Below are 72089 nucleotides of genomic sequence, written 5' to 3'. Positions count from 1 at the left end.
TTGGACTCAATCGTACAATTTGCTAAAAAGGGACCAGAAAAGTGGAAAAGAAAAGTTGATATATGAAATCTGCATAGATTTCCTACGTAGGAATTTCTGAAACAAAATTTTACCAAAATTACAAACGAGAACTGGATAATAGATATAAGATAAAATCTGGCCAAATTTCAATTTTTCACGTGTAATACTGCGTCTTGCTACCATGATAATTAAATAATACGTATAATTTTTTGATCCCGTGACTATCCTTAATCGATACTAAATGACCTAATTTTTTGTCACGTATATATTTTATTCCGTCCTATCTCTCTCTCCGAGGAATAAAACCGAAATTAAAAATTTCTCGGTTGTGTATCACGCTCGAATAATAAAATACATTAAATATTGCGAATCTGCCGCTTCGAGCGCAACTTTGTAAACGATATATCGTTTCTGTTTCTAGATTATTTTAAAGCAAATGTTATAAACAGATACCGCGCTGTTCCAGGTGAAAATGAAACCCTTTTCATTTGCCAAGCGTTTCATCGCTTTTTCCGCTTATGACGCGAAAAAATGTACCTTTGTCACATCTCCACGCATTTCAAGCCGACCCATCAATCGCTGAAGTTGTCCAGCTTCCATGGATTACCATGGATTGTACGAAAGAGCATGATAAAGTGCTTGAAACCACGACGCAGATGCAGTCGTAAGCAAGCCAATCCCTGTTGTCTTTCGTCAACAACCGCTTGTCAAATTGGGTTTGCGAATTTATCATTCGCAGAGAATAGTAGCACGAGAATGCGAAACGGTAAAGGTAAATACGTAACTGTAAGTTTTATCGCACTTTTGTAGCATTTATTTTATTCCCGAGCAAGCGAACACGGTTCCCGAAGGAGCGCAGTTGCTTGAACTTTCCGAGTTAAGAAACCATAATAAAATTCGCCTTCCTGTTCCTATTTAAATAGTTTTCAGTTTTTGTTTAGACACTGAATATTTTGCACCTTGCTCGAGTCCCTTGCTCGATAGGGATACTTCTTCCGTATTTACCAGAAAATAAAATGGTAGAATATTGCGAGTACATAGATAGGTATGTGATCTTCGATTTTTAATTATACAGGTACTACTATATGTTAGTAATTGTCACGAATATTACAATTAAAAATTATGAGATTCGCCTTTCTTTCTTTAGCTAAAAAGTGAAAGTGTATGTTTTTGTACGTCGAGGACTTTCTTCGAGATAAATTTCATTATCTTTTTTCCAATAGTAATTGATAAATGTATTTACAGAATACTGTATTTAATTATTTAGAAATATCATTACCACGCTGAAATTAGTTCTTTCTGCACCGGATGTGACAATGATATTTCTATTTGCAATTACTACCAAAATCCTTAAGAAATTTCTATTCAATGTAATTAAAAAATTACAATTTCTTCAAAAAAAATTCATATAATTATTCAGCTTTCATTGTTCTTTATTTTCCGTCCTAATTTTCAAATTCTTCAATTGTAGTACCCATAGGGGCTAAGTTAGGGATACCCATTGATTTAAATAATCCTGAGATTTACACATAGTTACTACGAATGTGAGGAAAAATACAAAATCTGTCAAAATATTTGCTGTTTGTTACAATTTAGTACCTTTTCAGCACCGTTTCGCGTCGTAACAACAACGATGGTAGTTTCGTAAGAAATGACAAAAATTAGAGAATTACACATCGGAAGACAATTTAGTGGAATCCGTGATGCAACGCTATTTTGTCAGTGAATTACGCTGCAAACGTGACACCGATCCGTCCGTTTTAATTGCATCGTGGCGAAAAGTTGTCGTCGACGTGACAGACAGAAGGTGGAGAGGTCAACTTAGGTTCCAGGACCGGTGGAACTTCCGGTTGGATTGAAAACTTCACGTTTCAGGAAACGCCACTGAACCGTGGCTAATTGAAATTATCGATTCGGTATAATTGCAACGGTCGATAATTGGCTGTGTCAGCAGAATCACAATGCATGGTAAACTAGTTACCCGAGGCAGAAGTAACGACTTCATTAACGCATCAACGCGTTGCACTTTCATGCCTCGTGCAGGCGCAATTCTGTTTCAAAATTGTTACCATAAAATTGTCAGCCTATGGCCTTTACTCCATTACAATGTAACGATGTTAGTTTTTCACTTCGTTACCATGTAACGAATTTTTCCCGTCATAACGATTAGTAAACTCGTGTCTGACGTGACTTGACCTGATACGAGAAACGAGCTTGTAAACATAGCAAATAGTTTACGTGATTATTATAGCCCGATTTATGAAATTTACGAAATATATTCTTCGCGTTATTTTTTCTGATTTTTATTTATTTATTTATTTATTTTTTTGTATGTAAAACACGTGTATCAGAGATACAAGTATAACCTGTTTACCTGGGTAAGTGAAATTGCGTTGACCTGACCTCATATCACGTGTTTACGAGGATCGAGTATGCGAAGATGATAGACAGTCCAGGTAGCCATTATGGTTTAATTTATTTAATTTCTAAAATATAATTTTTACGGTATTCACTGCATATACAGTCCATGCATAAGTTCTACGACTATATTTTATTCACGCAACTAAATTTACGTTGACTTGACCTGATATCACGCGAAGCTAGTTCAATTTTATCAAGTTGCTATTATCAATCCAGTAAATTTTAAACTGATACCACTGAAGATCAGGAAAGATTATAAAATATTCACTATTCGGATTATTAGACTCTCGAGCAGGTAGAGATTATGATACATCGGTAAGTGTGTTCATTTTCAAACCATGCAGAATTTGCCATAATCAGTACTGGATATCATTTACGGACTATATTTATGCCACTAGAAAAAGGAAAATTCTAAACTGACCTCTTGAACCGTGTTCACGTAGCACTCGCCCTTCAATCTGATTAGGATGGCTCCTCTCGCATCACAGGCCTAGTCTCTCAGGTCCTGCTGACGTCACACCAGATATCGATGGAACGAGCGTAGATTGATGGTGATCTTAATGGTTACTTGGATGGACGACACATCTGCAAAACAAAATTTACCAATTTTAGCTTTATAAGTGTCCAACACTCATTTTTTTCAATAATATTTTCTACAAAGAAATTTCTTTTCTCGTAACACCTTATTACTAGGCAGCTATATTACGGATACAGGTGGATAATTCGAAAATATGCGATTTATCCAGATTAATGGCAGAAATGTTTAACGTTTCAAAGTAAATACCGAAATATTCCAGCCGGTCGCGAAATTCCAAGAGCGAATCTTCGCTCACGAAATGGCATTCTGAAAATATTCATGGTCCAGTTGCCCGTTCTATTTTGCTCAGCAAAGTGCCATTCTTTCGTTCCGTGTGTGGCTCCGCTTTTCATCGTGGCACGCCGCTTTATCTTTCAATGATACGCCTTAAAACCCTTTTGTCCCGAGTGGACGAATGTGCTCAGTAGCTCATAGAGGAAACTAAAAACTTAGTTGTCGTGTATCTCCGCTGAAAGGGGAAGAAAAGGGCAGAAAGAGATTAAAGCAATCTCGTTGGCCATTTTATATGGACGCTTCACAAAGCTTTGCGGTCGTCGATGCATGATGGTCCAGATTTGCCAAAATTAATTGCAATAACTTAATAGCTCTGTGATTTATACGTTCTTTAGGCATGGAATATTCCGGTATTATTTTTCTAGTAAAATAAGAAACGGTCCAAATTCACGTCAGTTTCGCCATTTTATGCTGTCGAATATTTACTAGTTATAATTACTCGTTACACGATTATTATATAATAAATATTATTATATCGATATTTACAATAATCGCAATTTATAATTTATAATAATAATAATTATATAATAATAATATAATATAGTAATAATAGTAATAGTTATTATAATTGCGGAATAAATTTTTCAACGTTCCTAAAATTTCTGAAACTATTTCGAGATATTCGAACTGAACCGAGAATCGATTAATATTTGATGGAATATTTGTGCGTTTTATGTATGACTTATACGAAAAGTAAATTCAATGCAGGATTATGATATAATCCGATGGTTTTCGAGACAACGAGTAGGTAGGCTACGTAAACGGGACGAAGTTCATGGTTTCGAGCCAAAGTCTCAGGCAAGTAAATTGGAACAGTATCCATCCTAGATCTTGGAAAGTTACCATTACGAACTTCTCGGGAACTCAAAATCGCCTGAAATTCGCTATACCTATGTATAATAACAATAAAATGTAATCCGATCGCTTAATGGATACGCGCGTTAACATAACTTCTTGATCGTAGCAGGTAAACTACATCCCTCGAATAAATATTCCCTTAATTTACTTTGAAATCAATCCAATAAATCCAATAAACACTTACGTTACAATTATTTATTATATAAATTCAACTTTATCTAACTAAAAGTATATATAATACATAAGATATTGGGTTAGCCAACAAATAATTGTAATGATTTGTTGATATATAATTATAATCATTTCCTTTGAAGCAAAACAAGTTTTATTAAATATCATATTTAATATAACGTGATGCTCTGTAATAAATAATTGAAAGTATAAACGTCTCAAATCATAAAATACATTTAGCAAGATTAGTGCATTTTGATTATTTAAAATTTTGTATCGCATTTAGATGAATCCAGAAGGATTTGAATCTTAAATATTATTATATAAAACGAAGTATTCATGAACGAAGTCAAACGATTTTATGAATTTTCGAATGAAAAGCTTCTCTGCACAATATTTGATTTTCTATTTACTTATCAAACAAAAATGACGGTCGTTAACTACATTGTCTATGGAAAATTGACCTGTGTTGATATACAGGAAGAGAACATTTTAGCGAATGTCAGATATCCTCTAAGTTGAGAATAAAATTAATTGAGTTAAGAACTGCATTATACTATTGGCTCCTAAGAAATTTCTGAACGCTTTGCTTGATTTATTATACCGAAATTAATATCTCCTTGTAACGTTCTAAATATAGGAATAATTTCATAATTTTGGACTCAATCGTACAATTTGCTAAAAAGGGACCAGAAAAGTGGAAAAGAAAAGTTGATATATGAAATCTGCATAGATTCCCTACGTAGGAATTTCTGAAACAAAATTTTACCAAAATTACAAACGATAACTGGATAAAATTTTACCAAAATTACAAACGAGAACTGGACAAAATTACAAACGATAACTGGACAAAATTTTACCAAAATTACAAACGAGAACTGGATAAAATTACAAACGATAACTGGACAAAATTTTACCAAAATTACAAACGATAACTGGACAAAATTTTACCAAAATTACAAACGATAACTGGAAAAAATTTTACCAAAATTACAAACGAGAACTGGATAAAATTACAAACGATAACTGGACAAAATTTTACCAAAATTACAAACAATAACTGGACAAAATTTTACCAAAATTACAAACGATAACTGGAACGAAGCTAAAACTTGTACTGGTTACGATTAGTATAATTAGCTCTGATATCGTACGCATCACACATCACCACATGTCGACGCTCGTGCAAGATTCCATTTCATGCATCGTGCATACCTTCACGTATGCAAATATACTCGACTGCGCGTTCTTGTGAGAAAAAAGGAAAATCGAAAACACAGAAGAAAAGTAAAAAATCTTGAAACCCACGCGTATATTCACACTTTTGCGTGTACACGTATAAATAGTCAAGTCGGTCCTCAAGAGTTCATTATAAACGCCAACCAACCGACCAACTTTGCCTCTCGACTCGGAAACTCGCTTTACCATCGTCGGGTTTGCCACTACCTCGCGATTTTCTCGATTGCTAAATAAGGAAAATCGTTTAATTTCGTGTGAAAAATTTTGCGGGCAGCCTCGTTACTAAAATGCACCTGATCCACCTTTTACGCGCCATTTTTCCACACGATTTTAAAGTTCCACAGTTTCTATTAACTCGATTTATTCGTAATTGCGCGACTTTCTTTTTAACGATTTATCCACGGTTACGAGACTTTTTGAAAACTTTCTTTTCAATATTAAAAGAGAACACGATCTTCTCATTTTCTCGTCGCTTTATTGCATTCATTTTGCACATCATATTTATTTGATGCTGTTAATATAATATAATGTCAATAATGCCAATAATATAACATATTAATGTTAATAATATAACGTGTTTATAACGATTAATATAGATTTTAATAAAGATTTATTGCACGTGAGTATTGTACACTATATCCACTAAGACCTGCCATATTCACAGTATGACATAATTAGTTTCAAGGGTTGCCAACACGCTGTGGCTCTTTAAAGCGCGAAGTATGAATTGAATATACGAATATATTTCAACAGATGGTAATATATATCGTTACATATTGTGGTAATTATATAAAATGCTTTAATATATGAATCTGTATATTTTCTCCCTTATTCATCGATCGTGTATTTTTCTTACCCAGATTTCGAAAAATTCTAATCAAGAAAATGCTACGAGACTATTAATGAGTAAATAATTAATTAAATGAGAAATGGATCGAATGTACCAATAGACAATGTTATTTTAACGAGACAAATATTCCACAGAGGCTCAAAATATGGACGTAAAATGAGAAATATGTCTGTAAAATATATTTGCATAAATCGTTATAAATATCCAGAAGCCATTACTAGCAAGATATCAGTTGCATTTCCCATATGGAGTTATGGCATAAGAGGTCTACGACCAACTACACAGATTTTTCTTAAAAAGGTTTCTCTTAAGCGGATGAACATTCGCAAAAAATCCTGTATTTACCAAGGAATTTTTAAATTTTAAAAGTATTTCTTCGCGAATTAAAAAAGCAAAAATGATAAAATTTTACCAAGCGGGTAAAAGCACAAACCAATTCGGAAAAAATTGCGAAGGTTATTACAATTAAAGGAGAGGATTAGAGACCCCTGTTTCTGATGTATGAAACTTCATTTCAGATCCATTAAAGGATTGCGTGGCTACTGAGTCGCGAAGTGTCGTTTTTGTTACCATATTGCAATGGAAACTTTTTCCATTAATATTACGCGTACCCTTATATCGTACCCTATACCGATAAATCGACCCTCGCGAACCAATTTTAGGGGATGTCCGGACGATAAATGGAGCGGAGTGCAAAGGCAAGTACATCTGATCTTTGTGCGTGTGGTAAGTACATGATCGCACAACTATGCTGTGCAGCACGTTGTCAGTGTTGCAATAACAATGAGTTATCACTGTAATTTAAGTTCTGCCATGCCAGCTGCATAGTCACACTATAACTGCGCATGAAAAAATGCTCGTTTCGACACATGTATCGTTCACTTGGATTTACAACGAAATGTCGAGGGGTATATATTTGTCGTACAAAGTCAACGAGAGAATATTTGTCACGTCATATCGCCCCTCTTTCGCTGTATAAAATAGTCAAGTACCTACTTCAAAGTGCTACTCAAAATTTGATTCCATATTCATGTTTTTCTGATCCATAATGTGACATCTGCGTGACACATTTTTGTTTAACAATGTTGCAGTGCAAAATTATAGATATATTTTATATTTTACTGTACAGTACCATATATTTATATATATAAGTATATAATATATATTCCCACATTATTGTATTTAATAGATATTTATTAAACAGTTCTGTAGAATACTAAGACAGAAAATTAAAAAATTCTGTGTTGTATTGTTATTCTTTTCCGATTTTAAAATTTTATAAAAATTGTAATTTTAACTTATTATCGTTATTATTATAATTATTATTTTAATACGGAATTTAATGTAAAATTAAATGCGATTATTGTATTTACTAGATATTTATTAAATAATTCTATAGACTACTAAGATATAAAATTTAAAAATTCTGCATTGTATTGTTATCTTTTCCGATTTTAAAATTTTATAAAAATTGTAATTTTAACTTATTATGGTTATTATTAAAATTATTATTTTAATACAGAATTTAATCTAAAATTAAATGCGATGTTCCTTTGTTTTCAAATATTTTCTTTCTATCTTTTTCTATTCCTTCTTCACGTATTCTACGATTCAATTAACACGATTCATGCTCGTAATGAAATATTTGCGAATTTTACGCTATATTTTTTTAATTTATGTCAGGAAATTCAAATTGAATTTTCATTATTTTTCGACAATTATATAACAACCATTCCTATACTAATTTAAGCATAAAATTGTTACTTTGATGCAAATGAGAAGTGTTGTAGAATTCTTAAGTGCATCATGTAATTGGAGCAACCGTCATTCATACTGATTTACATCGACATTCATTTCCTATAATTAGAGCCATTTTTCACAAAGCTCTGTTCCCTAGGGAAATAATTATCGATCAGAGGAATACCGATAAGCGTCCCCAAATGTGAGAATCTCGATAACGAATACAAGTTATCACCTATCAAATTATAGATAGAAATATATCACGGGTTATCAAATTATCCATCGTTTTACTCGAATTTCTACGCCGCGTAAAAAATATCGACATGCGCGGAAAATCGTGCAAAAAGTGGCTAAATATGCGAAATTACCACAACGAATTCCAGCAATTAACTGTTGAAACGGTAATCATAACACGAGAGGAAACAATATATTTCGCAACGCATGATTATCCATTATAATTGTAATTAGCATCTGTTGGAAAATGGTTTCTCGTGATATCAACGATAGAGCATAATGTCGATGTAAGATTCATGTTTCACTGGATGGAATTTAATCTCGACGAAGCATCTAAAATTGTAGATAGCTCTGTTATGCGAAATTATTAAGGGTGTAAATGCATTATACCTAGCATGAAATTCTCTTGCTATGAGATTCAGCTTCGCTAGGGCTTGCAAAATGTGATACTTCGGTTAACATTAAATTTACCCCTAATTTATACACTTTTACCTGTAGACTCGTTTCGGGAGAAACGCGAAAAAATTGTATACTTTATTTATAAAGTTTCAACATTAAACCTACCATAACCGATCAAATATAACATAAGAAAAACTTCAGAAAAATGGAACACGAGAAGATATTGAAAAATTGCTGATAAAATATTATATATTAAGTGTATTTAATAAAGATTAAATATAGATCATATATTAAAAGAAAAATAGCAAAGACAAGTGATCAAAGCGACAGAGTCCAATACGAAATTTTGAATTAAAAATTTAAGATCATTTGAGCCTTGATAAACTTACTGTTAAATTTAAACACCTGAAAATACAGGTAAACTGTTTATTCGAACCTCTTTAATAAAATATAACTTTAAATTTATAAACAGTTTGTTATATAATTGTTATTTTATAATCCTAATTTTCCTTTTGATTTAATAAAAAAAATTTTAATAAAAATTTTACCTGAATACTTGAAGATAAGGAAGGGTTCTAAACCACGTTGCATTAAATCACGTTTTCCAAATCCCCTTGACGAGCGTGAAAAATAGAGACTTCTTTCTCAAATGTCTGAAAACAATGAAAAATTGTCAAAACTGAACAAAACTCGAGATAATCAAAATTAGCTAAACTTCTCAGTTCGATTCTTCAAATAAAGACGTATAGAAAGTTCAGGTTTCAAAGAAATCGCGGAGATGAATAGATAAATGATGACGGATTACAAAATCGATGAGCCTCACCCTAAATATCACGAGTAACAAACCGCCGAGTCCAGTCTCAGTTTTAATCATTGTTTGGTTCGAATTAACTCAGTCAATTAAATACCTTGTCTGGTAGCGACAGCTCGCAGCCATCCGCTGCTCTGAACAATATAGCTTACGTATGGTAATTCGAAATAACATCCCCGTGGACACCATATGTCAGCGACATGGAATTAATTATCACCATGCATTCCCCACCGTACTTCTCCCTCGTTTCGTTCACCCTTTCGATTCTCATAACGATGTCGCTCCTATATTTTTACGTTTCATTCCACGCCGACTAATGCTGGCTCGTCGTTAGCCAGCAATTTCTACATTTCTCTTGCGATCATTCGATATCTCTCGTACATAGCTGCAAATACGGTTTTATTATAATGCAAACTAATGCATGCGTGTATACGTAACGCGTTAGGCTGGCGTGGCATGAAACGATACAGTGCATTCGTAAATGAATGAGAGTAGAGGCTGGTATTTGTCGAGCAGATTGCAATTATAATTTCGATACACGAATTATACTTGACGAAACAAAAGTGAAATATAGCTTGTAATTTATACATTCAGGCTATCGATACGTGATTTAATTGAAATTTATTTCGTGGTAGAGGTACGAACTTTTCGTGATTTTCCTTTGTCAATATTCTCGTTGATAAATATTTATATACGTATTCCAAATATGCCTTCGTTGTAAAATGATTAAATTATCGAAAGAGATGTAGAATTATCAGGATATTGTTCAAATTATCGAGCATTCTGTTTGAAATTAACGAAGAAATTCATAAACACGATGCCACTGTGAATTCCTTGGAAAATAACTGCAAAAATAAACTTGAAGAATTATTAGAATATTATTCAAATTATTAATATACTTTTTATTTATGAACCGAGCACTCGACTATTTCTCAATAAGTTCCTTAATGTTCGATAAACGAGAAAAGGAAAATAAAATATTGAAATTTGTTCAAACTCAATTTCCTCTTGGCCTCTAAGTTCAATCGTGCAGCTTAAAAGCGAGCTGCTCGTTAATCGAATTAGTCGATAATCTCGATGAGGTAAGAAATAAAAATTCATTTCAAATGTACGTAGGGATGCTGTCCGATTGGCAAATATAAAGAATAAGAGATTATTTTTATTTTATTCTAAAATATATGTTTATTACGAGCTAAATGAGACTAGGAGTAAAATATAAACCAAAAGACGGTAAGAGTATGTAAAAGTTTGCAAGCTCTGGTTACCAATAAGGAGGTGTAAGGGACGAGCACGTAGCAGTGATAACCGGATTCTCAAAACGAAGCGGCAATCCGCTTGATCTGCGAGGAGGATTAACAAAGAAGGCCCACCTTTAACCCTTTGCACTCGAGAGGCGACTCTTAGTCGCCATTTAATCAGATTCTAAAGATCAGTGTTAATTAACACGTTAAGTGCCACTAGATGACTTTCCGTTCGGGCCTGGCTGATCTTCAGGAACCGGCCCAGACTAGGACCAGAAGGTGCTAACTTTTAGTGTTAAATTCTTCGCCATCTTTGGATCTAACGTTTGGGAATTCCTGTTATAACAATTGGTACAGTATCTCCGAATTTTATGAACACTGCCTGTCGTCAGTGACTCACTTGACGGCCGAATCTGGGCTTGAACGAAACGTCAAGCAAAACGGGCTGGGCATTTAACCTATTAATATATTAAATTTAAAATTGCCCAACGATGCGTAGAATATCGAAATAAAATAATTTTACGCATTAATTTGCATACGATTTCTTATTTACCGTTTTAAAAATATCGTCGACTTTATGGCAGAAAGTCTTCGAATTACTATTTTTCTGTAACGAGAAGATCGCAGAGTGCAAAAGGGGTTAAAAGGGCAACTCGAGAAGCTGACTGCAGAGTTTCTATGCGAGAGACGAGAACGACGTGTGAATATCGTATCCAACGGAATAAAGTACAATCGGTCACCGAGTGATAGACTCATTTTAACCCTTTCGCTACTACGGGTGACTATAGTCACCAGCCTCGAGACGCCATCTATACACGACGGGTGGACTATAGTCACCGGCCACACAAATTGAGTCAAACGTTAAGAAAACTAAGTAGCTACCGTTCCTCTTTGCTTTCTTCGCAAATTGCACGTTCTATTGCGATGGTCAGTTCTTCCTTTTTTATTTTTCTTCAAAAGATTCGCGTCAAAAGACCGAATGCTAAAGACTGCACAATCGTAATATTTCCATCTTTCACATGTCGCTTCGTTCTACGGGAGGGACTTCGCAGCGTCGCCCGCTGTAACGAAAAGGTTAACCCAGTCCTCTCTTCTCCTCCCCTTACAAAACTGTTAACTGATTTATGATTATGCAACCGATCGACCTCTCACCTCAACTCTCGTTAGAAACTCCGTAAATGACTGTCTCAAGACAGCTCTTGTACCTAGCAATCTCTCTTCTTTCATATGCAGACTTTCTTCCTCGATCACTCATAAACATCCCGTCCATACCATCCTTGCACGCGGTCACTCGTTCTCCCACATGCACTACAGATGTCACTATGAGCATTCGATCCGAACGCGAGACTGCTGTTTATTATCCATCCTAAGCCCAAGTGTTCCCTTGCACTAACACTCAAATCCTAGCATCCTATATGTAAAGGAACAAGAATCGATCATGTATCTTGAAATTAAAATTGAAATCTATTCGAATTAATCGAATCAATGTACGGAAAGCTTAAATATTTCTCTTCCTTTATAGCCACAATGTCTCTGTTTACAACCATTATCGAGCACGTCAACCTTTATTTTTGCTCATCGGCCGAAAAAAGATGCGGTATGAGTGTTACGCGTGAATGTAATTAAACTCTACCACTTCCCAGCGCAATTTCAGGCAACAGCTCGGAATAACAATGAGTTGTTACTCTATCGACGCGCCGCGTTTACGTGGAAATCGTTAACTGATGTTAAACGGTTTACATGCATCAACGATGCACCGTGGAACCAAAATGAACCGCATTATTTCGAGATATCGCGATTTAACGAAAAACTGATAAACAATAGGAATTGAATGCCCGACTGAAATTTAAAAGTAAAACTTACGAATAAACGGTACTGCCTGAATCAAGCACGAGCATTATCGATTGCTAGTTAAGTTTAATGTATCGAAATGTCCGATTTATCGAGTACGTGTCGTATGCCGAAATTTATACACGGATTTGATGGGATTTTCGCAATGGAAATTCGGCATGAAACGGAGAATCGGAATTTTGAAACCGATGCTCGTTAGTTTTAATTACCATTGTTTTTCGAAGAAAATACTCGATTGATTGAAGTAATCTAATAGCTGGGTAAAATGATCGATAGATCCCAACGGTATAAACGAATTCGTTGTAGCTCGAGATAAATAATTATTTCTTTTTGATCAGTTTACACATTCTACGAGAAAATGTTTGTTTCTTTGCCGTTTTTGCGAATAATTTTCGTATTTTTCACGAAAATACGTATCAAATTTCGACGAAAACACATCGCCTATATCTAAAGGCTTTTTGTTTCGCGAAAATAGTAGAATCGGTGTATGTTTCTCTGATTTTTGAAAATATATTAATGAAAGCGTTTTGGAAAATTTGGTTACTCGAATGATAAAAGCGAAAGAAGTCGTACGTGTTCGCTTATACTAAAACTCTGATTATTTCCTTATTTTGATAAGTATTGTTATTATGTTTTATTTCTCTTCTGAGAACTGTGTCGATTTGTTGCGTAGTCAGCTTTTCCCTAGATGATTTCCAATCGGTACATTTGCCTATCAATATCGCAAAACATGTTTCACAATTGCTCGTGCTATGCTTGATAATAACGTGACAAATGAATAAATAATGCGACGTAGTGTGACAAATGATTAAATAATGCGATGTAGTGTGAAAAATAATCACGGATGCATACTACTGTCATGCATCACGAATATAGCGTCTAGTGACTAATCTAGTGATAATACTTTATCCTAACGTCCTTCGCGTCTAGTGAGAGAAAATTCAACACCTAAATTATCCATTCGAAGCCACAGAAATTGTAATTATCAATAGTTTAGGAAAAGACTGAAAAATAAATATAATAGTACCAAGGATGGCAAGAACTGTTACATGACAAATTGAATTATGCAAACACATTGACGATGCGTTATGCAAATGATTAACGAGTTTGCTCTGCTGTGTCAATAACAATTGATTACCATGCGATCAATACGTGAACATCGTTTTTACTTAATAACAGTGGTCAACCACTGTACAATGTACATTTGCATATTATCAAAGATAAGAATTTATATTTGTCAAATTATTTAACCACAATGTTACAATCCTTCGAAAAAAAACTCGACATTAAAACCGATATTACACTAACATAAAATACCAATTTAAAGGAACGTATTCCAAAAATTGGTAATAAAAAAATTGACCATTGTTCTCAAAGTGTATAACCTCAAAGAGTGACTTTGGATTATTTAGCGATGTCACTTAAAACAAAACGAACAAATTTACAAAAATTTTTAATTTTTTGATGAAGATATCGGGTTGCCGAAAATGAAAAGGAGAAGGATTTAAAAAATGTGGTCAACGATACACAAAATATTTGTTTAGAAGCGATAGAAAATGTACAAGGGCATAGAATGAAAATAAAAATAGAGAAAGCAAAGTTTGGAATTGTTGAGTTCAGTTAAACACGTCTGGAGTTAAAAGGAAACTGAACGAGGAATCCACTCCCTTCGAAACTGAGTCGGTAAGATTGGATGAAGAGCATATTAACTTCCCATTAAACCTGCGATAAAGTTAGATAGTCTTGGCTTATTTATTTGTCTCTTGAAAAGAAAAAGAAAGTTGAAAGAACGATTGAAAGAGTAAGCGGATGAATCTTTCCCAAACGGGAGTAGATAACGCGAGGATTACAATTACAAATCAAGATTAAACTCGAGAATTACAGATCAAGGTTACACTCGAGAATAACAATCAGACGATCAAGTTACCTGATATTAAATTGCGGATTTTTTATTATTTCAACAAATTCTAAATTCATATTTAGTCTTTTAATGGTTCCATTTTCGTTTTCTCACAAAGTAATTCCACGTGTATATTTTAAATTGCATTTCGCACATATCCGAAACAGTCTAAAAGTAATTTTACCTATCAAAACCAATCGCGAAGGATGTTTCGTCATTCACTACACTAATTTACCAAACATAAACAAAACTTTCGAAAGTGACCATAGTGCTTCATTATTCACAAGACTAATTAAATTCTGTGCATTCATGCTTCACAGTGCGTAAATAAGCCATGTTTCGATAAATCTAACACAGCCATTCAAGTGTTAACTGTTTTCTAGTAGAGACTTCTATATATTTTATATATCATGCTGTAACTATGACAGTTTAATCACTTAAGCAACATCAATTAATTGAACTGATTTAAAGAAACCCAATGAATTAATGTCATAATGGTAATAAAAAAAAAATCCGATTAATCTGATAATATAATAATTGAAAACTATCATCTATTTAGCTGAATAGTAGAGCACATTAGTGTTTATCTTAAAGACTAAAGAAAATCATCACAGAGATAAAAATACAATTCATTGTATTCAAAATGGTACCTTTATTTTTCAGCATAATGTCCATATTTCTTCTCACGCGAGATAAGTTTTTTCATTAGCTCACCAATTACAATAATTGGTCCTTGATCCAAGACTCCATTGCCTCCTTCATTTCATTGTCCTAAGATCTATCTTGAACTGTAAAAAAAGGTGAAAATTACAAAGTGCTAAATCAGGAAAATATGGCGAATATGAAATGGATTCAAATTTCAACTTTCACAAAACGTCGAGAGTTGCAAGCGATGTATATAGCGATCACATTCACTAAATTTGAATGCCTATCGTGTTACAGTACTTCGATCAACAATCTCGTCATGAACAACTTATAAATGACCTTGAATATCAATTGCACTAACATTTTCCTTAATTAAAAATTCGATTACTATTCTTTGTTTTATTCACGATGACATAATGACGTCACACATGTTCATAATAAGGCCAATACATTAGCAATAGTCGAAGTAAACAAAATAAAGTTTGGCATATTTGTAGAACACAAATATAGTTATAATTTGGAACTTTAGCAGCATCTATTCCTTCCTAGTTGTGCACTAGTGTGCATTACAAAGAAAAATAAAATTCAATTTAAAGCAAATTATTCTATCTTATATAAATTAAAACTGTGTATAATTATTATATTATAACGTAATATACTTAAAACTATATATACATCACATAGAATTATTAATTTCTTGTTTACCTTATAAAATGTACAAAAATTAATCTTGCATCCGGTTCTATTATTGTTATTGCATTGCGTTTATTTCAACATCAAGTGCAGTACATAAAATTGGTATAGAAATAGTTTCATATATGAATATAATAAGAAACCAGCTTATAGATTTATTAGTATGGATGTATTACAATATTTAAAAAATATCAAAATTTGAAAACTCTCTTATAGAATAAATTCATTATCACAGCAATAACTAATATTTGTTACGAGAGATTTTTTTATTACAATAAGAAAGTATTATTATTGCTGAATTGGTCATAATTTGTATAAAACGACATAAAGCGTTTTTGATATTTGCATACCTTTTCAAATTCCTGTAGTCATTCTTTCATAATCATAGGAAATACAATATATATTATAATTTACATTAACATAAACTATTCATTAAATAATACTTTCTTTTTTTTAAATATTGTACAATAAGATTTCTCATTTCCATATGTACATTTCATTACAATGTTGTTGATGTAACAGCACTGACGCCGTGTACTAATACTGTAGGCGGTAAATCTGCTGTTAATTCTGTTAATAGTTGGAGATATTGACGATATGTAGTATTCTCATCCCAAGTATTTGATACTGGAGGTGCAGGTAAATATATGAATGTTGTAGCAGTTTGTAAAGAATGTTGTCTAATTAATTGATTCACGCTGAAAAATAAAATTAATAAATTAAAAGTAATTTATTTTAAAAATTATAAAATATGAAACCTTAAATAAAATACTTACTTCAAAATATAAGCACGTGAAACATTGCTTAAGATATCGCCATTATCGATGTTCGGCTCATATTGATTTTCCATTCTTGATTCAATAAGAGAATGACCTTTTAATCCATGTAGTTGCATTCCCCAATTAGGAATTTTTTTAATGGATGCTGATATTCTCAACATATTTAATAATTTTCTTATATGGAGTTCGTTAGAAATTCGAGGAGACTCACTAATCGAATTTTGTGAATCTGAGATACTCAAACTTGTATTGCTATCTGAAACTTCACAATGAAACACCCTAAGATGTAAATTTTTCCAATTGGGTACCATATTAATAATGCACGCAAGTTGCAACATAAATAATGATGTTGTATCAAATGGATCTTGATCTGTTGGTTGAAAAAAGTTTACAGGCCATACATCAATATATTTTAAAGAAGAATTCCTGAAATATAAAATAGGACAAAAATGAAATAACGATGCTAATTAATGAAAAATTATTAACATACTTACTTAGTTATTTGTAATTTATTTAATATATGAAAATTTCGACACAAACACAAATTCTTTTTCATTTTTAAAACGTCTGAGCACATTCCTACATATTGTATTGAATCTAAATTCTTTTCTGTGTTTGTATGTCTTAAAGGAAATGCAGGACTATTTGATAAGGTTGAAATATTTTCAAATATATCAGTCGCATATTGTGAATCCTTGAAGAAATCTGTCGGTGCCTCCTCGTCGTAAAAACCAAGAACAATTGTGTTTGGTTTCATTGCTCCCATCCCAGATATTCTAATTAAATGGTGTAACCCCTCACGTACTGTTTTCGTAATTGTTAATTCGACAAATGCTTTTATTTTCATATGATCAACTAAACTCAACCAATGTGGATACTCTTCTATAGTGGGATCAATATTCTGGCCCAAAAATTCACCAACTTTTACATGTCCTATTACATAAAGTCCTCCTTTTTTCAAATCATTTACAAAATCTATAAGTGGACATGCTGATCGTGGAGAGGCTACCATTAACAGCATTTGTGGTCGCCAAAATTTCACATGATCTTTACGTGAATCTAACATTAATAAATACTTTCTAACTTGGTGAAATATAAGTGCTTGAGATATACTTCCCCAAGGAGCATTTTTACTTGGAGAAAATAAATGCAACACAATGATTAAAGTTAAACAAAGTATTATACTACTGGATGCATAGATACTATTTATAACAAACATCATTATTAATGTACCAAGAAGACCAATTGTAGCTGTATGCCATGTAAAATAATTAAACGTTGGTCTGTAAAAAAAGTACACCAATTTCAACTACTTTAATCTTAAAATTTCAAAATCCAAAATAATATAAATTTAAAATCAAGAATACCTAAAGTTTGGAGCACTTGCAAGTTCAAGACCAAGACAGGCCAAATTAGTAGCCAAATAACTCAGCAAAAACAATACTGAATTAATTTGAGCAATAATATTTAAAGAACCTATTAATAAAATTATTTGAACCAAAGTCCATGAAGTTAAAACTGCAGCAATTGGATTTCCTTTCCATGTCCCTTGTATTATAAAATTTAAACCAGAACCTAAAAGCATTAAATGTACAAAACTAAGGAAAATAAATAAATGTAAAAAAAATTTGTAAAAGCTTGAAATTTGTATCACCTACCAAACACATTATCTTTTGCTAAAGCTTCCAAAACTCTACTTGAACCTATCAAGTTACTTAAACCAGCACTAAATGTCGCTGTTAATATACCAACTGCTACAAATGGAGGCCAAATATTAATCGACATCATATACATAAAGTCATTTTGCAATAAAAATCGACTTGTACTTGCAGCGGTCAGAATAGATAAAAGAATGTAACATATAAAAGTAAATAATATTGCTGATAGAGTTCCACGTGGAATATTTCTTCCTGGATTTTTTAATTCGCCTATGAATCAAAATTAATTTTAATTAAACATTAAAACGAAAAACTTACAAATTACTTTGTTTAATAACTTGGTTTTATAAATACCACTCATATTAGCTCCAGCCATTATACCAGTAACACCACTAAATAATACACCAAAAACACTTGCAAAATCAGTCATTGCTCCTTTACTTGAATAATCATGACTGTAATTTGAATAAAGATTACTTATAAGAGTAGATGACATTAATCCTGTATAAGTGCCATTAACATGTTCTGTTGCATTTTGAACCAGCGTATTTGCATCTGGAATTGGTATCTATAATAAAAGATGTATTATTAGAAATATTTATCTGTTTGCAACATTAATTAATAAATTTTATATTCTTCATACAATTACCTCCATATATCCTTGTGCCAAAAAACTTATGAAAACACTTAATAAACAAACACAAACAACAGCCAAAATTGCAACACTAGTTTTTGCAAACATTGCAGCTCCTATAAGACATACCACTAAATTGGCAGTATTTAATATAGAACAATATAAAAATCTCCACCATATACCATCTGGTATTAATGCACTTTTACCAGCCAAATAACCAGATGGCCCAAAACTTTCTATCAAACCTTCTGTACATCCAGAAATACAAAACGCACTTGACACAATATTAGCTGTAAAAAATAATGTACCAATAGAACCACCAAATTCTGGTCCAAGTGTACGACTAATCATGACTACAATAATTAATAAGAAAAATTCATGTATAAAATATATCAAAAAATCTATATCTTACAATTTTTAATGAAATTTGCTTGAAGAAGAAAATACAAATATATAATAAATGTTTGATATATTACTGATTTTCTCACATTTGTATTATTTTTTTTTCCCAAAATATCAATAATTTAATACTAAAAATAATAAATAACCATATATCATTATTTAGTGTATTTAATATATGCTAAAAGTCTAATGCAATAACTGATATCTTATCTCTAAACAACAGATGGATTTTATGCACTATAGATTATTAACTATTGAAAATAATAAAGAAATTTAAGCAAGGATACAATAAGCACCACCTCCTTCTACTGCACCATTTGTGGAAATTGCACATATTGATGCTACAGTAAATACTAAAATTCCATATGCAATTATGAATTGTATCAAAGTGACAAATAATCCAGCATTGCCCACAATATATCCTATAACATAAAGTTTGTTTATAAAATTGTACACGTAAAATTTTCCTTTTGTCATTAACATTATAAGGGAGAATGCAATAAATTATATTCAAAAAGATTCATACCCATTCGTATAAAAATTAAGGCACTAAACATTGATAATGTAACAGGACTAAATACACCAGCAAATGATCCTAAAGTACGACCACTATCTACATTCAAACTACCAAATTCCACATATCCATCTCCTTCTGCATGTTGTATTCTTCTAAATTTAAAAAAGTTGCTTAATCTGTACAATATATTTCTTCCATGAATTAGAGGAGCTTTTTCATTACTAATCTTGACATGTACAGATTCATTATTTATTGAACCTATTTCTGAAGCCATTGTTTTTCTAATTTCATTAATCTATAATTTACAAAGAGTCATGTATAGTAATATTTATAATGATTTAATTTAATATTTTAATTCCATTATTACACTCACTTTAATATGAATGAATTAATATTAAAAAATATAAACCTTTCTCATTCATTAATTTCATTAAAACAATAAACAAGATTATATAGAAAACTATCGTGACATCTGAAACAGTTCGAATATTAAATTTATTTCATGAATTACCTTAAAATTATATTAACATACATACTTGATTCTTTTATTTACATTATAAAGTATAAAACTACTGTTACACGTAATTAAAGAAGAAACATATGATGTCACTTATTGAAATGTCACATCGTAACTAACTATGTAACTTGTAACATTTCGAGGTTATTAAACTCATGTTAAAAAGTATTAATTACAACTGCTTTTATCTACTGGAACTACTTTTCAAGATTAGAAAGTTATTATATTTCTTATTTACTTTATTTACTTTATTTACTTCTTTTTTAATCTTACAAAAATTCCCTATATATTCATACAAATTCTTGACTCATGCGTGGTATTACTGATAACGTAAACCAATAATAGCTTAATATGGTGTCCCAATCATAAAAGAATGATTAACAGTTATATGTAGAATAAGTGTTATTTCAATTTAACTTGAAAAATATAATTTTCCTTCGCTTAATAACATAAACATATAGAATATATCATTCGTAAAATATTAAAATAAAATAAAAATAAAAATAAAAATTTATGAATAAATCGATATATTTATTTAAATAAAATTATTAGTCAGTATTCTTTTTTATAAATTTGAATATGTGTAATAGAATAATGTATTATATAAATTGTAATTCTATTTATTTAGCATATGTATTTAGTATATGTAGTTAAAGTAATGATTATAGTAACCCAACGTATGTTCTTTCAATCGTTATCGTAACTATTTGAAAGAATTATATTTTTAAAGAACATTTGAATAAGAATAGTGTACAACACCGAAATGGTTACATACGTGAAAAATTTGATTTTACCATTGTCACGATCAATTATCATAAATTTTACATCAATTCGCCAAATGAGTGTAACTGCTGAAACAAATTCTGTAAAATCTTTGTTGTATAAAGAATATGGAGAACCTGTAAATGTCTTACATGTTACAACACAAGCTATTAATAAGCCAGAAAATAATCAGGTATTTCAACTAAAATATTGATATATTCTTAATGTAGTATAATAAAAAGTTATTTATTTTTTATAAAGGTATCTGTAAAATGGTTGCTAGCACCTGTTAATCCAGCAGACATTAATACAATACAAGGCAAATATCCAAATAAACCACCTTTACCAGCTGTTCCTGGAAATGAAGGAGTAGGTGAAGTAATAGCTATTGGATCTAATATAAAACATTTGAATGTTGGTGATAGAGTTATACCAAATGGTTCACATTTAGGAACATGGAGAACACATGCAAATTATACTTCAGAAGAACTTATGAAAGTATGTAATATATTTTTAAGTATAAAAGCCTTATAAATTTATTAGAATAATACAATAATTGATGTAACGACTATCAAAATTTTAGGTTCCAAAAGAAGTTGGCACTATAGAAGCTAGCATGTTAAATGTAAATCCATGTACTGCATACAGAATGCTTAAAGATTTTGTATCTTTGAAACCTGGAGATACAGTAATTCAAAATGGTGGGAATTCAGCTGTTGGGCAAATGGTTATACAATTATGCAAACTATGGAATTATAAATCTGTTAGTGTTGTGAGAGACAGACCAAATATACAAGAATTAAAGGTATAACAAAAAATAAAAGTTGAATCTTTATTCTCATTTAAAATTAAAATTTTTTGTAGGATTATTTGATAAGTTTAGGTGCAGATGAAATTTTTACTGAAAATGAAGTAAAAAAAACTCAGACTTTTAAAAGTAAAAAATTACCCTCACCAAAATTAGCTCTTAATTGTATATGTGGACAAAATGCATTGGAAGTTTTAAGGCATTTAGCACATGGAGGTATTATGGTAACTTATGGTGGTATGTCTAGAGAACCTTTAACAGTTCCAACTTCTGCACTTATTTTTAAGGTATTTTAATTAAAATTTGTAAAATAATTTATATTATAATTAAACTATTAATAGCTTTTAATAATAGAAAAAATTAAATAGGATATAACAATAAAAGGATTTTGGATGACAGCATGGACAAAGGCAAATATGAATTCGCTAGAGCGTGAAAGTATGTTTAGTGAATTAGGAGCTTTATTTAAAGATAAAAAATTAAAAGCTCCACCACATAAATTAGTTCCATTTTGTCAGTATCAGGAAGCTGTTACAAATGCATTGAATATGAATGGTCGAACTGGTATAAAATATATTTTGGATATGACTAAACCATAAAGTAAATTCTTTTGTACATCATAAGTTACTAGTCTTTTTAATAAGATTATTGTATTTTTTGGATATTTAATATCTTTTTTTTTTTACATCCATTAGAAGTAATTATTAGTGTATAGACAATACTGCAAAAAATGATTTTATGATATTTGGTATAGTACATATTTTGTAATCATTTTAAAATAAAATTCTATCATAAAGCAATTTAAAATATATTTCATTATCAAATATTTAATACATAATAAATTTAAATAAGACTTAACATTAAGTAATTAGAAATCAATATAATTTAATTATATTAACATGAAAAATTTATGAAAACGTGCTTTTTATCCTGTGTAAAAATAAAATTGATACATCATAATATTATTATTCCATACAAAAAGATATTTGTTTATGTTACAAAATATTAACATATAAATATAGACAGAAAAATGCAAGAAAATTTGTATTTATTATATTAATTAGTGTGATATTAGTATCGGAAAGTAAATTAAACAAAATTATTCTGCTTCATCCAAAAGTTCCAACAAATTCGTGCTATGTTTTACTTCTTCATGATCATCAAAAAAATCTGCACGTATAATGTCAAGTTTTGTTTTATAATCCTCATTGAATATTGTTTTTCCATATTTTGTAATTGCTATATCATTCTGACTGTCCTCCTTAAAATCTGTATCTTTTACTATATTTGCATTATCATCATCTTCATTTGGAAGCAAATTCAAGGTAAAAGGTCGTTTATATGAAGTTTCTTCAGTTCCTAGTTGAACAGCTAACATACCAAGTTCTGCTTTTGTACCACAATCTTTTATATAATTATCATTTTCTTGTCCAGAAGTTAGTTTTGCTATACCATATGTCATTGAATACCTGTATAGTTTCTGTATAATTAAGTATTTTTAACTTAAAAAATTTTATAATTATTTTATCAATATTGAACACTTACATATTTTTGCCAAGTATTGTACCTCTTTCTCCAAATATATTAAAAGAACCATCACAGTAAGTTTTAAAATTTACATCGCGTAATTTCATATCAGAAAGACGAATTTTGTTTTCTTCATATTTTTCGTCATATTTGCGATATGTTGAATTAAAACTACCATCATCATTTTGTAATCCAAGTCTAAGAAGAATAGATACTTTCACACAATAATGTTCTAATTCTTTCACACAATCATTCCTAGCATTCCAAATTTCTTGAAAATTTAAAGCTCCATAAAACTGTAGAATCGACAATCAACTTATTGTTAGATATTTAATTTATAGAAATAATTTAATTAATAAAGAAAATGCTTACATCGATCACCATCTGATGTACTAATCCAACACATTGTTGAGCATTTGGATTACTAACCATATCGCGCATTGCGTCTGTATGATTTAACGTTAACAATACAACTTCTACAGGACCAGTAGCTACGGATAATTGATATTTTACCATCATAATCATTAGATCAAATAATTTATTCATACTACTCTTATCGAGTTTCATTATTGATGACAATACAACACATTCTAAAGTAGATCTTAAAAGAGATACTTTAGTCAAAGGTTTTTCATCAAATACAGAAGATAATATTTTAGGATTAAGTAGAGCAGCAGTTACATCATCTAACACTGTAAGCAGGATAAAAACATTTTGAAACAAATCAAAATATATAAAGAAAATACACAAAATCTCAAATATCAATGTTAAACTAGCCTTGTATAGTTTTATCAACACTTATTCTTTGTGCCTTCAGTCTTTGTCGCAAAACATATAACATTTCACCTCCCATGTTTAAATAAAGTATTGGTGTTGCATATAATGACATTTTTTTCTTTTAATTATTTAATTTCACTTTCAAATGTAAAGTACTTTTATGATTTTAGTACACGTATGAATTACTTTCACCGATAGCGTTGTCTTAGCGACAAAAGTGTACATAAAATTAACCGACGTAATGTATTTAAATGAGACTGCGTGATATTTGTAACTTACAGCAATGAACAAATGTTCTTTAAATAGTAAGTAAATTGCATTTTGCTTGTAAATAATAAAAATTAAAAAATCAATAATAATTATTTTTGTTACTAATTTATTTTGTAAAACTTATTAATATTTCATCTGTAATAAGTTATTTATAACTGTATACATTAATCAGAAAAAATATGTTATCATAAATAATTAATTCTTAAGAAATATAATATTTATGGAATAACATATTTGTAAATAACAAAATTAAATTTCCCCTTTCAGTCAAAACTTTGACAATACTAATCAGATTTTAAATGAAAAACATGTATTACAACTTTTGATTTTATTATATATAATTTGTCTCAAAACATGTTTTAAGTCAAAAAAAGAAACATATAACATCTATATTTTATGCTGAACAGATATTAGGCAATTAATTATAATTATAGTTCTTATAACAATACTAAATAACAATAATATTAATAGTTTATAAAATAATATAAGTGGACGGTTATATATATATAACAAAAGATATTGTATTCCGCAATTTTATAAAATATCTTAAATCTAAGTTCAAAATTGGCTTAGTTACATGGAACGGTTTAAATTGTAGAAAGAATTTATTAGCCCTGTTATGTCAGGTTCTACACCGTTTACCCACTTGTAACATATGAAGATTTTATTCCAAAAAATATGCCATACGTATTTATCAGTCTAATATTAATCTATAGTACGTGCTGTTGCACAGACTCCTTTCCCATATATTTTATTTTCTCATTATACTGTTTTTAATATTATTGTAAGTACAATTTTGTTTACAATTCAATTAATATTAATGAAATTGTTATTATATTTATACTTTGTTAATGTGTACATAAATTCAATAATAAAAATAACAAATAATTAAAGAATATATTAAACATAAAATTTTTGCACAAGTTTAAATGTTTTTTTAAATAAATATGAACATGTATAAAAGTATTTGTTAAAAAGAGCAAATATAGTTTTCCACAGTATACAATAATAATTTAAAAATTATTGTAATTATTGATCAGAAACTATAAAGTATTTTGTGTAAGTGTATATGCAATTATGTTACATTTTATTTCATAAATAACTGCTCATTGCTGGGATTTAATTTTTATAGATATTAAACATAATTAGAATATTTTACTTAACTTAAAGTTATCTACGTTTCTTTTAAAAATATTTAATTCCACATAAATTCATCTTTGATTATATGCTTTATATACAAATTGTAATTTAAATATGTCATATCACGTTGTAATTTATAGAAAATCTTTGAAAATACATAACAGTTTTGTAATAGTTCAAACAAACTCTTATAAAAAGCTATGCAAAACACAACTCCATTTATATTTATGAAAATCATGAACAACATTATACCAAAATTAATATAACATTAATGTAACATTTACTTCATGTATAATTAAGTAACTACATTCAATGTTATCAATGTAATGAATATTAAATTTATTTTAAACAATGCAAAATTCATTATTTTTGATTTTTGCATTACTTACTTAAAGTACATAAACATGTCATCTTGAGTATACTCATATATTGTATATTACATCAGAATAATTGAATTAAAATTTTATTTTTTACTCCTTGGAGAAATATCACAATTGTTTCTAATTTTATATATATTTCCTTCAGAAACTGGACAAGACTATGCCATTTTGTTAGTTATGCAATGATTATCTTAATAATGTTTAGGAATTTCTCGAAATATATTTCTAAAAGAAATCTTTCTATTTCGAGAGAGTATTAATTTTAATTGCAATATAATTTATAAATTATATGTCCAAGTACCTTTTGCCGACTGAATGTAACGAAGAGGGACAGTTGTATTTCTAACATCGGGACTTTTTGACCTTCTTACACAATCCTGACTTAAAACCCTGCATCCTGGACTTAGAGTTAAACCATTAAAGCCACTACGAGGGATGCTGTCACTACTTGCCACTCTTCTAACATCATTGGCTCTTTTTTCTTCGCAATTACCAACTACTGACATTAGATTATCCGGTACAGAATCCCTAAGCTTATATGCATTCTGATTGTTTCCAAAATATCTTAAATTCGGATGAACAGATGCATTTTTTGAGCTTCGTATTGAACAAGTTTCTATACATCCATTACGACGAATTTGACGTTTATCAGCACTATCATCAATCAAAGGTCGATCATAAGTATGATGATCAAGATTACAGTTTGCATCATTATCAACGCACTGACAAGGAATTATACTATCGAGAGAATCCGAAAATTCTGGACTTGGAATTGAAGAAACACTGCCCATATGAGAGAAGGCGACCGTCCCCTGTGTGTTTTGGGGACGGCGTCAGAAACATCATTCTTCTAGTTCATCCATTCGATTTCTAACAGCCATTTCTACCACTTCTAAACTCGGATAATCAAGCTCCTTAACTAAACATAATACAGCCGATAATATATTTGAGTTCTAAAATCAAAATATGTTATATGTTACCTTTAGCCCACATTACTAGATTTATATAACATAGTATATGAAACATACCCTTGTAACTGGCCTTCTATGGTAATGAAACTGTGATCTACACTTTTCCTTATCAGAATGTCTTACCCATCCAGGTACTTGATTCGAATCTTCCTGTAATGTTAAAAAAATACTACTTTATTTATTTTTCTAATTTGTATAAGTTTCATATTAATTTTGATTTTAACCCTTTCTATATTATGCTGAGCTGCTATTCGTCTAGGTTGGGATGATGGTTGATGTTGCTCTTCATATTCTGATTTTATCCTATGATCATGTTGCTCTTCATATTCTGATTTTATTCTATGATCATGTTGCTCTTTATATTCAGGTTTCAATCTATTATCATAATCATAATTATTTCTTTCTGTTCGTCTTTCATCTATAACTTCATTTGTAGAGTATTGTGTCCTTGGTGATGTTGATGCATATGTTCGTTGCGATGTATCATTATTACCGAATTCTGAATAAGTTCTTCTTTCATCATAATCTCCATTATGTCTAGAAATTGCTGGCTGGTCATCATACTCCTAAAAATAATTGTAGTACAAGAAATTTTTCAGATTTATTTTCAATTATAGTATTACATATTAGCACTTATAATTAATTTTCTGAGTTTTAATAAATATTAAAAAATTAATATATAGTTAATAATTAAGATGTATTTGGTGATTTTAGTAAATCACTTATTAATTATTTATCTAACATTGGAATCTAAATTATTTTCTAAATGATAACTGTTATTCATAGAAAAAAGCAGTTAAATATAGAAATATTTAAATACCATCACATAACATAACAAAATTTATGATCTTTTTTTAAAATCACGAATCATTTCTTTTTTGTGATTAATTTTTATATTGAAAAAAATAGACATTTTAGATTTCAGTCTTGGATAAACAAGTATACAAAGTATTCCTTGAACTGAAAACAGTAAAATAGTTTAAGAAGGATTAATCTACTAAAAAAATGTTTTAACAATAGTTGTTTACAATAAGTATATATATAACATAATAGTATTTGTTGTGATAAAATCAGCACCTTCCCATATAAGGCCATTTAATTAAAATAAACTAATTATTCTCAAACAATTATATCCTCCTTTATAACAATTTATGTTAAAACATTTTTGTAATAGGTTTAATCCTTTACATATACTCAACTGTCCCAAATTCAAGGAAACATCTTGTATATATTATATATATTTAAGTATACATAAGATTTTATACTTAATTCATATTTTTCTTTCTGTAATTCATTTCTCTTTTATTAATTAAAGAAAATCACTTAAAATTATAATAACATTACTAACTGATAAATTGTACATAATATATAAGTTTAACTAATGAATACTAGGACTATCAAGGTAACACTAGTAACAAACTACTATTTTGCAATCGCATTGTGCAATCTATAAAATGTACCTTGATCATTTCAATAGTGTTAGTGGCCACGTTTTCACTGACGTTGCGCGACTCTGTACGTATAGTGTCATCTTTGCTTTGATTCTTTGTCTGTCCATTCTGTTGCTGTCAGTATATGATTGCAGACAAAAGGAGCAATAATAAAATCATGCTTATTTGTTAAATATTAACTTAAACGTTTTGCTCAGCAATGTTACTAAGATAAAAAATTAATTATATCTCTAAGTTTAGTACAAAAATAAAAATAATCTATTAAAAACTCTGATACATAAATCACTTTCTTTTACATCTTCATTACACATATAAATATATCGGTATAAGTTTTATTTACATGCAAGATGAATATATAAATGACTTACCTCATATGCATACTGATTATTTTGAGAATAATGATGAGATGGCGATGCATTATAATTTGCATTTCTATGGTCTGGATCATGATATTCTTCTTGAGCGTGTTGTGTTTCTTCAAAACTTCTCTGTGAATAAATATTCATATAAGAAACTGTCTCTTTATATTAAAGAAGTGAACAAATATGATATTATAGCGCCAACATAATATGCAATTATTATAACAAAATTATCATAAAGATTTTATAAAATTATTAGAAATGAAATTATTCTGAAAATAGTTGGAACAGCCTGTATTTTATATTACCTGATCACTTGAGGAACTATATCTTCGATGTCGTATCACTTCAGATCCTTCAATATATTCAGTAGTAATATCCTATTTGTGTAAATGTCATTTAAATGTTAAGACTTAAAAATGTGTTAAAATATCAGGTCTTTTATTTAATGAACTCATTATGATAATATTAAATAAAATAGATAATATATAGGTTAAAATTGAATACTAGCTTCAGTTAATCATATATACATAACACATATCATTAATAAAACCGAATAAATATTTTAATGAAGATATTATAGGAACAAAATAATAAAGAATAATTTATAGGAATATATTTGAAAACAATTTTATAATCTTACTTCTGGACTAACTGCATCTGATTGTGGTGGGGAAGCATACATATCAAGAAGAGGATGGACCAAAACACGACCTCTTGTTAATGCAGTTTGCACTTCTTCAGGTGATACTATTTCATTATCAAGTTTTTGTAGATTTGGTAAAGCTCTTAGTACTGCTAATCGATACCTAGAAGTAGATTAATTATTTAACAAATTATTCAAATAATTAGTAAATAATATAATGCCATATATAATACCCTTCTTTCTCAGCACAAGGATTTTCATCAAGCCATAAATTTCTTAAATTTGGTAAACCTTGAAGATAACAAACTTCATTCAAATCTTCAATATTATTATTTCTAACAAATAATTCTTGAAGACTTAAGCAGAATTGAAAATCAGCAAGGGTATTGATATGGTTAACACTATAAACAAATGAAAATAATTTTAAAATATAACATAGTATTAGTGTAAATATGTATATTAATTTTTCTTATGTATAGAAATGTTTATAGCAAAGTTTATTTACATTTTTAATACTATATTTCATTAATTAACATTTACAACAATTATACAAATGAATTATTTATATATAAATATTAAATAAATACTTTAAGGACATTATATTTTGCAACAGAGATAACCGTATAATGAACAAAAACAATTTATATTATGATTGTACTGTGTTTAAAAATAGAATAAAAAATATGAAACCACATGTAATATAAAATTTTAAAGTAGAAAGTTACATGTTTACCAAAATATATAAACTTACTAAAATAAAATGTAATTATCTTACATAGAAAAACACATAAAGTAGGTGAAAATTTTACATATTAAATGTGTAAAAGATGTTATATTATATTATTATATTTTATTTAAATTAATTTAAATAAAATTTATTACTATAGTTTTTAATATTAATAATGTTGGTAATTATATAGAAAATCTTAAATTTTATTAGTTTTAGAAAATCATGAATTTAAATATAAAAATATATTATCTTATGAGAAACATTATGTACCAGTATTTAAATAATATTGAAGTATATTACAATGAATTCAAAATGTGTAGGTAGAACAACTTCTGAAGTTGTGGGTTGTGCCTATGATCTTGAGGTTTATATAAACCTGTCCATAGTAGGAATGCATTAAAGATTCTGTAATATTAAACGTTATAAACAACTGAGATCATACCTATTACAAAATCTTTTTACAAAACAATTTCTATAAAAACAACAAATAATATATCTAAACACCAAAAATTAAATAACATTTCTATACATATAACAAACAATATACCTCAACATAAAAATCAATCTTAATTAATTACCTTAATGACAATACTTCCACATTTTTCATTTTCCTTAAAATGCTCACATCAGTTAATTCTGTACCCCTATATTAATAATATATTAATATCAATATCCAAATATTATTGCAAAATTATATTTCTCGAAATTGATATATCAGATACAAAAAATCATTTTATAAAAACAAATGCATAATAGTTTTTAACTGTTTTACATTATAAATTAAATATATTTAAATATCATCGCACTTTTTAAATTTAAATTTACTTTAGTCAATGCAATTTTACAAATTTAAATGTACATTTCAAGTAATAATTTTATATTAAATAAATATAAATAAATTTTCTTATTTTATTTTATGGAGTATAACAGAAACTAATACATTTCCACAAAAAACAGAATGTTACTATATAGTAATGAATTAATAATTGGAATAATCCATTATTCGATAAGAACATGATAAAAAACTATTAATTACTCATTTATAACTACTGTTAAAAATATATACTATATTGAACATGTCATTTTAATGTAGTTACATATAAACATAATTAGATAATGATAGAACAAATATTATCTTGTTTAAAAAGTATAATATCTTTATAAATACTTACCAACAATTAAGTTTCTTTACGGCAGAGAAATCGGACATTCGAGTCCGAGCAACGACCATTTCTTCTGTTAACTTTACCATAGTGAAATTTATAATTCATATGAATGTAGTTGAAATAAAGTATTAATGAAAGTTTTTACTGTTATTAAAAATAATTATAAAAAAAATGCGATTCAGACCATCACGATAAATTTCTCAATTGTAAATCAAAGATGCAACTAAAACCCATCGCCATGATGGTGTGCCGTCGACTAGTTGAAAAGTATGGTATGGAGCTTTCACAAAATACTTAACGTTCTCCACGAAATACGCATGTGTACTACACGATTGATGTAATACAGATATGCAACTCATTTTCATTTCTATAATTAAGTTTAAATTTCTTTTACAAACAATTCGCGTAAAAGATATATAAATATAACAAAATAAGTATTAGTAAGAAGTGTTGAAAATTTTTGGTATAAATATTGTTTTATAGCTTAATGAACTATGTAATATAATTTCTCATAGTGTAATAATAGTTTCAAATGATCTTTGAACACATTCCACTCTATAATGTTTTTTTTATTTCTAGTTCTTTAACATAATTTACTAGGGAAATTATTCCCGCTTTATCGATGTATTGTCTTCTTTCCATTACAGTTGAAGAATTGAAGTTTCGTAAAATCGAAGACGCACTCGTGATGTAAGAATGTTGATACATACATGATAACACGTGTCAAAACGTATAAGAAAGCAAAAATAAATATCTAGTGGTCATTTAATCTTTGCAATAGTGTTCATGACGCCTGACATTAGAAAAATGCAGAAGGTTGGAAAATTAAATTCTTCAATTGATATCATTCCATTACAAGGATCCAGTGGAGATTATAAATCAAAAACTATGAATAATAAACATAAAATTGATTCTTCTCACAAATACTTACGGGATCAGTTATTAATTTCACGTGTACAAACGGTAATTTAGTTATTTTATAACATTTAAAATTTTTCATTTAACAAAGTGTCTAAAATCAACAAATTTTTTATATTATACAATTTGCGCGGTAAATTTATGCATTAAACTTGAAAACATATAATACAACTTTATATTTTTTACTTTATATTCTTTCTATCTGTATACAGAGTGGTCAAAAACATATACAAATATAATTTGTATTTAATTTTTTTTTTTAAGTTAGATTTGATTATACTTTACATTTTACAGCTCTTAGTTTTCTTTAACTAATAATCAAAGTAATATAATCATTGTTTTAGTTAGCTTTGAAAAAATATAAACTGTATTTAGAGTTCATACTAAACTGTATTTCGAGTTTCATTTCAATAGTTAATTTACTTTTTTATTCTTTTAGTACATGCATGAAAATGAGAATAAAGTTTATATTGATGTTAATGAAATGGCAGATGCTTTACAAAAGAAATATAGAGACTACCGAATTAAAAAACGGGGTCCTTTCAGAGCATTAGTGCGTAAAGCATATGATGAACTTACAGAAATGTTTGCAAAGAAATATTGTTCTCGTGAATGGCCTGCTTATGCTGATGAAGATGAAGAGGAAGAAGTTGATGTTGAGGTATTTATATATGTAATTTAATATGTATATAGAAAATTTTGAAAAAAATATTTTGATTTTAGTCAGATCCACAAAATACTGTGTTAGAGGGTATGCTATTAAAAATGTATAAAAAGTCACAAAATAAACAGAATGGAAATTCTAGTGATAAAGAACTTATAGACATTAGTAGTGATGATGATGTAAGCAAAGTGGAGACAAATTCTAATAAAACTAATGAACCTGAAGTCATGGAAAAGAATTTACAACAAAAACCTGGTCCATCCTCAAATACAGAGAAACCTATACATACTAAAGAAGTTGAGCAACTAAAAACAGTAAATTTAATACATTTTATGATTGATTAATATAATTTATTTTAAATGTAACTTAATATGAAATTTATATCAAAATAACACTATTGATACATAAAATCCATTATGTCAAAATATTATCATTGACATATAAAATATGTCAAAATTAATTTCATTTTTCCAGCCCAGTAAAGAAGTGCAAGCCACAATAGTAGGTACACCAGCTACTATAACAACTACAAACACAACAATAGAACAACCTACTAAAAAAAGGCAGCGCGATAAAGATATTGATAGTAGTCAGTTTACATTTATAAAAAAGACCAAAGGAATACCAATATCTGAATCAAAAATTACATTTGCTGACATAGGAGGAAATGATAAAGTTTTAAAAACTGTATGTAAGTTACTTGCACATATGAAGCATCCAGAAATTTTTAAACAGCTTGGTATATCTCCACCAAGGGGATTTTTACTTCATGGACCACCTGGATGTGGAAAAACTTTATTAGCATATGCTATTGCAGGAGTAAGATATTTTCTTTTATTATTATTATAAATAGTTGGTCTATTTCTTATTGGATTATTTATTTAATATTTTTAAAAACTAGGAATTAAGTGTACCATTATTAAAAGTAGCAGCACCTGAATTAGTAGCAGGAGTATCTGGCGAAAGTGAAGCTAGAATTCGAGAGTTATTTGAACAAGCACTTGCAATTGCACCATGTGTAATATTTTTAGATGAAATTGATGCTGTAGCACCACACAGAGCGACGGCTCAAAGAGAAATGGAAAGAAGAATTGTTGCACAATTATTATCATGTTTGGATGGTAATTATTATTGGAACTAAATTATAATAATACAAAAAATAATAAATAAATAATAAAAACAATATTATCAAATAGAATTAAGTTTAAAAGAAAATGGTACTAGAGTATTAGTACTTGGAGCAACAAATCGGCCCGATTCATTAGACCCAGCATTACGGCGGGCTGGTCGATTTGATCATGAAGTGTGTCTGGGAATTCCAGATAGAGATGCGAGAGCAAAAATTTTAGCTGTACATACAGAGAAGGTAGCACTTGCCCCAAATGTTAGTTTATCTACAATAGCTTCCCTTACACCAGGTTTTGTTGGTGCCGATTTAGTTGCACTAATTAGAGAAGCAGCTATGGCAGCTGTGGACAGGTAATTGTTTAAATAATTAATAAGTATTTTAAAATTAATTTATTTGATACAATAAATTATATATCCTTATTTGTTTGTTAGAATACTCGAAAACTTAAAATCAGTACCAGATAATAAATCTTCAGAAATTTCAGAAGTTAGTACTGTTATTGAACAAAAAAATGAAAATTTTGAGAATACTGGTAATTTAGTCGAAGAAGTAACCATTGAACCATCTACCTCAGATCAAAATAACGTTCCTAAGTTGAATAAGACAAATAATCCAGAAAGTTCACAAGCAATTTTAGAAATGGATGTAATACAAGAAAATTCCAAATCTCCAGATTTAACAGGATTACTTACATGGTTACGTAATGATCCACCGCTTCCTTCAGAACGGCTATCGAATTTATGTATTGAACATAGCGACTTCGAAACTGCTCTTCGTATTATTCAGCCATCAGCCAAAAGGGAGGGCTTTGCAACAGTACCTGATGTTACATGGGATGATGTCGGTTCGTTACGGGATATTAGAGAAGAATTGCAAATGGCTATACTTGTACTTATATATATACATATATATATTTATATTGATATAATTAAAAGTATCCGAATAATTTGGTATACATTAAAAAAAATATTCTTTTATTTAATATGCTAGGCTCCAGTTCGACATTCCGAACACTTTACAGCGTTAGGATTAACAACGCCTACTGGAGTATTATTATGTGGCCCACCTGGTTGTGGAAAAACATTGTTGGCTAAAGCTATTGCAAACGAAGCTGGTATTAATTTCATTTCTGTTAAAGGACCAGAACTTTTAAATATGGTAATAATTTTAATTCAAGAAATTAATATTATAAAATATAATTATTAAATATGTTATTTTTGTTATTTCAGTATGTAGGTGAAAGTGAAAAGGCAGTGCGACAGTGTTTTATTAGAGCTCGAAATTCAGCTCCATGTGTTATATTTTTTGACGAATTGGACGCATTGTGTCCTAGACGATCAGAAGGTGATAATTCTGCAACTTCGCGCGTTGTAAATCAAATGCTGACTGAAATGGATGGAGTAGAAGGACGACAAGGGGTATTTTTAATGGCTGCGAGTAATCGTCCTGACATCATTGACCCAGCAGTATTACGACCAGGAAGATTAGACAAAATTTTGTATGTTGATTTGCCTACCTCAGCAGATCGCGTTGATATCTTAAGAGCATTAACAAAGGTAATGTTTTTCCAAACTAGCAACAAAAACATATTTTTAATAAATTTGTCCCTTTTAAAAGTAAATATTTATATATAGAATGCAACTAAACCAAAATTAGCTGCAAATGTAAACCTTGAAGAAATAGGATATAATAGTAAATGTGATGGTTATACTGGAGCTGATTTAGCAGCTTTAATCAGGGAAGCTGGTATAGAAGCATTAAGAGAATTAATAGATATGCATTACTCGGGACAACCAGAAATTTCAATGCGGCATATCTTAATTGCGTTTGATAAAATAAGGCCGTCCGTACAAGAGAAGGTAAACTAATCTATTTCATCAGTAAAAATCAACATTTTATTATTATTTTTACATAGAAATTAATCATATATCTACAAACTATAACTTGTAGGATATCAAACACTATGAAAAATTAAAGAGATTGTATTCAATTAAAAAAAAATCAGACGATACACCTATGGAAACTCCAATAGATACACCTATAGTAGATGTAGTTATGGAACCCATGGAAACGTGAAAAAAGACAAATCTTAAGCATGTAAAAAATCTTCCACTGCAAAGTACTTTCAAGCGGATAACAGTGAATCTCACGCAAAAGATACATACTATACTCCTTAACTTTATTTTTATAGTTAAGGTATTTTAGCGTTTATCTCCGATGATCGAAAATATAACTGTAAAATTAGTCCTTAATTTACTATTCTAAGATAAAAACGGAACTTGTTCTTTATTTTCAAATGCTGAATATCTGCATTATAAAAGTTATCCTAGTAATATTTCTATAAACAAATATGTGTTTATAAAATTTTTATAAACAAATAAAATTTATGTTCAACATATTTTTGAGTAATTTAAACAATTTCCTTCAGTTTAAACAAACGTTTACTTGATATATAAAGTACCACCATCTCAAAATTTTGTAAATTAATTTTTATCAGTAAAAATCATCTGGTAGTTATTTACTTGGTCTTTTTAGCTACAAAAGCTAATTAACTATTTAATTTTATTTTTTAACATACTTGATAATAAAAGATATTTAATCATGTAAATGTAAAATTTATTATCCATAAATATTTTATTTATATTAAAATACTTAATATATACATGATTTTCTTATACATCACTTTTTTTTACTTTATTCAACATTATTACTTATAATTTATTATTAGAATATATAATATACCTTCACCACTTCCATTTCACTCTAATATAGATAAGCTAACGATTACATAATTTAAGTCAACTAAAATAATGAATTTCAGTAATTCATTATATTAAAATTGTATTTTAAAAGATAAAAATTGTATCAAATTATAATTACCTTTTGTTAACAGAACACAGACCCCAAAGATTATGTAGTTCACAATATTAAATTATATCTTATGCATGAGGTAATAATATTAGAAATGTAAAAATTATCTAAATATATACTTAAAATAGCTATATATACTTACAAATATCTAAAAAAAAAGTTTAAAATAATTTTTTGCGCATGAGAGTTCTTGTATAATAATTCCAACAGTAGAAAAGTTAAATTAAATTTCTATTGGAAAATTCTTTGAATTCTATTCAATGAAATACAATTGTCATATAAGAAACACTTTATAATAATTTTTATAAGATAAACTATAAATCTTATTAACTTAGCAATATTACTATGGTACATGTGGTTCTGTTGTTCGATTTTGTACAATCCAAGGGTGTGTCAAAACATCTTTTAAGGGTAATCTTTGTCCTGGATCAACTACTAATAACTGAAACAAAAAAATAAATTTTCATTTGATACTCTGAACAATCTTTTGAATTGCTCAATTAGTTGGTAACATAAAACCACAACTTACCTTAGATATTAAATTTCTAGCATCTTCACTAATAAAGTCTGGAAATTTATATTGAGCTTTTTTGATTTTTAGATATGTTTCTTCATAAGTTGTAGCTAAAAATGGAGGAGTGCCGACTAAACATTCATAACAAAGAACACCAAGTCCCCATAAATCTACAGTATGATCATGTGTTTTTCCAACAACCATTTCTGGTGGTAAATAATCTAAAGTGCCACATAGAGTATTTCTTCTAGAAGAGGGTGCATGTACAGACCACCCAAAATCTGCCATTTTTAATTCACCCTTAATACCAAGTAATAAATTTTCAGGTTTGATATCACGATGTATTACATTTTTACTATGGCAATATTTCAAGGCATCTGCTAGTTGAGATATGTATGTTGCTGTTCTAATTTCATTGAAACGCTTTCCTGGTTGAGCATTCAATTCTTTGAATAATTCTCCATTTGGAGCATATTCCAAAATTAAATATACTCTTTTATCATCATGGAAATAGCCGTACATTTTTAAAATATTTGGATGTCTGCATGAAAAACAATTAAAAAAATATTGTAAAAATGAAATGAATATGATAAAATATGAATTAAATAAATTCTGAAATATTAAAATTTGTATAACAAAAAATATCTGTATTTGTTTTTTATTACAAATATTTAACAATTTTACCTTAAATGTGTTTGAATTTCTATTTCTCTTCTAACTTGATGTTCTACATCAGCTTTCTGTATTTGTGCTTTAAACAGTACTTTCATAGCAATAATAAATTTTGATTTTTTTTCTCTAGCTAAATAAACATTTCCAAATTTTCCTTTCCCCAAAGGTCGTCCGATATCAAAATCAGTTAAAACCCACTTTTTTTCATTTTGTTTTTTACTTTTTGTAATATTTTCTTCTTCATTTTTTTCAATATTAAAATTTTTGTCAGCTTTACTTTTTTCAACATCAGTTACATTTGATACACAGTCTATTGTTTTAGAAGATACAGGTAATTTAGGTGGCGGCATCAATTCTGTAGATTTTTTGAAATTATTTTCTTTATTTTGCAAATAGGTATTGCATTGATTCTTTGCAATATCTAAATTTTGTGCATTATATGAAGTATTCTCAATCAACACAGAAGCCACTTTCGATATTTTTAATTCTTTAAGATTATGTTCTACTTGTGAAATTGTCCTTCGTGTTTGAGGATTAGTTCTATTATCCTTTAGCATTGCTTAAATATCACCTACAATTAAATATAATACAAATAACAAATAGAAATTTCTTTACAAATTATTAATCTATTACATACCACAAAATTTAAAAACTAATCACAGCATACAAGTTCATTATTATCACAAGTTAATTGTAAATAAATAACAAATTTTAAACTTCATATAAATATACACATTCTTTGGATTAACATTTTATAAACAATTTTCAGATAAAATAATATAATGTATCAATTGAACGATTTCTTATGAATCAATGTTTATGAATATTTTGTACAAATAATGAATGTATTTTTAAACAAAGAAAATAATATTTAATGTTCAAACAGATGTGCAATAAAAAATGAATAACAATAGTTAAAAGACTTACGTTCAAAATGGAAAGTGCAAATTCTATACAAGGATAATATTTCTAGTATAAATGTACATTCAATTCTATTTCAAAATAACGAATTTTCACACTTTCTTCTGATTGGTTGAAGTACAAAATCATGTGAACAAAATGAAGTACAAGACGTTCAACTGCATTGAAAAGTATAAGTCTTTAGTTAGCAGCGCCATCTATTATAAGATAAATTAAATACATTAAAATCAAATTATATTTTAAATTAAATATATCAATAATATTCATTGTCACATCTACATGAATATACTTCAATATGTTCTCCTAGTTTTAATTTTATTTTTATGAATTTTAATAGCATAAAAATTTAACTTTTATGATAATTTAGTATTAAGTTAATAATCATTGTTACTATATATAAAAATAAAATAACATAAAAAATAAAAATTTATTTTATATTTTTTTTACTTCTGTTTTATTTTTTACTCAGTTATATCAATTTTTATATAGTTTCTGATCATAAATGTATTATTACATTCGAAATATAATTGGTGAATAATATTGTAATAAATAAATTGTATTTATCTCTTTAAAGACCGGATTTAGAAAAATATTTTGTGTGGAACAAAATTTATATTTTTTATGCTAACTTAAAATTAAATTAAACTGAGCTACATGTTTCATTTTAAATATGGTTAGTGTGTATATTTGTTGAAATAATATTTTGGTTGCTTCAAATACAAACTGAAATTTATTATTCAACATGTTTTGTCGTATATTTTGTTAAATAACTTAATAAAATAAAATAAATTTAGAAGTTATGTGACTAAATAAATATTACATGATTTTTTATTATAATATAATTTACATGATAATTATAGAAACTGAAGATATCTGGTTTTTAATTTTTTATGATAATGTTATGGATATTATATATAACTAGCTTTCAGATCAAAAGCATTTGTAAGAGTTTTAAGACCACTAGGCCAATTTTTATTCAATGGTTTTTAAAAGTAACATTTGAATACTTTTATAATTGAATTTTAATTGTGCATTACAAATAAACGTAATATATATTTACATTAAAGCAATTTCAATATATTAAAACGAATTTTAAAAGATTGCTAATAGCATTTCTTAAATAATTAGGCATTTACAAATATTCAATAATTTTTATTAAGTGTACTTTCTCTTCGTTGACAGAATTGAAGAAAAATTTGCTAAATACAGGATAATTAATTATGTCATATTAGCTGTATCATTTTAATTGTATTTTTACCTGAGATTTCAAAATTTTAATGCATCGTTCAATCATATTCAACCAAAACATAGATATATTTACAGATTCAAGTATGTCTACACATATTAATTAAATATAAAATCATTAATGATTAAAGACATAATAGTATATAATTTATCAAACTCCCAAATAATCCAATAAGTAAGCTTAAAGAAATAAAAAATAGTGAAAAATATAAATAAATAAATGTAACATTTTTTATTAATTATGTTCTGGTACTATTATAATGTTTATAATGTTATAGGTATATCAATTAAAATGTCTTCTAATCAAGATCAGTTTTATTTCAACATATTTTATAGTTATGAGAATATAGAATTAATTATTACTTTTTTAGTATTTAATTTTAAATATCATCATTAATTTCTACTAATAATGAACTGTGTATGTATATATTTATAATTCAAAAGAGATCATTATTTAAATGAAAACTATGTTATAATAAACAAAGGTAATAGACTATAGCCAACTTTAAAGTGATATAAAGATAATCAATTATTTAAACGAATATTTTATCGTATTACCATTTAATTATTGTATATTAAACATTAAAGATTCGTATAATCACATTAAAACTAATTACATATATTTTCTTATCATATTCAATTGAGTAGTATTTGTAAAGATTTATTATATCGTATGATGTAAAATAAATCGTAAAATAAAATGTAAAATGTAAGTGCCATATTTTGTGATATAATATTTTTATCTGAAACTAAAGTATTAACCGAAGACAAAATTTTGATCGTACGAGTAATATGGAACAGGAAATCTATTTTACGCTTTTGCTTTTGATATTGTGCATCTGTATACATCGAAATGTATTTGAACATAGAACTTTTATCTTTATATACGCTTATCTATATATTTATAAGTGCGATTGCACAGCATTATCACACTTCGTATTGTTGTATTAATAATAGTATAACAAAATAATATCCTACAAAATGTTATAAAGTGGAGCAATTAATTTAATTTTGTCCAGCAATTTAACATTCTTAAAAGTATAACGGCGTTTATAAATATGTAGTAACATTTTATTTCGTATTAAATAACTACTGTATATAATTATATTAATACAATAAATATTTTGTTACATTTATTTACCTATTTGAAATTTATAACTAAAATTCTTAAATGATAAAATTTCATTTATGAACAATAAATAATATTCTATCACGTGTATATATATACATTGAGTCGAACTTACACAATCACCGAAAAAATCCCGATACATCATATTTAACCATAATGGGCACAAATAATTCTACAATTAATAAATTAATACAATTAATCTAAAATTACTTACTACTAGAGATTACATATGCACTGTTTCAGGTCACGTAATAGCACTGCACGTTTAATAAATTTATATTGAGATAGCAAAGATGTAAGTTTGCAAATCATAAATATTTAATGTGAAAAATGTAATAAAATAAATTTTTCGTGCAATTTGTTGTATGAAACGTGCAAAGTGAATGATCAGTTAGGAAGAAAAATAGTGGAAAATTTAATATTTGCTAAAGTTCATAAATTACATTTGTTTTTTTATGTTATAAATAGCAGTCTATATTTATGTCTTTACAATAATTCTATCAAGCCTAATTAGATTTCATCTATTTTAATTTAAATAAAAGGCATAAATATATTAATTAATATATTAATTATATCTGAAACTCTGTGTCCTTACTTAGTAATCTCTTAAAGCTTGCCGGCATTAATAAAAATACTAATAATTGTAATAAAATTTAGTTATTTTTGTATAACATATTCCTTATATTCGTACTATGAGTTATGTTGTTAATTTAGTTTTTCATTTTATTCCACAAAAACTGCTGTTTCATTTTGATTAAGCATAATAAGATGTAAGATTTGTATTTCACTATTGTACCGTAGACCGGCCTGTATAACCTGGCGTTGGTTCGGAATATTTTCTAGCACGATCTCGTACCAGTTCGTCGATCGATTTATTTTGTGGTACAGTTGATGATAAGTTGTGAAGACGCGTTGCTAGATAGCACATGATAAAAGCTGATAAAACAAGAAGTGCACCTAATCCGGTTGCAACGTAAAGAAAACTACCGCAGCTGTTTTCAAGTCCAGCAGCCACCTTTTGATATAAGTCTAGAGACCACGAAGTTAATAATTAATGAATTTTACAGTAGAGAAATGCACTTTATTTTGAAACTTACCATCAGGCATCATCACTGTATATTCAATATTTTCTTTAAACTTTGTGTAAGGCGTCGAATCATTGTATTCTTTTATTAAACGATCAAGTTTAGGAAAGAACTCATTTGAAGCTTCTTCGATTGATCTTTTCTTTCTTTTTCCGTGTCCCGATGGTTCAAAAAGATCAAGACAAAAATCCTGTAAATAGATATTTAATAAATTCCTGATTTTGTTACTCATTTTTAAAAATTTGTATAAACAGAATAAGTAGTTTTGAAGATTGTTAAAACTTTTAATAAATTTTGATTACTTAATATTAATACTAATTTTATTATTTTCTATTATTAAGCATTGTTATTAGCAATGAAAATATTTGCAAATTTTTCATTCAATAATTCGTAGTAATTTGGGTTTAAAATAACAAATTGTTAATATTATTGAATGTTTTGATATCACTTGTAGATAATTAAACCCAATTTTATTATTGTAACAAAATTTATTCTATTAAATTGATATATATATTTTGTCGATTGCAGTTGATGTATGTGTACCATAATCGGTGTCATTTAAATTATATTATTTGTTATTCATCTAACTGCTATAATTGGAAAGGAATTGACCAGAATGAACTAATCTTTTGTCTGTTGGGGGTAATCTGTTAATGTTCCATTATACTCAAATAAAATCTCTGCTAATTAATGTTCAATAACATATACAACATATATCTTAACGCTTCGATATAGATATTATTTTTTATGTTAAAACCGTTTCATGAAGAACGTGCGCAAATAGTCATTTGCAAAGCCACAATTTCATTGAAAGCTGCGGGTTAAAGAACGAATGTTTTCGTTGCCACAGACATCAAATTACGCAGCCGAACAGGTCAATAGCCACTCATTCAGTCGTCGACCACGAGATAGGTTCGACCGCAAATTATGTCCTTACCGGTTGGCAATCCTGCGGTTCCATGCAAGCCTTGATCTGCGAGTGGATCCACAACGTGGATCGTTCTCTCATAGAGCTGAGGAGAAAGGCTTCAAAATCGAGGAAAACTTCATTCTTTCTTTCCCGATAGCGGGCCGGTTGATGAGGAATTATTGACGCGAAATCTCGATTTCTGCAGCCGTCCTTCACAAGCACCACACTTCCTGGTGCGTGAGGCTGATCAGGATCAGGACTAACGGTCACTTCCAGCAGTTTAATGTAACCCCATGCACTATCTGGACTGATTCGAGCTCTTAACTGAAGCTTCGTGCCGATGGGAACTGCTTGATCGACAGTCTGCGACGCTGATGCGTCTGATACATTGCCTGTGGCCTCACGGTAAAGGGCTACCTCGTACTCGAGTCGTCCAGGAGTTTCTTCAACCACTCCGGACACTCTTGCTCCATGTGGGCTGAAAAAGATAGAAGTTCAGGTAATTATCTTTTCTTTTTTAATTATGATTGATAATACGGATATTTCTCTACTCTTACTTTTTTTTATTACCTTAAAGAAAAGAAATATTGCGTTTTAATCGAAATTTTTATTAATTAGCCCAACAGTTCTAACTGGTGAATTAGATAATTGTATGGTTAGAATTATTTACAGTTCTATGAACAATCTTAAACATACCAAACGTTTATTCAAAGTTTATTTAAGTTAATTCATGTATATTTCCTAAATAAATTATCAGATGGAGCGTGACCTTGTCAAAGTAGAACAATGACTCACAAGGTTCCAGCGAAACCTGCGGCTTTATGCCGGAGTAAAGTAGGCTCAGGTGGCCGACACATCAAGATCAATTCTTGATCGGCTAGCATCACCACACCAGGGAAAGCCGGGAACCATATTCGCAGGTGAATGAAACCCTAATAAAATAAAATTATTTATCGTAACTTTCTCAATTCTTTTTTCGTTTCTTATCAGTACATGGCTCGAATGCTTATTTAATAAAATAAAAAAAAAAAGTTAAAAAAAAGAACGAAATATAAAAAGAAGAGAAAAGTATTGAATAACAGTGTTGCATAAGATTCAATACTGTTTTCAAGAGTAAGATTTTAATTTTCAGACTCATTATCTCTACTGTCTTATTCAAAAGCCTTACATATGAGAAGCGTGCAGAATAAATATCACCGTGACTCGTCAATTTATCTCTATTATGTCAAATTGACATACGGCTTTTGTTATAAGCAATCACAGATATTGTATACCTTTCGTTATTTCAATGATCATTGGATCGCAATTTTTCGTATTACGAAAAGAACGATAATCAAGTTTCGCGATTAGTTACATAATCAACAACGATTACTTGATCGATTTCGTTTATTGATACGCGTGATCAGGTTCAGTGAGTGCGAGAAACGAAATCTCGATCAATGACTCACGTTTCTCTTTAGAATGCCGCATCTTGAGAAGTCAGTCACCTTCAGGAAGTAGTTATCTTCCTGAGAATCATTGGGATCTGGCCTGATCTGGCAGTGAATGTCGGTGACTGGATTGGCGGACCTGTCGTCAGCAAAGAGCGGCGCCCCTCTGAAGCCAACTGGCCTTTTGATCTTCGCTGTAAGAAGATCGGCAGCTGATCCTGCACCGCTACATTGAATGTCGGAGACCTCGTAATCCTGGGCAACGGTGGCGGCAACCTAAAACAATACCACCGCCATTCATCTACTCAGTTTTATTCCAGTGACACTCCTGACATCTTGGTATGTGTTTCATCCTGCTCTTTGTCTCCCTTTATCTTGAAATACAATATTCTTGTCCATTTTCGGCTCTTAGTATAGTTAAAGTACTCGGTACAAACTGATTAATAAGATATAATCAGTAATTAAGAAAATTGCCAATTTATTTTATATGTGTATGGATTATGTGTATGTCAGTGCTCAAATTTTATATTTTGTTTGGAGGTCAACAATGAAGATATGATCGATTGAGAAAATTACTGATGTAATTTTGATATCACTCTCAGTCAGAGTTCTGTTTTCCGTAGTATTAATAATATTAATAATATTTTAATAGTTTTCCGTGATTTATATGTATCAAATTGTTCAATAAATTTCCGACTAATTATCAGAAATACTCTGCTAAGTGACGAGATTTAAAATTTAAAAGCTCTACTTTTTCATATTAAATGTGATAACTAAAAAAAGAAAAAAAGAAGCAGGAATATGCGAAATTGACTGATAAAGATAGTTTCAGTTTTCAATAAACCTATATTAGATTTCATGTATCGACAAAGTGCAAGCAAAAAGTGTTAGACCTGAGCAGAAATATTTAATTTTATCCATCATATTCATCGGATATAACATAGTTTTAGACACTTATTCTAGTTTTTATAAAACATTTTTGTTGTTGAGAGACTGCAAACTCTGTAAACCTGCAAAAATTATTTGAAATTTATTGTTGAAAGATGCGGAAATTCTATTGAAAAAGTTATCGTAAAGCTATTCGAAATATGGCAAATGTCATCGAAAGAAACGGTGCTTATGTTATTCAATAAGATGCTGACTCTGTAAAAGTACATTGCCATTTTCTTAGTTTCGCTAGAAATAATTCAGAAACTTTCTACGAGTAATTTGAACTTAATTACAGTCTTTATTCGGATTCCTCAGTACTCGTATTCGTTTAAGAATACTGTTAATTAAAATACTCTCAATTTTTCGATAGTTTAAAAAATTTTTAAATGTTAAAAGAGACGGAAATAGTAATCATCGAACGATCACGCTGTTTTGTATAGTTTAATATCAGAGTAAAAATGTAATAAAAATGTTATTGATATTTTTCTGTGACATTTTAAAGTTGTTTAATTTCGCTTGTAATTAACACGATATTTGAATCTTGCTTTTTACGCCGGACATAAACGGTGTCCCAATTTAAGAAACGGTTTCCTTACCTTTTGAGTGGCAAGATGAGGTTAAAATAACCGATATTATCTTTTTTCTTTTAAAAATACAATTATTTCTACATAATGTTTGTCTTCATTTTTCCACTAAATGTCTTAAAATATTTTAGTTGAATCATATTGACTGCTACATTATTGACATAAATAATTGTAAATTCTTCAACAAATTATTTCGTTAATTTTCAATTGTTCAATTACCTTTTATATCATTTCCTATGGCGTCATTATCTATTGTGTACATTTTCGCGCCACAATCTTACAAACAATGTATGTATATATAATCATTTCAATGATCATAATTCATGATGATATCGAGGGACGAAAGAGCATGATAAAAACCTAAAAGAATGTCGCAACCTAAGTGTTAATGAAACCGAATACAATGCCGGTACAGTAACGAAGAATTTCATAGTTCAGCGAACGTTCCACGGCATCAGGAGTGCATTAACCATTAACATACTTTGCTAACAAACTTCCGAACTATTTTACCGTGAAATAACATCTGTTCAGCCGTGTCACCATTCTTGATGCGGTCGTTTTTTCCTCTGAGCATCTGGACAGTGGCGTTGCCTGACCTCTTTCGGCCATAGACATACTAATTTCCTTAATTAACGCGGGTCGCCTTGATCCTTGCACTCGATATCAAAACCAAGGCGCATTTTCATCGCTTACGTCGATGTCCAGCACAGCATGAAACTTCGATATGAAACAAGGTGACCAACACGCAAGGAGAAAAGACTTCAATACGAGTAACGGTGTAAAGAAACGCTCTGGTGCTCGCCTAAGTTATTCGTTATATGCGTACCATACAAGTTGCTCATCGTATGGTCAACTAGACGTATAATCATTGTACAGGTCATGGTTATTTTCTCGAGGTAGGTCAATCGAGCTTTCGGAATTGATCGAATTTCGTAGTGAAATTGATTAGTTGTTTGCGAGAAATCGAAAATGTGTCTTGAATTCTTTCAAGATTTTATACTATTTAGTGGTTAACAAGAAACGTAGATTTGCTAGAATACGAAGTGTAAAGAATATATATTTTACAGAAATGTATAAGTGTACTTATCTCAGTGGGCAAACTTTATATTTTATTTGGAGTTTGGAAGCCAATACTGAAGATAAAGCATGGAAGATTTTAATAGATGCTTGTTACAGATACGGTATGTTGCAAACATTGCGTGTGTAATTTAGATTTTGAAAATGGTTTCTTTTTCAGGCCTGATTTTTATAGTAAATGACAAATGTGCTTGGAACTTTTTTGATACATTGAATTATTTATTAATTTGTGTCAGATAATTTTTTAATATTTTGAATGTTAATGACATTCAGTTTGTATTCCGTATAATATTTATTTTTTGAAGAATTCGAGGTATAGTAGTATTGCTTAGAAATAAATTATCTATTGCTGCTTTAAAATATTGCGATAGATAAGCGGATAGAAATATTATCGGAGTTTTATCGATAAGATAATTCTAGTCGGAAAGACCAGTATTTGGAACTATTTCACGAGACATCTACTCTGCGAAATACCTGTCATGTTAATATCTGGAAAAATTATTATTCAAATTACCATGAATTTAACATTCGGCGAAGAGTGAATTAAAACATTTATTTAATTTGAACAAAATTTGAAATATGAACTTTCATTTATACGTGCATTAAATTCAAATTAATGAAGCGAATTAATTAATAAATATTTATATAATACTGGAATTTGTAACCGATAATTTTGTTAGATAACAATTAAATTTTAGCTATATATCAACCACAGCATCGTTATGGCACATATACATACGTAAAATATATAGTGCGGTGGATGTCATCATAATTAATATTGCAATATCAATTGAGTGGAACATTCATTTGCTAATGCCAGGCCTTTTATCATGCTGATAAACGTTAATTATTATACATCGGAAAGCGGCAATTTCAGATCTGCAAATATTATACAAATAATATGATTTACCAAATTATTCTTTTCTATAACTATTCGAAAGCACTGAATGTGCATACGATAGAAAATAATATCAACTATTTTTCATACTGTATTAAACACTGTAATAATTAAATACCGATTGTCATAATATAAAATCAACAAATTTTACGTAAAATTAAATTGACTTATCGCTCATTAAGTAGGTTTTATCTAAATTAGCACTCAAGTATATATACAATGTTCGTAGAAGTATAATAGAAATATAAATGTTCAAAAATCGATCTTCAGAGTGTGTATACTTTAGATTCCGAGATAGTCTTCAAAAAATTACACGAAAATTATAAAAATCATCGAGCTGAAGCACCTTCGCAAGTGATTCGTTCAGACAAAATCTCTTGTAATTTGATAAAAATACATCAGTTTATTTTAGGAAATTTTAATTGCCATGCATTTCTCGATTTTTATTTTTAAATCTTGAATAAATATCGATGTGAAACGATCGATTTTACGCAGAAGCTCGCGTTAAAGTGGGAAAACGTGATGATTTAAAATTTAAACGTAATGACATAATTAACGATTTCAAACCGGGCTGATAAATTACTCGGTTTATCTGTGTCAACTACATGCATATTAACAAGCACGATATTAAATCACATAAAATTATAAATAATTCATAAGTCCCTTCACGTTATTACATTAATTAATAAATAACGTGTTACAAAATTGTAAACACCAGGGAAATATTGAATTTCGATGTCGTTGGACCGCATTTTGGTTCTTAGTCGTTTAACTGCAGAAAAGAAACGTAACTGGACAATGCAAGTATCGTATTATTATTTTCGACATCTCTATTAACGATCGTTACTTTAATTATACGAATTCTTACAATTCTGCTTGCATGAGTAAAAGGAATTGGCAAACGTATTTTCAAATACAGTTATTCGAATATGTACTCCGCTTATTTGAACGAAAAATTATAGTGAACTCCAATTACATGAAATATTCAGTTACCTGAACTGTTGTGTTCTCCGCTGTGTTCTCCAGATAAGTAAAATTCTACTGCAATAATTTATTCACCCAGAGAATCTTGTTTAATTTTTAATGTATTATTATAGTTGGAGACCACAGGCAAGGGACACGATGAGCTATACTTTTATATCCTTTACACAGGAATAATTCTGAAATTAAGCCAAAATTCTTTTTCCTTTAATTTTCCTCAACCTTCGTGGATTCATCGGTTATCTCTAAAATGCTAACCATTCAGCTCCATCGAATGACATCGAAATTAAAGAAATCAAGAAGAAGTCTTTAGAATTACTTATGGAAACCTCGTATTTATATCTTAATGAACTAAGACGAATAAATTCATCGTTATCAGATTTCTGATTTAGGGAGCGATGCAGTTAACAGGATAATATAAGTGTCCAGCCATCATTTGGCCAATATGGCGTGCGTTGGAAACTGTTATTGTAAGAGCACTTTAATCGAGCACGAGTGAAGCAAACGACGCGAAATACAAAGTTTTCACCCACCCTCGCTGGAGGATAGATGTAATTTCGATGGAATTGGAACGTTCGACGATGATTTCCGAATCGTTAAACGGAAACTATTCGCATTAAAGAAGAAGTCGTCCGGTTGGAAGGGAAAAATAAGAGAGCCGTCCTGTTACTGCGTGGTTATGACAGTCGAGGTATCCAATTTGTGGAGTTAATAGAAGTTTGATCAAGCCTTGTTTTAAATTGAATGCCAAACTATGGATTGCAACCGGTCGATAGGACTTTTATCGAAACGTTAATGTTTTTTCGATCGATTGGTTGGCACCAGTCCTTCGTACGAACGAACGCGACGTTGGTCTGTGTGTCACGAAATTCAATTTAGACTGTGAATAGTAATAGAAGTGATTATAGCGATAATAGCAATGGCGAACTCGACGACGGTAATAGGGGCAGCGTATCGGCATATTTGTATTTACTTCATATAAATTGTTGCTTATCGAAACCGACCGTAGCACTTGACTTTTTCGAGTGCCGCAACTGTAAGGTAATTCCTGCAGTCGTTTACGTATCAGTATCTCGGACATAGTCGTTCCATTTCCATTCATTTTTTCATATTTTAAAGGGCCAGAGGAGAAGCAGAAATGACAAAATCCTGTGGATGCAACTCAACTTTAATAGAAAAATCCTTACAATTCCGAACATGCATCTCGTGTATCGTATTCTCTACTCGTCTCGTTTTTAAGCGGAGATACACTTGTTCCACATTTTCACCTTCTATTTATATTCAATTTTTATAGTTATACAGAATGTGCTATACAACTAAACCGAGCCGTAGCTTTAAAACTCTACAGGGTAGGAAAAAGATTTCATTACGCAAAATGAAATGATTTCAAACAGTGGAACACATACTGCATATGTCTGTTCCAGAAATGAAGATATTTTAAAGAGAAGGTTATTTCTACTTATTTTACATACCAATTGATGGGTCCTAAACTCTTTTACTTATTTAAGGGAGAATAGTAAAGAATTCGCGTCGAAAAACGATTAGTTTAAAGGATTTTCTGATTTTAATTTTGTAAAATATAGTGCACGACAGATAAAGGAAGGTATGAAGCTGTAATTATACTATAACAATTTATAAATGAATATACATTGGAACAAAAGATGATATCGTATATAAGTACACTTATGTCGTGTATTCTAGATCCATTGCAATTATAAAGACAAATTTACCAGACGAATCATGAAAACGGATTTTTACTAAAGTAAGTTTTAAATTCAATATAAAATTATTTTTCCTTAAGTCGGTGTTTAAGAAAACATCAAATCAAAAATATTTTGTTCTCGAGAAAGAATTAATCAGTTATATTTTATGTGCAGAGAAGCAAGCACAGAGATAGAAGAATTCTTAAATTCCCATTTTCTTGGTAACTTTGTAAAATTTCTGATAGCTTCAAGAATGAGGTTTATAAAAAAATAATAGCCGTGTGCAGGTAAATAATAAGTGTAGTAAATCGCTTAATATGACACACATATTTTGCTGTTACAAAATCATTTTCTTTTTCATAGTCATCTCTTCTAAAAGCTACCATTATTTTGAAAAGTAAGAAACAGGTTGCTAATATCAACCACTTCAGAGGACGTTAATGAAAAGAAGACAAAAATTAATATATGGATCAATCAGTATTAAAATTGAACAACAAAATTCTAAAAAGTATTTGTAACGTGATTTCCAGTTCAATTATCTAAATATCCTTCATTACCTACAGTGAAAGCAGTTGGACTAATAATTTGGCCTAGATTTAATCACACACTGTTATACAGGTACACGATATTTTCTAGATACTTATACATATTCAGTATATGTAATTAGAAGTACCAATAAACGAAAGCTAAACGATGGAAGTTATAGAAGTTGTTTCGCACGAGACAAGTGCGAAAGAATTTACGTAAAGTGTTACATGCGAATGCTGTTCGCTCCGATTCGATTGATGTGCAGAAAGTTAACGGGAAGAGACAAACAGCCGAATCTGTTACGTGAAACGGGCCTCCCTGCTTCTCTCGAGATTGCCTCCTAGATAACTATGTATATACATACATGTACATTTTTTCGGTTTCCTCTTTTTTACGAAAGAACCGTAACCGTCTTTTTATGACGCCATAAATTCTCTTCTTATTTCTCACTTTTTCCGCATTTTTGGCAGGGTGACACTGAGTTATTTTTATACGCGAGGTTCTCTATAGGCTAATAGCTTCTTGAATAGCTTGTTGGTTAAGAGACTTTGAAGTTATTAATGAACGGGAATCGCATGTCTCAGCTTCTACCTTGAGATAATATAAATGTACATCTATTTTGAATAAAATATATGGCTTATTTATTTTTCTTTCATTTTTTCAGATAATTTATTGCATCAATTATTTCGTATACGGATGAATAAAATGAAAGGAATATAAAATATATTAAATGTTATATACATTCAGAATTGCACATATATAGATTTATGCAAGACATTTTTAATTAATTCGGTGAATCGAATCTTTTTGCATCTAAGTTGTTCCCTTGGCTACTGTTTTCGGATTTCGATTCATTTATTTGTGACTTCTAAGACCGTAATTTAAAAGAAAAGTCGGAATTGAAAAAGTTTGATAGAATACCGTTTGCACCGAACGCGTTAAAGAGATCAGAGTTAACATTTCGACGTGGAACGTGTTCTGAAGATTATACTTGGAGCCTTCTTATGGAAATTAAATTTTACTTTTCTGCTACGCGGACAAAGTCATTATTATTCCAATACTACTGAGGAATGTACAAGTTTTCTTATAAGTTTATAACGTCAAAGAAACACGTGGAAACAAAATTCTATAATTCGCTCGTCCAAGAATCGACAAAGTTCTAACATAACGTTAAGAAGTAATACAGGGAAATAAGAGAAACGACCGGTTGAGAAATCGAGTTATTATACAGTTATAAAATTCATTCTTCCGGCGAACGTGATCCCAAATAAATCTCGCCGCGTAATCAATGACAAGTGTCAGACGCGAGATCAATAGCTTTAAAACGGAAATCCATTGGGGGTCCAGATTTCACACAGCCCCTGGCACAGCGAAGGAATAAAAATGTCGGAAGCTGACACCCACCGTGCAAAATCCGGCAATCAGGACGGTCCACATGATCCAACGTGCTTCCTCTTTCTTATCCTTGTTCTTTGATCGTAAGGCTGAAACACGCGAGAACACACTTCCTGCTAAAGGGATTGCACAGAGAGGGATGCAATTTTGACGAAGATTCCCGATGAACTGAGGCGTGTGTACCTCGCAAGAATTCTCCCTCCGTGGTAAATGTTCCTCCAACGGGTACCGTCTCCTGGAGGGGAGGAACGGAAATCAAGGAACCAGAGAACCACCGGCCCATCCAGAGTACTGTTAATGCATGCTTGCTGCCTCCGCTAACAACCATCCTTACCGCGTCCTCTTCGTGAACAGTGACGGCCTCGAGCGGACACGGCGACTCCTCAATCTCCCTTTGGGCTTGCTTTTGTTGAGTTGCTTTGCTGTTCTTCTTTTTCCTCATTTCTCTTCCTTTTTTAGAGATTTCATTAGGAAAGGTTAAACAATTGTACTGGTTTCGTCATAATGATCTGGTTCATGGTTCCCTGTTTTCATCTGGAAAGAGGGTGGCTGTTAGTTTGGAGCAACAATGATATTTTTAAAATAGAAGATTGGAAATATGAGAAATATTAGAGAAATTAATGTTTGCAAGGTATCCTTATAGGTTTATTTCTTTACTTTCCAAAATCTCGCATTTTTCGAATATTTTATTTGATCTTTCCTTATCTTTTTTTTTCATGAAAACATCGAACAAATAATTAGAAAGAAGCAATTTCACATTTAACACATTTAACACAATTAACACATTTTATCTAATATTTTTCAGACAACGAAAGGATGATGCATACATAAAGGAAAACGTAGCAAAACATTTGTGCAAATACAAAAGAAATCAAGGTGGTTATTTTCAATGGTGAGTTTTTATATTTTATTTATTTTCCTGTTTGATTCCATTGGACGTGGATGCAATCTTTAACTAAAAATAGAAGTGTTCGTTATGCGTGAAGCATTCTTATTACGAATCAAAATTTCATTTCGGTTTCTTTCACTCGTCAAAGCATTCCAGTCTAGGAAGCCTCAGTGAACTGGCGGAATCGCGAAACATTACGTGATTCTGACATGCATAAAAGGTGAATTGCTTAGCCGGTTGCTGACTTTTCCGGTGTGTCGATTTTGGGTCAATGCCAGTATTCGATCAAACACATTGGAACACTGCTGAAGTTTATTTGGATAATGGGAAAATTATATAAAATATTAAAAATGTAGGTAACAAATGTTTTAATATTCTTTATTTTGAAATGACTGTTAAGTTTCAATATGATGTTAAAATAGAGTATATTTAAATTTTTATACCTTCTAATCTTATTTAATTAAGTCAAATACATATATCATTTTCGTAATTATAAAATTATTCAATTTCAAGTGTACAGTAATAAATCACATCATTGCGATATCATCTGGAAGATTAATTTGTAGGAACTTAATTAACTTTTCTAAGTTATTTGAAAACATAATGTAATTGTTCCATTTAACAATCTGTAAACAGTGTAATTAATTCTTCACATCCGCACCTTTCATTCCTTGCCTACCTACTAAAACTTTCTTTTAGTTTTTATTACTGTTCTTTGTAAAGATGCCTCCTTTTTTGTTCGATATGTCTACGACTGATGTATGTTATGTAGTATATATATGTATACATACTTCGTTTAATGAAACGAATCAGTATCTATCTTTATTCCACTGTGAATATTGCCGTTCGATTTACTTTATCGATTGGGTATTTGTTTCTTTCTTTCTGACTTATCTCGTTGACCAATAGCATAGTTTGATCGTTCATCTCATCATATAATCCCTTTCTCTATGCTTTAACGAACTCTAACCAAACACTGATATAAGTAACGAAATTTCTGTGTCATTAGTTACATTTTATTTTTTTTTTTTTTTTTATTAGTTGCGTCTGATAGTTACCTAAAAAGTGAGAATGACGTCGTGTTGGTTGTCATTTTCGTGCCAGTTTATCGTACCTGTCACTGATTGAGTGAGACTAATGCAATACAATGCAATGTCATGCGTTCGAACGCATCGAGATTCTCCGGAAAATTGCTTTCCGGTTGTTTTCTGTTTGCCTAAGTCCCGTGGAAGTGAATTATTGCCAACAACCTGTATGTCACGAAATAATTGTTTTTTAATAAAAATCGAATTGCGCCTATTCACTTATTTTATTTGACACTTCCTGAACGTGGAATTCTTTTTAGTAGTGGTAAGAATATATTCTTCGTAAGTACGTTTGTTATATAGTCCCACTTGCTAGAAGTTTAAGCAATAATTGTTGACCGTTATCATTTGTTACGCTTCAGGACGGAAAATATATCCGTTACCTGCATATTACGAAAGTGTCGACAATGAAAACTGAAACCGTAAATGCGCGCAAATTCTGCACCATCTTTTTCTTGCCTTTGTTTATCATGCTCAAGCTGTTGATTAACGGTTCTATCAGTCTAACTTACAATTTGATAAAAAAGTTTGTTTTGCTTTAAACTGTGAGCAGTAACTTTAAGAACATAATTTTGAAATACGAAGTTAAAAGTTGGTAGGTTTTAGAATACAATTTTGATGCATTAAGGTAACCTAAAATTTTGCGTTGGGGTTATGTATAGTAGGTTTTATAATGTACTTTTGTGTAAAGCATATTGAATAAAAAGTAATTCGAGTTTCTATTTTAAATAATAAAGAAATATAAATTAAAATTAAATTCTCCTACAAAATTATGAAATTTAACGTGCAAAGTAATAGAGATAGATTAATTTATATATCAAATATTTTTTAGGTGTAAAATAATTAAGTAATTATGGTCTCTAATGAGGTAATTTCGCGGAACTGCTTGCAATTTTTTTCAAACAGGAACACAGAGCTTCTATTTGTGTAAAAGAGTAATAAAATTCGTTAATGTGATAGGAATCATTACGATATAATTCAAGTTTCGAATAGAAATAAAAAGATGAAATAATCATCGAAGCTTATTATCGTAATTATTTGTCATGCTTTCCTAGCTGTTATATGTGTAATTATGTTTGTCTATGAATCTTAAAATCGAGACGGATGAACAATAGGTATTCGGAAGTCGAAAATTCCGCTGACGCAGAAATCCGAGACCTGCAAAAAGTAAAGGATTATGATGCAATAAAATAGCAAAAACGTGTTCACATGTCAGAGTGTTAAGTATTGTCCGGAATAGCTTAAATGTGTTGTGGTCATGGAAATGGCATATTGTCTTTTGCAAACTGATATTAATTATGTAATTTTTTATCATAAAACAATAAAGCGATCGGAAAATTTTTCGTCTTATTTCAGCGTCTAAAAAAGTATCACATGTTTAACATGTGAGAAAAATCTCAAATAAACGTCATATAAGGTATTAAAACACGCTCTACTAACATTTGATATCTTTTTTTGTGAAATGTGCAATTTTTCAATTAAAAAGTTTCTTATCGCTATACTTTCTTATGGTTACGGGCTTACAATTAACGAGCCTCTGAGTAGCAGTAATTTCCTTTTCGCTGCCTGTTACAGTAATTGTGATGCAGTAAGTGTATTTTGTGCTTTACGGTTCGCTGTCTATGGAAAGAAATTAATAAGACGAAGTTGAGTGTCCGATATCTTAGAATACACGTAAATAACTATTATCACAACATTCTTTTTTATAATTATTACTAGACACATATCATTTTAACATCTTAATTGCTTATTAATTATTGATTATCAGTTATATTTTACTAATATAATAATATCAACATTAATTATATTTTTTATTGTGAATTACTATTACTGTTAACGTTTAATATTATATGTTAAATATATTGTACAAAAATATTATATTAAAATTAATAGTTTGAATAAAAATAGAAAAAAGTAAAATGCATATAACTTTCTTAAATATTTATAATAATAATTTAATAAATTGTAGAAGTGAAGAAGATTCTAAACAAACTCCTTTGTACAATACTTCATGGTCTGTTACTTACTTAGAAATTGCTGATGAATGCAACAAGTTCACAAACTTTCGTTAAACAGTTAAGTCTTACTTTGTTATAAGGAGATCCATGTTGATACTTTTCTTAGCAAGTATACATTTTTTTAATCCTGTACGCGGTGCACCGTCCTGTTTACGCATCGAGGCGTTTGGCATGCTTTATGGAACTCCATAAGCGGATACAACGGTCCACTGCATAGGCATTCGTATATTTAATTCATTTCTGACTTTATCTCGATGGTTACACTGATTCGAGATGCGTTTCATAACAGAAAAAGTCATGTTTGAATTTTTTGCTGTTTTTCTTTTAAATATGCCGTTATCGTGGTTTTATATATTGCGTAGTGTATGGCTTAATTGATTACAAATTACATTTTGTTATCTTCTTAGAGAAAGAGGGGGAGAACGAGAGGGAGGGAGGGGAAGAGAGAGAGAGAGAGTGAGAGAGGGCGGGAGGGAGGTTGAACCAAAAGTAAAAAATACCTAAGTTTATGTTAATAATCGAAATGAAAAGTTACAGTTTCAAGTCTTTATTTCATTGTTTAATATAACAAAATTTAACGTATAAATGCAACACTATGCATCATTCTTTTTACTAAACTTTTGGGGTATAAAAATATATATATCTTTCTTTTCTTAAAATATCACTATGTACTCTATACGCAAACTTTACTAGCAATAAGTAAAAAAAAGAACATTATCAGCTAATCTCAGAAATAATAAGAAACAAAAATTCTATAGCGTTTAAATATATTTCTATGTCGACAGTCTCTAAACAATCACTTGTTATAACGTTAATCTGATTAAATAAAAATCAATGAGCATAAAATTAATAATTAAACAAAACAGACATTAAATTATTTTCTTATCACAAACTAAAAAAAAAAAAAAAAAAAATGATTAATGTGTTATTTGTACATATTTTTGTAAACTAAGTCGAATTCTGTATCCATCAAGGATACAATATATACTTCGTTACAGTAATGAAAATAAAAACTTAAATACAATACTGCAACAAATAACACTCATACTTTATCACACTAGAGTAACGTTACGATAAGAATTAACGGAATGGTTATAAACTCAGTTACTGATAACAATATTGATCTTATAATTAAAATCTTATAATCCTAGTTAAAAGGCACTGAAAATAAGAACCGAGAGCTCTTATTCCTCTGCTATAATTGTACTATTCTCAGAACATTCGGATTTTATTTTAAGTGGTGAATTAGAAGTAGTGGTATCCGGACTTTCTGTACCCGAATCACACTTATTGTTATTTTCTTTATCGTCATTGATATTAGAATTTTCCATTTTTATTTGGTTTCTGTCTACCGATATTCTTAATTTAGGTTCTTTATCGGGGTCGAAGTGACTTTCAAGCACACTTAGTAAATCTTCGACTTTTTTCTCTTCAGCTGCAGTTAATTTTTCTTTAATTAACTTCTCTAAACCTTCTTTTTTTCCGTTACTCCATGCATCCTGTAACGCAATAAATTAATTCAGACGGCAATTAAATTAGAAATCTCGCCAGTTTAATATATTTTCATAATATAATTTGATTAAAAATAATTTTTTTTAAATTGTACGAACCTGCAACTGGGTATATTCTATTCCTGCTTCAGCTAATAATCGTCGTAAAGGACTAACCTGTTGACGTTCTCGACGATTTACACGATAGAGAAATCCAAAAATAGGTCTTAAACTATTTTGACGTTCAAATATTACTTTCAGTTCTAAAATAAGATCAATATATTACATATTTTTGAAAAATTTTATATAATCAAGGAATTTTCACATAATTTTTAATTTATTTTAAATACCTGCATATTCTTGTTCTTCTATTTCTACTGGTTGAACAAATTCCCTAATAAACTCAACAGTACTTTTCATAGAACTATCACTATCACCGCTACCATTTGCTTCGTTTCCATTTGTAATTTCTAATAAACTCAAGTGTTGTACTATTTGTAAAGCCAGGCATGCTCTCTCTTTTGCATTATCTAATTGTACTTCCTTAAATTATAACAATCTTATATTAGAAATATAGTAGTGAACTATCTTTTACTTATTGGCAAATGAGAATTTGTTTTTAACATATAATGACTATACTTCCTATCATATAAATTTTACTTACCTGGTTAAATAAAGTTTGAGATAACGTTCTAAGAGAAAATGCACGAACTGTGTTTGCACATTTTACTTCAGCAATGTTAAATCCATTTGCAAATCCTTTAACAATTTGCTTAAATCTTTCCAGAAGATTATATTTTTTTAAGGATTCAATTAACATGGCAGGAATAACTTTACGTGGTTCATGATACACTAATATTATACCATCTGTTGCATCTCCACTCATATCTGACAACCAAGTTAGAAAGTCTGTTAATGCAGACACTTCACTTTTAGTTTTTAATGCCTATGAACATATAAAATGTAAGACAAATAGTACTTCCATGATGATTATGAAATTTATTATAATATGTACCTTATTAGTTTTATTATCTTTAAGTACACGAAATTTGCCAATAGTTACAATTTTCATGTTATGTCTTTTCATAGCTGGAGGATTAAGATCTTTATATGGCATTACATATTGAGAATACAAGGAACTAGGTGTATATCCAGCTATTTGGCATATTTCATCTATAACTTTCTTGCCTGTTGTATCCATATCCCAACCAACTAAACGATAATTGCCTGGATCAATACCCACGGCAGAAGGTTTCTTTGGTGTGTTGGATTTTCCATTTTCCACTATTGTTGATGATACCATCTTGTTAAATTAATAATCTGTAAACAATATATAAAAAGGATATTTTACTATTATACATGGAATAAAATATAAAGATAAAATTAATATAAATTTTATTGATAAAATTTAATATTAGTTATTAACAGATGAATAATAATAAACGACACATTAATTATAATTAAAATATACAATAATATTTAACATTCAATATACATATGATGCTGAAAATAATGTATTTTTTATCTTGCTAATTATTATTGACTGGGAAAATTAATTTATTAAGAATATTTAAATTTGGAATTAATATAAAAATGTAAACTTTCGTGTAAATTATAAGCCTCTGATCTAAGTTTTCCTTCAGCAAATGTTTGGAACGAACGTTCAGTTTTTGTACAAGGGCGAGATATTTTGGTACGTGCGTATAGTATAAGATTATACATGGTATCGGCAAGGTCGACCTTGAAATTCAATACAGTACACAAATACATCAGAACAGAAGACTAATAGCTGAGTACACATTGAATAATATCGATTATCTTACCTTTTAAAATCAACGTACAAATTATTTATCAAATAACCGTAATCTCTATTACATACAGTAACTTCTTTTATCCAAAATGTCTGTGTAACAGAACTCGTGTGTCAAGAACGAGACGATAAAAATATTTGTCGCAAACAAAGAAACACACAGACTTACGTTTTGTAAATTTATAAATCGTTAATATCGAGAACGAGAAATTTTTCGAGAGCAGTGTCACGTTATTAACGTGATAAAAAGTGACAGTCTTAGCAGCTGGTATCTCGTTTTACAAGTAGATCTACCACTAAGAAAACTGAATGTTGCATAAATTTTTGCGATTCTGTGACGTCTATGCAACACGCATTACACGTCAGTTCGCGGTGAATCGTGTCACGTATGTACAATATATATTCTCATCACACGTGGGTCGATCGCGATTCATATATAGCCTCGATTTCGGTATTTTCGTTTCCACAATTCAATGTTAGATTTGCTACGTTCACTCACCGATTTACGTATCTCTGCAGTCCTTTTTTCTCACCGATTTTTTTAATTCGACAATTGTAATGGACGACAGCACTGAAAATCCTTCGTCGGCACTGGAAACTACTGGAACGCAGCTAGTTTCATTTGAACACACGTGCGAGATTGCCACTAAACTGCCCGCTCGATGATCTGCGCCTGCGTGCTTGATCTTGAGTCACGTGGTTCTAATGTCACTATTGGGTGAAGGAGAGTCGTTGGCAATTGTAGTCTAGTAGAGATCTGCTAATACGGTACGCGATCAAATTGAAACGGTTGTGTATGCATACGTTTCTTGTATTTCAATACAATGGCGTTATTCTTTGATGTAACTTCATTGATCATGGAAAGTTGGTGAACATATAGAACTAGGAAATGTTCGATTGGAAGTATCTCTCACGTATATTGACTCGAAGAACAATGAACGATTCGATATTCAATCCTTTAAAGGGGATTAGACGTGATCGAAATAACGAAATAGCTGAACGGTACAAAAATTAATTTTGCGTGGCTCGCGATGTTTGAATCGTTATTGCTGGATGATTTATGCGAGAATATTCTGTGAAATAATTTGATCGACTCGATGTTATTTTACGTTACTTTCCATCGGAGATTGACAGGTGAAGGTACGTTTGTATTAAACGCATTGAAAACGAATCGAGAGTGTTATATAGGAACGTGATCTAAAAACATGCGTGTGGTCATTCGTATTTAACATGAAAGTGGCTGCATGTCGGCCAACCGTGCATAAAAGAAATTCATGCTTCCACATATCGATATCGTTCCAGATGAATCGTTGAAAACTGGTTTGTAAGTAAAATTCATTAGCGAACCGGCCAAATCGTACTTATTTACGCGACTATTGCGAAGCATCTGCATAAAGTTTCATTTGCACGTTGCACTCTGGGAAATTGTTGACGATAGCGATAAATTGGCCTGCAGCTTATCTCTTGTTATCTATTATTTATCTTTTTTTTTAGTGCGGGCTGCACGCTTTGTATCACTGATAAATTGTTTCAACTGGGTCATACGTTTACCATGGCTCGTTTTTGTCTTTCATTTATCCGCGGAATTTCCGCCATGCTGGTTGTTCCGAATTTATCGAATTCTCCGCGGTGTTTAACGCGAGAAAACTGAAAGGCGAATCACGCGGTCAACTATCACGGTATTGAATTTTTTGTACGATTAAATTTCCATTACGATGCATCTTCATGATACACGTTCCTGTATAGTATCATAAGAATAATTGTGTAGACTGGTAATTACCGTCATTACGCTAATGCACATGCTGTAGCAATACAGCCAGCACTATATCGCTATTATTTATTACCATATGCTTCTTGTAGGTAACGAATTTACCATCGGAGCACCACGAAGTTTTCCCAAGATGTTACCTTCAAGATCGTATCGAGGAAATATACGTTTTCGTTCGTTTATGATAAACCTATTACCGTTATCGATTGTATTTTTATTTTTATAATTATTTATAATTACTTATAATTATACGTGTAAAAATTTGTCATACAAACGTTAATCGATCTTCTGTTATTTTTATACAGAAAAAATATAATCTTTGAAACATATTCATACGTATAATATAAATTTGAAAAATGTAATATGTCATCGCCAGTTGTACTTTTGAACAATTCTTTATCGTGGCATTAATAAGTGTTAATGTGTTAATGTAAAGTCTATACAGAATCAGTTTAGCAGAACATTAGTCAAGTGAAATCTTAGATTTTATTGCTTGTTTAAATGATTTGTTTTTATATTTCATAAATCAACGTAGTTCGCGAATTGCAAATAGCGAAACTATACATTCATTTTCATTACAACACGACAAAAATTTATGCCTTGATAATTGTTCATTTGTCTAACTTACACATATAACAATTGTCTAAATGATTAAATAATTCCTTATTAAATTCAATTAAACAGTTCTGATTGCACCGTGTCTTTAGAAAAATAACTTCCATTTTGTTCATTAAAATTGTCCATAAAGATAAAAATAAAAAATTACTTATAATATTCTCAACGTTCGATCATTTGATTGCGATAATTGAAAAGAAAACGTTCGCAGTAACTGTTTCATCTGAAAATCAAAATCATAAAAATTGTAATTATGGAAGATTGTAAAGAGTTAACTGTATAACAGAAAGTGAACGGGATATCATACAAACTACTCGTGAGAAAATCTAAACAGTAATTAAACGTCGGCATTTAAACAAAAACAAAGCTCTTGAACTTCACGAATTTTGTCACAAAATAAAAGTAATCTGTTATAGTTTCAACCTGAAAGCTTTCTCTCAATCGTCATACTCGCTTTTAACGATAGGCGGTGGCAGAAGCAAAATCCCATGTAAATAGTGAAAAACACTAAAATGCGCTCGAAACATTTCACATTGGCGGATCGGTTAATATTCGAGCCTGGCTTTGCTATTTGTGTACACGTTCGACAGTTTCATAACTACTGCTTGATAGAGAATGTTGGCACGGTGGAATTTCAATGAAATACTGCGGCACAAAAATCATTCGTCTTTGCTGCAACTGTCGTTGATAATTACGATCTAAGTGCAGTCGATGGAACACGAATATTCGAAAAAATGAGATCGGAGAGAAAAAGAGAGAAAGAGAGAGAGAGAGAGAGAGAGAGAGAGGAGAAACGATCGAATTTGTATCCTAACGAAGTCAATGATTCCTCAAGTGGTTACGGTATAACGAACATCGTGTTCAAATATCACGATTGCTTTTGAAATGGATTTCGATAGCGAAAAAAAAAAAAAAGAGAAAAATGGAGAAGATAGGCGAGAGAATATTGAAACACCTTGGTAGCTTGATTAGTATTCAACCTAGCTTCAGCAAACATGGTAAAATCGATCATCTCTCTGTATCTCCAGAAGTGCATTTTCCACCTTGGCTGGATAGAAAAAGAAAAAAGAAAAAAGAGTGTTTCAGTGAAATTAAAAAATGCAAAAAAATGCTAATGGAAAATGAAAGGCTATCGTAGGTACACATACGTTTGCTGAAATTGAAATAACGAAATGTATTAACATATTCATCCCTTATATGTCTTTAAACGTTCCTTAAATAAGTTTTTCGTTTCCTATTTTTTTCAGATTATTATGCGAGTTTAAACATTTTCTTCGAGCGAATTTTCGATGTTATACGGTGGATATGCTTTTAGATTTCCTAGTACACGAAACAGAGATTTTTATCGATAAGGATTTTATTTAGCTCGACTATTGTTCCAGGAATCTATTGTTTGGTAAAAACTTGTAAATTCAGTGCTCATAATTCGGATTTTGTAAGTTAATCCGTTTCAGGATAAGGAACAAAGAGTTTCAAGAGTAACGGTTCACGTCTGCCGGGATAATGGTATACACGGAGATTCAAACGTATGGAAAGCGATTACAAATGGAGAAAATCGGGAAACGAATGCTGAATTCACATGTTTGCTCTTCATTAATATTCAGTTTATCGCTCACAAATGTAATAGCGTCATCGGCAAACATTGTACGAGGGATGAAAGCAGAGGAGTGATCAATGCAAAGACCCGGGGGGTTAAGAATCGTTTTAAAAATCCGAGGGAATGTCTATCGAGTTATCAACGTTAGACGTATTATCAGAACTTTAATTTAATTGGTATATTTAAAAGTAACGTATGACGCTTTGTGATCCGATTTAATTCTATTTAAACGTTTCAGCCCCGGCTGTTTTCGAAAATATTTTTAGCAGAGAAAGAAATTTGTTTCGCCAGAGTTGAACTGAATTTTTTCACTTCTAATACGTATGATATCGATTTGTATATTAATCAATTGCAACGTTGCGTTTAAAAAGTTGAAACGATATTCTCGGTATTATGAGCTATTAAAGAGATAACTATGGTATTTTTAGCCCATAATGAAAGGGTTAAAATTAATTTAATTTCTCAAACGATAATGTATCATTCTTATCGTTTGAATTTCGTTATTTAACTCGTGAAAACGAGAAGTTTATTTTATTAGAATTCAAATGTTTATTCGTTGATTTTTCTATTCTGACTGAGTAATTCGACCTTAATCTAATCTCAAAAATATCAAGTAGTTGTTTGTATATTCGTTCCACGAATCTCCTTGCACTTGAAACACCACGTACGTTCCTGGAATTCATTCAAACGTCTCTCATGAAACCGAATTTCAACCCCAAACAATTACTCAATCTTTTCTGCACTTGTTCACACGGAACGAGCAAGAAGTTCATTCATATCAATCATATCAGACCATTCATGAAGTTCATTTCTCTCCTATGGTACACAGTGATTAGTGCAATTTCGTTCCAGACTAACACACAAGGCTACACTGTTATTAATCATTATGCTGGAAGCTTTTAAAGAAATAAATTTATCTACACTTTGCACTTTGAATTTCTCTTCCTAAATTAACGCGACACGTAATCCATATCTAAGTGATAGGCTTTGATGTAGGTATTGCATAATTGCTATATAGAAGTCACTGATTCTTAAAATATCTCAACACATTATACACCAGAACTGCAATATTGTGGAATTTTACTACTATCATTATCTTTTTTATCTGGTATTTAATTTTAAGATAAAATATAACATTTTTATTTTGGTACTTAATAAAATAAATGTAATATACTTACTAATTCATTTTATCTGGTATTTAATTTTAAGATGAAATATAAAATTTTTATTTTGGTACTTAATAGAATAAATATAATATACTTACTAATTCATTAATATACTTATTATTAAACTAATTAATCTAAATTAATATACTTATACTATACTAATAATATATTTATAAAATAAATAATGTACTTCCTTAAATTAAATAAAATGTAAGAAATTTTCGATACATTGTCTCCAAAGTATTCGTGTCTTGTAACAGTTAAAATCCATTCGATGTACAATGTGCTAAGAACGTGGGTGTATTTCCATTGGCAAATGTAAATTCTGTTCGACGACACAGTTATACGTGTATTGGCTGCGTTTCGAGGATGATTTGTCGAAGGTGGAATACCGCGAAATGTGTAGTTTCTAGGTTTTTCGAGCGTTCGTTGAAATGGTATGAAAAGGCTGTTTACGAGTCACATGTGGGTCAGCTGTATCTACGTGTGTCGTGATATACAGGCTGCTACTAAATTGTGAACTCTTTCGAGGACCGCGAGTGCAGGCTGTTAACCCTTTGAGTGAAAATGACACGAAAATGTGGATCGGTCACGTCAAGTCTCTGTGTCAAACTTAACTTACAACTCATTCTTCCGTGGTATTTAGGATTAATAGTAAATGCTCTCTCACTCGAGCACATCACCGATGCTCGGTATCGAAAGATCATAGTCTCGGCTAATAATTATAATATTGGCCTATAATCATATAATTATTAGCCAAGTAGGTAAAGCAAAGTCCTTCGAGAAACTGCCACTAGCAATGCAAAGTAGGTTCACATTTACCAGAGTGTTCTGAGAGATATTAAAAATTCCAGAGTCCTTAAAATCCACGTTTTGATAGCAATGGTAACAAGTTGATAACAGTTGTATTATAATAAAGGGTACAGCGAATTGGAATACGAATTCCTACGTTTGTTGAAAAATATTTCACTTTAATAATGTGATTCTAATGAGCAGTATGGAGTATAATTGGACGACAAATTCTGCTCCGGTTCCTCTCACTGCAAGTACACATATACATCATTCACCAATCTGAATAAATTCGTAAAAAGATTAGGCGAATTGTGAATTAACCCTTTGCACTCGGTGATTATTTTCGTTACAGAGAAATAGCAATTCAGAAACTTTCTGCTGTACCGTCGAGGATATTTTTGAAATGGTAAATAAGGATATACAGGTATAAATTAAGACTTAAAATTATTTTATTTCGACATTCCATACCACTGTAATTATTGCTGTTATATTTATTTCAATATATCAGTATTACGATCAATTAGTATTATTAGTAGTAATAATTTCAGTTGTAGAGTGAAAATAAATAAGATTGTTTTTTTCTCAATAAAAATTAGTATCAAATTTGATGAATATATATACATGAAATTGGTATGTGATAGTGGATATAGGTACAAAGAACAGGTTTATGGAAAAATTTTAACAGGTATGAAGAGTTGTACATATGATGATATTCCAGCATAGTCGTAGCTGTTGTTGATATTAACAAGTGAATTGGAATAATTGATTTTAGACTTTTTGATGATTTTTGTTGAGAATAAATAATTGTAACTGTGATTATTATTTTCGTCATACCACTGTAATTATTGCTGTTATATTTATTTTAATATATCAGTATTACGATAAATTAGTATTATTACTAGTAATAATTAAAGTTGTATAGTGAAATCTTAGGTTATTTTAGATTTGATATGTTAATTAACATGGATCTTCGAAATCTGATTAAACGCTGACTTAGGCTCATTTCTCGAGTGCAAAGGATTAAATAATTGGTCCAAGCTTCGTCAAATACTTGGTACGTTCGGAGAAATTTTCATAAAATGCCTCTTCGTTAAAAACAGAAGGCCGTGATACATTTAAGAATACGTTCGTCTCCAAGCAACTGATACATTCGTTCTTTGTTACCATATACCGTATAAATTAAACCGTTCATCTCAGGACAGCGTTACACGAGAAACAAATTACACGGAGAGTTGCTGGAACAATTACTAGACGGGTGAACTAACGAGTCCAGCATATTACCAAATACTTCCACGAACGTGTAATTCAGTTTCGCAAGTGGTTAAAAAGCAAGCACGCGATCAGCTCGGGAGAAAATGATCTCTTCTTCCACAACGAGCTTATCACGCGACCGATTTTCGATCGAAAGAACGTTTAATCTATTTCAATTCAACCGTATCGTTAGCAACACGAGCATCGAGCATCCATCTTACCAGCGAGCACATCCTCAAACGTGTAATTCAGTGTCACTAGTCGTTAGAGGCCAAACACGCGATCGGCTCGAAGAAATTCGTCTCTCTCTCTGCAGCGATCGATTTTCGATCGAACGAACGTTTCGTTTATTTTAATTTAACCACACCATTGAAAGAACTCGCGAAAGGGATTCTGAATGGAAGAAAGACTCACAATAAAGAACGATCTCGGCTGGGAATCTCGTCGTGGAGGTGGCTGGGGCTCCGGCGAATCTCTTCTTCTCGCGATGGATGGGCCGGATGATCGGTCGTTAAAAAACGATTCTTCGTCGTGATCGCTGCGTACGTGACTTCTTTTTCCTCGCTTCCGATTCTTTCTGTTCACCGTGACACCTCCGTGGACGTCATGAAACGCAGACAAAAGACCGTTGCCTTTCGACGTAAAGATTCGACAGTCTGTTGTCTTCCCTTCGTTTTCGGCTGCCTCGCATATTATTATTGTCTCCTTTCAACTTGTTATCCTTCGTTACACTCTTGTTTCTAGATATTCCGACGACGATCGGCTCTCCTCGAGTCGGTCGCGATCGACTTTGCTCGCATACTCGACACGGTAGCCACGCTTCCGATGATAACGACGCATCGCCGTGAGGAGAAGATACCGCGAGATTGCACGTACCTGCAACGTGTCTGATATACGAGCGATTTGCAACGTGCAATGCGATAAGGTTGCATTGTTCGCGTTTAGTATACACCGCGGCTCCACGATGCGCAACAATTTAACATATGGACGTTCTCGTCTCTGATTTTTTATGTCAGTGTTTCTCAACCTCTCATCGTTTACCACTTCTTCGTTTGTTTACCCGAACTGGTATGATGCCATCTTATATTTACACTTTGAGTTAATTACTGCGACCACCTTGATTATTTGCGATTTAATTGGATTAATGTCAATGAATAATAATCGGGAAAATGATCGGAAATTTATTTTGGCGTAAATGGTAGGACGTCTGAGAATTTTCAATATGGCGACGCTTGATTTTCGTGAAATTCACAGTGTATCATCGACCGTAATGAAATTAATTTTGTTGAAGTAAAATTTTGAAAAAATCGAATGGCGAGAGATAGTGATAAATTGATTAGGTACATGAGAAGGAAAATTACAAAGACGAGTGATTAAGACGATAACGTCGAATGCGGAATTTTTAACGAAAGTTTTATCAAAAATTTATTGTTAAAAAGAAGAAAATTGATTTGCCGAAAGCGCGTTAACCCTTTGCATTCGTATTTATATTTGAGAAGGCCACCAATCAACTCGGAATTTTTTCTCCTATTCGATCAAAACAAAAACATTTTTATGAGAACGTATTATCGTACAATTTAATTTAGAAAAATACCCAAATTTAATATATGTATAATAATAAAATGGCGACTATATGGTGACATTCGAGTGGAAAGGGTTAAATGGTCTACCTTGTATATAAAGTGAGAATAGAGTACACAGCATACGCAAATGCAATGGTTTAAAGTACCTACGCCAATGTCGAGTCAAGAGCAATAATGTTAATCATGTTCATAATGAGACTGTTAGTCAAAGAGCAGATTCTGTGAAGAGGATTAGAGTTAGAGTACCTGGATGTGGAGACAGACAGTCGGGACAAATTGTGCAATATAAATGATCGATAAGGAACATTAAGAATTTGAAGATTGTTAAAGAGACTATTGATAATTTTATGTAGAAAATACAGGTTATTGACCATTCTTATGGACTCAAATATATGGAAGTTGAACGTACTCGTAATAGGTTTATAGTTGTGATCAAATTTATTCGTAGATTGGATGAATTTCTATGATAAAAATCGACAAAATTTGTGTTGTACTCGTTCCAGTCATAATTTATTTAGGCATAGGGATTAGATGACTGAAGGATATTCTAAATAGAACAGGACAAGAGTATTATACTTATTAACTTATTGCAAGATCTTATTAAGAAATTATTAAGAAAGATAGATAAGAATAATATATAAAAATTAAAATGACACATAAGGAAGCAGGAAAACGAAATAATTTTCACGAGAAATTATGCTAGTTTCGTGTGAAATAGCTGTTCTAATAAAAGGAGAATATAATTATCAATCTTAGTTGCAGAAGGTCTTGCTCCTTTTACTCCAAATTATGATAAAAATAGCGTCCGATTATATTTCTCTGTTTATTTTTTAAGCAGCTTCTCGCGCGCGTTTAAGTTTCAGGTGAAAAGTCTGAATGGAAAAACAGCGAGGAATAATACTTTTGCTTAATTAATAGAGGAACTTTAGATGAAATAATTTTAAATTTAGATGAAATCTTTGTGTGCACGGTTAACTATATTCGGTAGTTTTAATTTTGGTATAAATTAAGAGATTAATTAAAAAAGGTGATACGGTATAAACAGCAGACATTAAAAATTTATAACGGTAACAATGTCCAGCACATAAAGATGAAATACGTCTAATAAGAGTGTATTAAGTTCGTGTTAATGAATTCATGTATGTAATTATAATTTTTCATGAAATTATAATTTAGGAAATCTGTTGTTCCATCGTAAAAGTCGACGTTGATTCGTAAAAATATTCCTTTTTCACGAAGTAAATGCAAATAATACACGTTGTTTTCAAATTTTCCATTAAATTGCGACGAGAAAAGATTCAAATGTTTTTTAAACAAATAAGATACCTTTAATCCGTAACATTTAACGGACAATTTAATTTCTATTATTAATTATTTTTACACGTAACAAATATAGTATAAAAGATTACTTAAATTATTTAAATATTTTTGAAATTATAGCTATCACTTAAGTAAAAAAAATTCCAATTATTTTTTACCTGTTTTTGATTAAATACAGAATTTTTGCCACTCGTATATACATATTCAAAAATTAGATTAAAATACAAATACTAGATACAATTTTACATTATAAATAATAATTTCAGCTGATATTTATTTTAATATTTGAAAGAATGTTAAATAAAAATTTTCGAAATGTGCAAAAATATTTTTATTCGCCGTAGCTTGTTTAATCAGCTACGTGTTTCCATCTTCTCAAATAAAAGGTTCGCTTTTCTAATTACAAATAATATTAGCTTTCTATGTGTCCTACATTTTCAAGAGGAACTTCTATGGAATTTTATCGCTCAATTGATATATCCATTTTCAATCACGTTGACAGATTAAAAGCACGTAAAAAAGGAACGAATTCACCGGAAGAGAACAATGAAAAATATTGCGCACTTTCGTCCAATGCCTCTTGTGGAAAAGAACGTACGTTTTGACTCGTTTAATTGTTCATAATAAATGAGGGGCAAAGATAAATGGGATCAATGGAATCAGACGTTTCACTTTCCAGCGGCATTATGTACAAATTTAACAGTTTCTTCTGTATCGTAAGTTTGATAAATTATACGGTCATCGGACGAATGGAAACTTTGCGACGCGATATACATTATTGAACGCGATAATAGAATTTGTGAACGGTATTATGTATTGTGTGATAAGCGTGCAACTTTTGGAATCGCAATGGAGCGATAACATCGCGTCGCGTGTTGCGTTCGTTGATTTCTTCCGTTTCCGAAAAGCATACCTTCGGGACGCGTATACCAATATTATTAAAGTTAATATTTATCCGTTGTCTATTTCGCTGCTGATCTTTCACTCTCGAGTAAATCACCTTTTTACTGTAATATTTACCTATTTCCAATTCCCGGGTAATTTATGAAGCGGGTGAACTGTATCGAAACTGTTTCGATAATTGCTATATTTTTCTGAAGTACGTTTCTTGCTTCTATATTTTTCTATTTTTTCCTTTGTAATGCGATTATAGAAGTTTCGGTACTGACAGATGTCGTATTCATATATTCAGAGTACTTTTCGTTGTAACTTATTAATTATTCAAAGTATTGAAAAAGAAGTTCGAGTAATTGGAATTCATTAGTTAATTTAGAAAAAAAAGAATAATCATGTCGATATTTATGGTAGTCATGAAGAAATCAAGTTATTATAATATTATATAGGAGAAATATTTTGTAATAATCGTCAATTCCTTTTTTTATTCAATTCTTTGTACTGACTTTTATTATTGTTAAATAGTAATAGTTTATATAGCAAATATTTCCTGGTTACTGTGATTATTGAATTCGTAATGTCGAATGATAAGTAACATTTTAATTTTTTAATTTTTAATGATTTTGTAAAGTAATGAAGTAATATTATATGGCAGAAGCATATAATTAAATTTTTCATCGTTAGTTTGATTATTGTGTTTCTTTCTGCTGAATAATAAATAGCAATAATTTTCATTAATTTATATGGTAACAAAATGATACTGTATAGTAGTGATTTACAGTGAGAAG

General features: G+C 30.2%; 8 protein-coding genes across 12 annotated transcripts; 2 read left to right on the top strand and 6 right to left on the bottom strand.

Moving 5' to 3' along the window:
- Positions 1 to 16444: 16444 nt before the first annotated feature.
- LOC108548576 (solute carrier family 12 member 9) lies at positions 16445 to 20209 on the bottom strand. The gene is made up of 9 exons (XM_017901584.1): positions 19945 to 20209; positions 19706 to 19840; positions 19032 to 19369; positions 18737 to 18950; positions 18383 to 18652; positions 18092 to 18299; positions 17219 to 18007; positions 16722 to 17150; positions 16445 to 16643 (listed from the first exon to the last, which is right to left on the bottom strand). Exons 1-9 carry the CDS (start codon positions 20207 to 20209, stop codon positions 16445 to 16447), a joined length of 2847 nt encoding a protein of 948 aa, XP_017757073.1.
- A 1006-nt stretch (positions 20210 to 21215) lies between these two features.
- LOC108548575 (probable trans-2-enoyl-CoA reductase, mitochondrial) lies at positions 21216 to 22621 on the top strand. Its single transcript, XM_017901583.1, has 5 exons — positions 21216 to 21407; positions 21476 to 21712; positions 21798 to 22019; positions 22079 to 22309; positions 22391 to 22621. The coding sequence occupies exons 1-5, from the start codon at positions 21216 to 21218 to the stop codon at positions 22619 to 22621; spliced, it is 1113 nt and encodes a 370-aa protein (XP_017757072.1).
- A 500-nt stretch (positions 22622 to 23121) lies between these two features.
- On the bottom strand, positions 23122 to 24483 carry OSCP1 (Organic solute carrier partner 1). The gene is made up of 4 exons (XM_017901582.1): positions 24327 to 24483; positions 23922 to 24241; positions 23568 to 23845; positions 23122 to 23491 (listed from the first exon to the last, which is right to left on the bottom strand). Exons 1-4 carry the CDS (start codon positions 24436 to 24438, stop codon positions 23122 to 23124), a joined length of 1080 nt encoding a protein of 359 aa, XP_017757071.1. The 5' UTR covers positions 24439 to 24483.
- Positions 24484 to 26878: 2395 nt separating this feature from the next.
- Positions 26879 to 31689, bottom strand: LOC108548581 (uncharacterized). 2 transcript variants are annotated; one of them, XM_017901590.1, is made up of 10 exons: positions 31446 to 31689; positions 30852 to 30917; positions 29777 to 29944; positions 29541 to 29706; positions 29206 to 29277; positions 28907 to 29026; positions 28548 to 28652; positions 27312 to 27653; positions 27145 to 27237; positions 26944 to 27069 (listed from the first exon to the last, which is right to left on the bottom strand). In XM_017901590.1, the coding sequence occupies exons 1-10, from the start codon at positions 31523 to 31525 to the stop codon at positions 26959 to 26961; spliced, it is 1323 nt and encodes a 440-aa protein (XP_017757079.1). In that variant the 5' UTR covers positions 31526 to 31689; the 3' UTR covers positions 26944 to 26958. The 2 variants fall into 2 exon arrangements, with proteins under 2 accessions (XP_017757080.1, XP_017757079.1); XM_017901591.1 differs by lacking the exon at positions 28548 to 28652 and having other exon boundaries at positions 26879 to 27069.
- A 26-nt stretch (positions 31690 to 31715) lies between these two features.
- On the top strand, positions 31716 to 36361 carry smid (nuclear valosin-containing protein-like smid). Its single transcript, XM_017901589.1, has 12 exons — positions 31716 to 31776; positions 32087 to 32402; positions 32797 to 33018; positions 33081 to 33335; positions 33496 to 33840; positions 33923 to 34142; positions 34218 to 34500; positions 34582 to 35038; positions 35141 to 35308; positions 35380 to 35706; positions 35785 to 36009; positions 36101 to 36361. The coding sequence occupies exons 2-12, from the start codon at positions 32226 to 32228 to the stop codon at positions 36224 to 36226; spliced, it is 2805 nt and encodes a 934-aa protein (XP_017757078.1). The 5' UTR covers positions 31716 to 31776; positions 32087 to 32225; the 3' UTR covers positions 36227 to 36361.
- A 1003-nt stretch (positions 36362 to 37364) lies between these two features.
- Positions 37365 to 38764, bottom strand: LOC108548578 (serine/threonine-protein kinase Aurora-2). Its single transcript, XM_017901587.1, has 3 exons — positions 38220 to 38764; positions 37551 to 38076; positions 37365 to 37463 (listed from the first exon to the last, which is right to left on the bottom strand). The coding sequence occupies exons 1-3, from the start codon at positions 38762 to 38764 to the stop codon at positions 37365 to 37367; spliced, it is 1170 nt and encodes a 389-aa protein (XP_017757076.1).
- Positions 38765 to 42234: 3470 nt separating this feature from the next.
- On the bottom strand, positions 42235 to 47042 carry LOC108548577 (uncharacterized). Its single transcript, XM_017901586.1, has 6 exons — positions 46952 to 47042; positions 44946 to 45203; positions 44293 to 44429; positions 43525 to 43975; positions 42600 to 42777; positions 42235 to 42531 (listed from the first exon to the last, which is right to left on the bottom strand). The coding sequence occupies exons 1-6, from the start codon at positions 46982 to 46984 to the stop codon at positions 42290 to 42292; spliced, it is 1299 nt and encodes a 432-aa protein (XP_017757075.1). The 5' UTR covers positions 46985 to 47042; the 3' UTR covers positions 42235 to 42289.
- Positions 47043 to 58021: 10979 nt separating this feature from the next.
- On the bottom strand, positions 58022 to 68401 carry exu (maternal protein exuperantia). 4 transcript variants are annotated; one of them, XM_017901593.1, is made up of 7 exons: positions 67919 to 68401; positions 60815 to 61026; positions 59521 to 59825; positions 59170 to 59451; positions 58856 to 59048; positions 58626 to 58768; positions 58023 to 58514 (listed from the first exon to the last, which is right to left on the bottom strand). In XM_017901593.1, the coding sequence occupies exons 3-7, from the start codon at positions 59806 to 59808 to the stop codon at positions 58200 to 58202; spliced, it is 1221 nt and encodes a 406-aa protein (XP_017757082.1). In that variant the 5' UTR covers positions 59809 to 59825; positions 60815 to 61026; positions 67919 to 68401; the 3' UTR covers positions 58023 to 58199. The 4 variants fall into 4 exon arrangements, with proteins under 4 accessions (XP_017757083.1, XP_017757084.1, XP_017757082.1 ...); XM_017901594.1 differs by lacking the exons at positions 60815 to 61026; positions 67919 to 68401 and adding an exon at positions 60485 to 60756 and having other exon boundaries at positions 58022 to 58514; XM_017901595.1 differs by lacking the exons at positions 60815 to 61026; positions 67919 to 68401 and adding an exon at positions 60329 to 60444 and having other exon boundaries at positions 58022 to 58514.
- Between the last annotated feature and the right edge of the window lie 3688 nt (positions 68402 to 72089).

This window comes from Eufriesea mexicana, unplaced genomic scaffold (assembly GCF_001483705.2).
Source record: "Eufriesea mexicana isolate 0111107269 unplaced genomic scaffold, ASM148370v2 scaffold1725, whole genome shotgun sequence".
NCBI lineage: Eukaryota > Metazoa > Arthropoda > Insecta > Hymenoptera > Apidae > Eufriesea > Eufriesea mexicana.
This window is presented reverse-complemented; position numbering and strand designations above follow the sequence as displayed.

Bases quoted from the DNA above. Each gene is read 5' to 3' on its own strand.
- LOC108548576 (XM_017901584.1), bottom strand. From the start codon at position 20,209: ATGGCTTCAGAAATAGGTTCAATAAATAATGAATCTGTACATGTCAAG. The intron at 18,951-19,031 runs GTAATTGTATGA...CTTTTATTATAG, and splicing joins TGGCACAAGGATATATGGAG to ATACCAATTCCAGATGCAAA. The intron at 18,300-18,382 runs GTAGGTGATACA...TAATGCTTTTAG, and splicing joins AGCAAAAGATAATGTGTTTG to GTTCTGGTTTAAATTTTATA.
- LOC108548575 (XM_017901583.1), top strand. From the start codon at position 21,216: ATGGTTACATACGTGAAAAATTTGATTTTACCATTGTCACGATCAATT. The intron at 21,408-21,475 runs GTATTTCAACTA...TTTTTTATAAAG, and splicing joins ATAAGCCAGAAAATAATCAG to GTATCTGTAAAATGGTTGCT. The intron at 21,713-21,797 runs GTATGTAATATA...TCAAAATTTTAG, and splicing joins CTTCAGAAGAACTTATGAAA to GTTCCAAAAGAAGTTGGCAC.
- OSCP1 (XM_017901582.1), bottom strand. From the start codon at position 24,438: ATGTCATTATATGCAACACCAATACTTTATTTAAACATGGGAGGTGAA. The intron at 24,242-24,326 runs GCTAGTTTAACA...TCCTGCTTACAG, and splicing joins TGTTGATAAAACTATACAAG to TGTTAGATGATGTAACTGCT. The intron at 23,846-23,921 runs GTAAGCATTTTC...TCGATTCTACAG, and splicing joins TACATCAGATGGTGATCGAT to TTTTATGGAGCTTTAAATTT.
- LOC108548581 (XM_017901590.1), bottom strand. From the start codon at position 31,525: ATGGTAAAGTTAACAGAAGAAATGGTCGTTGCTCGGACTCGAATGTCC. The intron at 27,238-27,311 runs GTTAAAATCAAA...TTAACATTACAG, and splicing joins CTCAGCATAATATAGAAAGG to GAAGATTCGAATCAAGTACC. The intron at 27,070-27,144 runs GTATGTTTCATA...TTTTGATTTTAG, and splicing joins ATAGAAGGCCAGTTACAAGG to AACTCAAATATATTATCGGC.
- smid (XM_017901589.1), top strand. From the start codon at position 32,226: ATGACGCCTGACATTAGAAAAATGCAGAAGGTTGGAAAATTAAATTCT. The intron at 33,841-33,922 runs GTAAGATATTTT...TTTAAAAACTAG, and splicing joins TAGCATATGCTATTGCAGGA to GAATTAAGTGTACCATTATT. The intron at 35,707-35,784 runs GTAATGTTTTTC...ATTTATATATAG, and splicing joins TCTTAAGAGCATTAACAAAG to AATGCAACTAAACCAAAATT.
- LOC108548578 (XM_017901587.1), bottom strand. From the start codon at position 38,764: ATGCTAAAGGATAATAGAACTAATCCTCAAACACGAAGGACAATTTCA. The intron at 38,077-38,219 runs GTAAAATTGTTA...TTTTTCATGCAG, and splicing joins GAAATTCAAACACATTTAAG to ACATCCAAATATTTTAAAAA. The intron at 37,464-37,550 runs GTAAGTTGTGGT...TTTTTGTTTCAG, and splicing joins CTAGAAATTTAATATCTAAG to TTATTAGTAGTTGATCCAGG.
- LOC108548577 (XM_017901586.1), bottom strand. From the start codon at position 46,984: ATGGTGACACGGCTGAACAGATGTTATTTCACG. The intron at 44,430-44,945 runs GTGAGTCATTGA...TTATTTTATTAG, and splicing joins GCGGCATTCTAAAGAGAAAC to GGTTTCATTCACCTGCGAAT. The intron at 42,778-43,524 runs GTAAGGACATAA...ATCTATTTACAG, and splicing joins AACCGCAGGATTGCCAACCG to GATTTTTGTCTTGATCTTTT.
- exu (XM_017901593.1), bottom strand. From the start codon at position 59,808: ATGGTATCATCAACAATAGTGGAAAATGGAAAATCCAACACACCAAAG. The intron at 59,452-59,520 runs GTACATATTATA...ATATGTTCATAG, and splicing joins AAGATAATAAAACTAATAAG to GCATTAAAAACTAAAAGTGA. The intron at 59,049-59,169 runs GTAAGTAAAATT...TTATAATTTAAG, and splicing joins CTCAAACTTTATTTAACCAG to GAAGTACAATTAGATAATGC.